The 72,089-nt window shown below is 38.7% G+C and overlaps 1 non-coding gene across 1 annotated transcript; it reads left to right on the forward strand.

The window, feature by feature from the left end:
* Nucleotides 1-23,406: 23,406 nt before the first annotated feature.
* LOC128560511 (U6 spliceosomal RNA) lies at nt 23,407-23,513 on the forward strand. The gene has a single exon (XR_008373009.1). It is a non-coding gene; the product is annotated as a U6 spliceosomal RNA (small nuclear RNA).
* Nucleotides 23,514-72,089: the final 48,576 nt, after the last annotated feature.

Consider the following 72,089-nt stretch of genomic DNA (forward strand, 5'->3'; position numbering starts at 1 on the left):
CCCCTGAATAAATTTTTGATTAACCCTTAGGCTTTCTTAGAGATGAAGTTAAACAATTTTACCCCTTTAAAAGGGGATTTGACATTTTCCGCCCTCGCTTTACATTTCCTCTCTAAATTCCCTAGATCAGTCCCCAGTCCAGTTATGCCCTAGGTGAAAATGCCTCCCACATCCGTCTGCCCAGCACTGAGACCTCTCCAGAAGGCAGCTCTGTATGTTCAGGTATTCTCGGATGGGTTCGGCATTTCGTTTTGGAGGAAGAAATTGATATTAAGTTTTAGTGTCTTATACAATACAGACTTAATGCTAGTGAATTTGTAGGGTTCTTAGTTTCTTAAGCGTTCTGCTTATTCATTAGGAATAAAAATTTCTGTATGAACTATGGCCTTTGTTGTAATTAATGACAATACAATTTTAAGTTTCAGAAACAGGCTGATGATCTAAAATGAATTTAAGAACCCACACACACAACCGAGCAGGAAAGCAATAAAGGAGGGATGTTGCATATTAAATATAATGTTATTCGAAATAGATTCTCAGCTAGACTTAGACTTTGATTCTCATGTGCACGTCAGTGGGATGCTTCATGATGGAGAAGGATACTGTAAGAACGCACTCCAGGTCATCTTGCTGTGTCAAACCGCGCTTTAGAAACTCAAACTTACAAATTGCATGTGTCAGTCTTGTATAGGTAAGCGTTAATCTTGATTCCAAGGGTGCACAAACATTTGACACACTTCCTTAACAAATTTATGTTTTTCCACGTGCCTGCTGAGCCATGGGGAGAAGGTTGCTGGGTTGTGTGAGCAGAAGGCCTGTGACTTCCACAGGGGCACTCTCCTCTGCTCCGTGCGGCACCCACACTTCAGGATTTGCTGAGCTGTGTTTGAGCCACCTCTGTCCTTCGTTCCTTTGCCCGTCACTGGTCCCCTCCACCACCTTGCAGGTACAGACACCAGCATCTCTCTTTCTGCTCCCTTTCATCTGCTCCTCTCTAGGCAGCAGCAAGAACCACCGTTAGAAACAGATGTGTCCTATCACATTTAAGATACTTCAAGGACGTTTTCTTGTGCACAACAAATTAAATTTTAGCACCTTAGGAAAGGTATGAAAACCTTGTAAATCTGCTGTTGCGGTCCCCTGCCTTTCCCCGCCACCTTATCCTGGTAGCTTCTTATTTCTGTCACCCCACCAGGGAAGTGGAGGAGGAGCTTCTGTTACTGGGGATGGGGACTTGAGCTGGAGCTGGCCGTGTAGAGGGGTGACAAACACGCATCTCCTTCCTCAGCCAGCTAACAATTCTTGGAGGTAGTGCCCATCCAAAACACCTCAAAAGGCGTGTCCCCAAATACCAAACCCAGTAGTTCCTTAAGCTAACAGAGACTGGCCTTTGTTGCCTCAGGCCACAAGTAACAGGAGACAGAGCAGGGTGGGTGCCCGGGGCAGTTTCACTCTCTCTCTCCTTAGTCAGGTGTGTGGACGCAACAGCAGATACTCTTGCTGGGGATTTGGAAACCCGCTTTCTTTTATTGGTGCAAGAGAAGCCTAGACCGTGCAGGGGAAACTGAAAATGTCTGAGGCAGTACCTTCACCGCGTATCATGGAATGAAGAAACTGTTTTGAAAATTTGAACTGTTTTAGTTCACCCTTCAATCTACGTTTAAAATCAATTGCTGGCATTATTATCGTTGCTTTTCTGCTCTCCCCGGCTAACTCAAAACATAACATGTCAATGTAACTGAGATAACTATAGGTAAAAATAAGTGACCTTCAGTAGCAAGTGGAAGAAATTTCTGGATATTAGTTTTGACTTATTTAGAATGGTTGGAAATAAAATTTGGAAAATGATATATAAGAAGAAAGAAAGCTGGGAAAATAACAAATGAGTTTGGAGAATGAGTGCCGCACATAGCCCTGCTTCTGCAGTGATTTTAATCTGAATAACCTTAATAAAATAATCGTCATCTTCAGATATGTTAGTGAAATACCCTTCTTTTTTCTTGGGAGTGTTTGTGTAGAGAATGAGTCAATTTTATCATTATTTTATTAATAAGCATAGGAAATTTTCATCGCTGTCAACATGAAAATTGTTAGAGTGTGCACTGCACACGTGGAATATTTTTATTTGTAAAATAATGTTTTTTTAATGTATTTATTTTTATTGTTAAATCATAGCTGTGTACATTGGTGCAATCAAGGGGTAGGATGTGCTGGTTTCATATACAATCTGAAATATTCTCATCAAACTGTTCAACGTAGCCTTCATGGCATTTTCTTAGTTACTGTATGAAGACATTTGTATTCTGCCTTTAGTAAGTTTCGCCTGTACCCATTCTAAGATGCACCGTAGGTGTAAAATAATGTTTTGCTTGAAAAATAATTACTTAGGGAGAGAGGAATTTGCAAAACAGGGATAAACTGTGAATAAAATAAACTATACATACTTTTGAAAATTTCCCATAGACCAAAGGAATGTAACTTCACTTGTTTAGTGGAAACGTGCCTGTTAGCTGTCACTTACAGCACAACAGCACAGGCCTGAATGGGACCTGAACAGGTGGATTTGATTTATGATGAGCATCTTCCCAGCTGGGTTAACCCAAGTCCCTTAGTTCAACCAAGCAGTCACCCAGGGCGATGACATGGACTGAGAATGTGTTCATTGTTCTAGAGCAGTGACCCCTTTTTAACAATGAAAATACATTGCAGTGTTAGGAAGGTTGAAAACCACTGTTCCAGAGTCTTACATTCTCTTCTGTTTAATGAATTCACTGTTAACTTGATATTCCTAATCTTAGATTATGTTTTAATCTTGAATAACAAGTTAGCCCTAGAAGTCTTATTTTTTCTTGTCCTTATTTGATTTTAAATTGCCTGAGATGCATGCATAGATTGTAAGTGGTGTAGCGAGTGCCGTGTCCCTTTACAGGGTTTTAAATTGTATTATGTGATGACAACCATCTGCTCAGCCTCTCATTTATCTTCTCCACTGAAGCAACTTGAAATTAAAATTGACAGTAATGCTCTTCTGCAGACACTTACCCAGGAAGCTAAGTGTATATTTCTGCTGATGAGAACAGAGTATCTTAATACTCAGTACTTTTATATTTAATTAGAATGCTGTACAGTACACTCCGTAAAAATAAAGTGACGCTGCAGACAAAATACAGATCTAATCAAGGAAATGGTATGGGTAGTTGAGAAAACTTCAACTCCATTACAGAATATTAAGCAGAAAATATGAATATCTAGATTTCTTGGACCAGCACAGGAACCACTTAGGATTCCAATGGTAGAAACTCAGATTAACTCATCTAATTAATTATTTTTATTAGTAAGGAATTCAAATAAATGACTTCTTCCCATATCACTGAAAGCTGTGTGAAAATAACCCTGAATTTGAATTGAGAATGGCTGGTTTTCAATTCATACCCTGTGGCCTCTTAGTCTGATATAATTGGGAAAATACATTTAACCTCCTTATATCTGCCTGGTGCTTGAAAAATAAAATGGGTTTTGTTTAGAAAATTAAGTAGTGTGTTACAATTTGTTTAGCACCAAATAACAAATTACATAAAATGTTCAGACTATTTGCAGAGCTGGGATGCAGAGTCTCTTTCTCTCGCCCTGTGTTACTTTCACTATCCTGGGCACAGACGTATGTTTGAGGAACCTCAGAGCCAGGTTGAAGTTGGTAAGGAAATAATTGAAATATGACATAGAAAAGGGGACTTTTAAAATTATGAATCATCATGCAATTGCTGTATGTTGTTAAAATTAAGTTTGATTCCTTGTTAATCTGTGCTGGCAGAGTGCAGTTGTTAGACAAGAGCAAGTCACCCCAGTAGGGATTAGTAGATGGACACTGGGCTGTGCCACACGGGTGTGCTCTGAGTAACCAAAGGTTTCTGTCACTCTACTTCCAGAGGGCGTCCAGAGTGATGGATACGTTTCTCTCTGGGAATTTTCCCAGGAGACTAACTTGCTCCTGGGTTACCCACTGAGTGACTACTCAGTATGGTATGAAGGCTGCTCCTTGCCCTCCAGTTCAGGACATGCTGGAAGTGGGGTGCCTGCTGCAGAACCCGCAGCTGTGGCCTGTTTGGTAACATCCCTCTGCTCAGCACTGCTCCCCCCCACCCCTGAGGGTTGTCCCCGATCTGCCCCTAGTGCACCTGCTATGTGTCACACTCTGTCCAAGAGTCTGTTTCCTAAAACCTCTTGTTCCATAAGCAGCCGTAAGAAGCAAACTCCAAAATGGGACTTTGGAGTCCTATCGCCGACTAGCTACTGGCCCCCATTGCAGGTGCCAAAGTACAGAGGGGCACAACTGTCACGGTACCACTGTTGGTGAAGCGCCATGGAACACAGGTGTCTGAGAGGCACGAGGTGAGGCACAGTTCCTGTGAATATTCTGGAACTGGATGTCTGTTGCAGGGTGTATGACCCTTGTGAGAAAAGAATAAGGCTGAGGGTAATTTTCAATTTGAGTCTTCCTTGGAAACTTAAAAAGTTATTCTGATCTGACTTTACTCTAAGGGTAGTTGAGTCCCAAAGAAGGTGAAATTGTCAACCCCAGGAAAGTTCCTGCATGGAATCCAGAGCTATGATTTGGAAAGAATTCGACCTGGCAGCCTTAACTATGATATTAGGAACTTGAGGACTTTAGAATTAAAGATGTGCTCTGACACTGGTGGTCCTGCAGAAGTAGCTCCTTCCTCTGTCAAACGCCACTGCTTCCAGCTTCCCTGTGGATGACAAAGAGACCTGTGCTCGCAGGACAGTGAGCACCTCTCCTGGCTTCTTATCCTACTCAGCCTCTGCCTGTCAGGCCAATAGCTAATCAGGGAAGTGCTGTGTTTGCTAAGGGAATAAAGAGGTCCCATAAGCCATAACGTGTAGTAGCTTATAGTGCCAGCGGTGGTCAGACAAGTGTGAAACCAGATCCTGAGGGTGATAAATGTGGAGTACACATTTAGGTAAGGGAGAAGTTATATAAATGGCATGGTTTGAAAGATGAGTATTTAATACTTTTGCAAAGTATCTCAGATCCTCCTAAAACATGCTAGGGTGAACCTTGCAAGCCTATACAAAGTAATAACCCCACTTAAGTAAAATAGAAATGAACAAGCTGTGGTATATGTATACCATGGAATACTATTCAGCTATTAAAAAAAATGGAGACTTTACATCCTTCGTATTAACCTGGATGGAAGTGGAAGACATTATTCTTAGTAAAGCATCACAAAAATGGAGAAGCATGAATCCTATGTACTCAATCTTGATATGAGGACAATCAATGACAATTAAGTTTATGGGGGGGGAAGCAGAAAGAGGGATGGAGGGAGGAGGGTGGGGCCTTAGTGTGTGTCACACTTTATGGGGTCAAGACATGATTGCAAGAGGGACTTTACCTAACAATTGCAATCAGTGTAACTGGCTTATTGTACCCTCAATGAATCCCCAACAATAAAAAAAAAAAAAAAAAGAAAGAACTTCTGGGAAAAAAATAGTAGAAAAGAAGAATTAAAAGACTTAGGGAAATTACCCCAGTAGACTATTTTTATAATATTTTATAAAGTCTACAGGTTGACTATGCCTTGCAGGAGATTGCAGAGAGCAAATTCTTATAAAGGATGTTGTGGTGAACAAAGTTCCCATTCACTGAGAGATTTAGTGGTTGCTGGTCTCTTCTTGTTGGAATGATGGAGGAGAGGGTATCACACCCCTGGGCTCTCTATAACACCAGGCAGTCCTGAGATAATAGGAGCCAGGTGCAAAGTTCAACTGCAGGAAGCAAGGTGTAAACCATCATCATAATGAGCAGCAAGGTCTTGGTGACAGCTGACCTGAAGAAAATTGCAGAGATGTTTAATAAAACATGGTGCACTCAACGGTGAGATGAGTGGGCGGCCAAGAAGAATAATGTGCAATTCATACAATAAAAAATCAATCAAGAAAGGGCATTTGAGCTTCAATATATAAAAGGTTTGAAAGTTTTCTCTCTTGTCTTCACAGCAGGAAAAAGAAATGAAGATACACAACTTTTCTTAGTCCTGTTATAGAATTGAAGTCACTGGGCAAACTGCCACCCACAAAGTTCAAGATACTGTGAAACTCAGAGAAAGACAGCCGGGATCTCAGCTTACCAGGAGCAGAAGCTGCTGGAGACAGTACTGGTATGAACACTCAAATGACAATTTTGATGAATGCTGGAGCCTTGGTCATTAAACACTCCTGGGGGTCCAGTGTGGGAAGGGGGTGCACTTCCACATGTTTTACCTCCAGGAGTCCCAATAGGTTCTCAAAGATCAGGAAAATATTCTTTCCTCTTCTGGGAATGGGGAAGAAGGAAAATAATCTTTCTGTGATGAAAACTATCCTATATGGAAAATTATCCTTTACCAGGACCTTACCTGACATAGGTAAAGGATAATAAAAAAATAAACTTCAGCCCTTCTAACCTTTTTGTTTCATAAGGGGAAAAAAACTCTGAAATACATGATTGAATTTCTTATAATAGAAATAATAGAACTCATAATAGAACTCACCCTGTTATGTCCTCCAGGTAAATGTGAATGAACAGTGAAGAGATCTGATACCTATTCAATCTAACCTTTGAGTTTTCATAAGGGGAAAAAAAATAAGGCTAAGAAATACTTCTGAAGGTCACAGCCCAAGGTTGCAGGCTCACCTTGAAAGTGAGGTTTCAGCATCATCTTGTAGAACACCCCTCTCAGCACCTTACCACCTCATTAAACAGCCCCGCTGTAATAGAGGGGATTGCAGCCAAGAGAGCTGCTAAGACACAGACTCTATTTAAGAAGTAGTTTTTAGGGAAACCTGTAGACAGCCATGGAGAAAAAATAAGTACGAACAAGAAAATGAGGGGTAACTAGACCCTCTGGAACTACAGCTACAGCAAACACTAAACATAGCAAAACTCCTAGCCAGAATAACATAAAACCTGCCAGTGAAAGCCTTAATGCCTTATATCTTGTTACCTGACACATTATGAGAAGCTTTAATAAAAAATTGCCAGGCAGGCAAAAGATAAAAATATATATATAGTCTGAAGTCACAAAGCAAGTAGCATAAGCAGATTAAAATACAGTATACATATATATATATATATATCTGAAGTCATCATTTAGAGAATTTAAAATTACTATTATAAATATATTAAGTGTTCTAATGAAAAAAATAGAAAATATACAAAACAGATGGATAATGTAACCACTGATCCAAGAAGCTCAGATAAACACCCGAACAAATCCCACCTAATAAAATCCCACCTAATCACACTATACTCGTAATAGGGTTCAACGTATGCTGTGGCTATTTGGGGTCTTTGGTGATTCCATACACATTTTAGAATTTCTTCTATTTCTGTAAAAAAAAAAAATGCCATGATATATAATTTATATATCATTTGCATAATATAGACATTTTTAATAATGCAATTAATTATTCTAATCTACGAACATTGGATATGTTTCCATGTATTTGTGTCTTCATTATTTATTTTTCATTAATGTTTTATAGTTTTCAATGCACAAATATTTTACTTCCTTGGTTAAATTTATTTCAAAGTACAGTAGACCTCTAAATTGACCACCCAAGGGAACTCTAACAAACTGGTCTGCATACAGAGATGGTCAATATAAGGAACAACGCATATTGTATTGATATATATATGTGGTGCATGTCCATTTATGAAAATTAACACTGTGCACAGCCCATGTGTGTGGGGGGCAGATGGGAGCAAGTCCAGTAGGTTGTATCCAGCTGGGCCACAGGGAGGGTCACAGGGGGCAGCCACTGTGGGAGTGGACATCAGGTCCCATACACTGAGGAATGGGTGAGGTGCACAACTGGACTTGGGGGTGACCAGACCGGCCACCAGTTGAGAGTGAAACTTCCATCAACAAGGTGCCACAGGAGGAGGAAAGTGTGAGAACTCGCCATGTTGTGCCCTCCAGGTAAATGTGAGTGAACAGTGAAGAAATCTGATGTGCATTCAATCATGTGTTTCAGTAACAGCAGTGTGTTCATGAAAACACGCCAATGAAAATTTCTGGACCATAAGCAAAGATCTAGAATATAAGACACTTTTTAACTATGTAAACAAGTGAGTTGACAAGAAAAGGACATTTTGTTCCCAATTCTATTTAAGAAATGCACTAAATTTTTCCATATCCTCACCAGAATTCATTATTTTTTGTCTTTTTGATAATTCTGAGTTAAGGTGACAACTTACAATGGTTTTTATTTGCATTTCCCTGATGATTAGTAATGTTGAACATTTTTTCATATGCCCATTGTTAATTTGTATGTCTTCTTTTGAGAAATGTCTATTTAGATGATTTGCCCATTTAAAAAAAATTAGTTGTTTCCTGTTGAGTTGTTTGAGCTCCTTATATATTCATGTTATTAATTCTGTGTTGAGAGTTCACAAATGTTTTCTCTCATTCTGTGGGATGTCTCTTCATTTTTGTTTCCTTTGTTGTGATAATAATATTTCCTTTATAGGACAGAATTTTTTGTACCTTGGTAAATATTTTATGTGCATAGCTTAAAAAAACCTGTACTGTGCTGGGAAGACATTTGTCTTCTTCAGAGAAGGTTCTGTTCATATCTCTAGTGAGTGGTAGATAGGATTGTTTGCTCATTTTTGCTTGATTAATTCGAGTAGATTAATCATTATAGATTCTAGTTATCAGCTCTTTGTCAGATTTTTGTCAGATTCATACACTGCAAATATCTTTTCCCATTCTGAAATGTCTTTTTTGCTTTACTTGTGTGCTTAGCTGTACAGAAGCTTTTCAGCTTAATTAAGTCTCATTTGTTTATTCTGTTGTGATGGCCACTGAAGTCTTTGTCATAAAATCTTTCCCCAGAGACAAACACACAGATAATATCATAACAAATAGAGTAAAACTGAAAACTTTCCCACTTATAACTGGAACCAGATCAGGATGTCCTCCATGGTCACCACTATTCCACATAGTTCTGGAAGTTCTAGCCAATGTAACCAGGCAAAAGAACGCAAAGGCCATCCGAATGAGGGCATTGGATCCAACATCATCAAGAGTTTTTACCACACTTTCTTCTAAGAGTTTTATTGTTTCATGTCTTAGACTTAAATATTTTATTCCTCTTGAGTCAATTTTTGAGTGGTGGTGAAAGCTGTGGGTCAAGGTTCAGTCTTTTAAATAGGCTATCCAGTCCTCCCAGTGCCATTTGTTGAATAGGGATTCTTTTCTCCACTGCATGCTTTTGTTTGTCAAAGATCAGATGGCTGTAAGAGACTGGTTCCATATGTCTATGTCTCTATTTTTGTGTCAATACCATGCTGTTGTAATAACTTGGACTTGTAATATAGCCCTGAAGTCTGATAGAGTGATGCCTCTGGCTTTGTTTTTACTACTAAGAATTGGCTTGTCTATACAGTGTTTATTTGGGTTCCGTACAAAACAAAGTACTATGTTTTACAGTTCTTCACAGTATGTTGTTGGTATTTTAATTGAGACTGCATTGAATCTGTAGTTTACTTTGAGTACTATAGACATTTTAACAATGTTGATTCTTCCTAGCCAAGAGCATGATTTGTGCTTCCCTTTGTTAATGTTTTCTGCTACTTCTTTTCTTAGGGTTTTATAATTGTCTTTGTAAAGATCCTTCATGTCTTTTGTTAGGTATGTTCCTAGGTATTTCATTTTCTTTGAAGCTACTGTGAAGGGAAATGTGTCCCCAATTTGCTTCTCAACTTGGCTTATTGGCATATATACAAAGGCTACACTTTTGTGGACATTGATTTTATACCCTGAGACATTACTGTACTTTTTTTTTATCACTTCCAGAAGTTTTGTTGTTGAGTCTATGGGTTCTCTAAGTATAAGATCATATCATCAGCAGTGAGAGTTTGGTCTCCTTTGCCCTCATTTGGATGCCCTTTATATCCTTCTCTTACCTGGTTGCATTGTTTAGAACTTCCAGAACAAGGTTGAATAGTAGTTATAATAAAGGACATCTTTGGTGCTAGATCTAAGTTGGAAAGCTTTCAGTTTTACTCCATTCAATATGATAATAGTTATGGGTTTGTCATACATGACTTCAATTAGCCTAAGAATTGTGCCAACTATGCCGATATTCTTAAGTGTTCTTGTTAGGAAAGGATGCTGAATTTTATCAATTTATTTTTTCTGCATCTATTGAGAGGACGTTCTGGTCTTTGTTTTTGCTTCTGTTGATACGGTGAATTACATTTATGCATTTGTGTATGTTAAACCAGCCTTGCATCCCTTAGATGATACCTACTTGATTGTGATGTATAATTTTTTTAATGTGTAGCTGCAATCTATTATCTAAGATTTTGTTGAGCATTTTTGCATCAATATTCATTAGTGAAATTAGTCTGTAGTTTTTCTTTTTAGTTGGTTCCTTTCCTGGTTTTGAAATAAAGGTGATGTTTACTTCATAGAATCTGTTTGGAAGGGTTTCCTTCTCAGTGTTTTGAAATAGGTTCTGCAGTGTAGGTACAAGCTCATCTTTAAATGTGTGATAGAATTTTGGCGTGAAGCCATCTGGCGTGAGGATTTTTTTTTGTTGGGAGGTTTTTGATTGCTTCTTCAATATCAGTGCTTGATATCATTCTTGTTCAAAAGATCTATTTCCTCTTGGTTAAGTCTAGAAAGATGATGTGATTCCAGGTATTAGTTCATCTCCTCCACATTGTCAAATTTCTGGGCATAGAGTTTTTTGTAGTAGTCAGAAATAATCTCTTGTATTTTTATGGTATCAGTTGTTATTTCCCCCTTTTGGTTTCTGACTGAGATTGTTAAAGATTTCACTTTTCTATTTCTGGTTAATCTGGCCAATGGTTTATTGATTTCATTTATCTTTTTAAAGAATTAACTTTTTGTTTCACTAATTTTCTGAATGATTCTTTTTTTTTCAATTTTATTTATTTGTGATTTAATTTTGGCTATTCTTTTCTTCTGCTGGGTTATGAATTGGATTGATTTTCCTTTACTATTTCTTCAAGATTATTCATTAGACTATTGGTGTGCTCTCTTTCTGTTTTTCTGATGAAAGCATCTAATGAGATAAATTTCCCTCTTAGTGCTGCTTTTGCAGTATCCTGCAGGTTTTGGCAGCTTGTGTCTTCATTATTGTCATGCTCAAGGAAGTTAATGATTTTCTTCTTTATCCCTTCCTTGACCTAATTGTCCTTCAGCATAAGGTTGTTTTGTTTCTATGCCTTTATGTGGAGATGAACATTTTTGTTTGAGTTCCAACTTTATTGCCTTGTGGTCTGAGAAGATACAAGGCATAATTTCAATTCTTTTAATTTTGTTGAGGTTTGATTTGTGTCCTGGGATATTTATCTATTATGGCAAATATTACATGGGCTGATGAGAAGAAAATCTATTTCTTAGCTTTGGTATAGTGTGTTCTGTATGTCCATTAAGCACTATTTTTCTAGGATCATGTTTAAGTCCCTTGTATCTTTGTTTAGTTTCCATTTAGAAGATCTGTCCAGCTCTGTAAGAGGGTCCCCTACCATCATGGTATGACAAGATATAATATTTATCAGGCCCATTAAGGTCTGTTTCATAAATGTGGGAGCATTTAAGCTGGGTGCACAAATATTTAGAATTGAAATGTCCTCCTGTTATATGGTTCCCTTTACCAGCATACAGTGTCCATCTTTGTCTTTTTTGACTTTAGCTGCTTTAAATCCACTTATATCTGAAAAAAAGTTTGTGACTCCTTCTTTCTTCTAGTTTCCATATGCCCAAAATATTGTTTTCCACCCTTTTACCCTGAGTCTTGCTTTTTCCTTCGAGACTAGGTGTGTTTCCTGGAGATATCATATGGATGGCTTGTACCTTTTTATACAATCACCCAGCCTCTTCCTCCTCAATGGGGAATTCAAGCCGAAAACATTTATATAGATAATTGATAAGTGTGGTGGAGTTCTATTCATCTTATTTTGTGAAAATCCATTGCTTAATTTTATCCTTTGTGTCATTGTGGAAGCTAGGTTTTTTCCTTTAGTTTCTGGATGTTTAGTTTGGTTGTGGTCCATTGTGATGGTCAGTGTGGAGTACAGGTCTAAGTATTTCCTATAGAGCTGGTCTTATTGTGGCAAGCTTCCTCAGTGTTAGCATATCACAAAAAGATTTGATTTCTCCCTAATTTTAAAGCTTAGTTTAGCAGGATATAATATTCTGGGCTGGAAAAATATATATATATATATATTTTTTAAGAAGGTTAAAGGTAACTGACCATTATCTTCTGGCTTGGGAAGTTTCATTTGAGAATTCCACTGTCATTCTGATGTATCTGCTCCTGTAGATCAATTGGTGCTTACTCTTGGCTGATTGCAGAATTTTCTCTTTCATTTTGACTTTTCACAGGTTAATGATAATGTGTCTTGGGGAAGCTCTGTTAGACTTGAGATGACCTGGAGTTTGATATCCCTTGGAAAGGAGTGTGTCAGAATCTTTGGCAATGTTTGGGAAATTTTTAATTTTTTATTTCTGATATCTTCTAATAGGGCTTCCATTCCTCTGGGGCATTCTTCCTCTGTTGGGTTCTCACCCCAGGAGCAGGGTCCTCTAAGACCCGTGGAACTGGTGGAGACTGACTGAAGAAATATAAAGTTAGAAATGATGGCAAAGGGGTGGTGCCTATGACTCAGTAGGTAGGGCACTGGCCACATGTACCAAGGGTGGCAGGTTCAAACCTGGCCCTCGCCAAACTGCAACAAAAAATAGCCAGGCACTGTGGTGGGCGCCTGTAGTCCCAGGTACTTGGTAAGCTGAGGAAACAGAATTGCCTAAGCCCAGTAGTTGGAAGTTGCTGTGAGCTGTGATGCCATGGCACTCTACCAAGGGCAATAAAGTGAGACTCTATCTCAAAAAAAAAAAAAAAAAAAAGAAAGAAAGAAAGAAAAAAGAGAAATGATGGAAAAGAAAGAGATATGAGACAAGGAATAGAATTGTAGGTGGGAACTCAGGGGTCCATTGCCCATATGTGGGATTCTGGCATTGGTCCAGAGTGTTTGCTCCACTCTGCTTTTACTGAAGTCTATTTTCCCAGAGAGTAAGATGAGGGAGGGAAAAAAAGATGCCAGCAGTTTCTCTGAGTGAGCATATCAGCTCCTATTTTTATTATTTAAGGGTTTGAGTAGCCTTGATAAATCTGAAATCTGAGGCTTCTTTTGGGTGAGCTGTCTGCTTGAGATCATACTCACAGATTTCTAGAGAGGTGTTAAACTCTGCTAGTTCCCTGTGGAGTAAACACCACTGGCATTAATGTCCTCTGAGGAATCTGTGGGAGGGAGGAACTTTCCTCCCATCACCACCATAGAGGATCTTCCTCTTCAATAAGTGATATAAGCTCTTCTGACCGTATCTCAGGGCTCCAGCTACTCCCTTGATCTCTGCCCCAGGCAAATGCAAATCTCCAAAATGGGTATCAGCTTTGCCTGTTTACTAGGCAGGAAACGACCCAGTTAATGTATCTTTCTAGGCCTTTGCCATAGTCTCTTCTATGGCCATTTCTTCTCAGAGTGCTCACAGACCCAGCAGGGGTGTTTATGAGCTGTATCCTGAACAGGCTATAATTTCAGAAAAGGCAGGAAGCTTGCTAGCAATGGCCAGCTTAAATGTAAGCTAGCTGACTTTTCTTTGTTCTGACTCATTCAGCTCACTTTTTAATTTTCCTCTTTTTCTGGGGGTGCTTTCCCTTGCCAAGAACAGGGTCTTCAGTTCCTGTTATTCTTCCCCTTCTGAAATACCTATAACTTATATGTTTGAATGCTTTGTTAAGTCCCATAATTCTCTGAGAAAATGTTCTTCTTTCTCTTTTATTTTCTGCCTCTTTAACTACCTGTGTTAGGTCAATAGCTCTGAGATTCTTTCTTCTTCATGGTCTAATTTGTTGTTGTTACTTTCTACTGCATCTTTAAGTTCTCTGATTGATCCCTTCATTTCCTTAAGCTCCACTATATCCTTTCTATATTCTTTATATCTTTCATCCCTTGTGTGGTTCTGGTTTTTTATTTCCTTTTGTTTATTTTCCCCTTCCTCAGTAATTTCCTTCATTGCTTTTATCATCCATATTTGATATTCCCTTTCTATCATCTTTAACATTTCTTTATAGGTGAAATTCTCTGCAGTGGCTGTCTCTGGGTGTGTGGGGGGTGTTGCTCTGTTCTGATTTTTATGCTGCCAGTCTTTTTCTGTTGATTCTTCCTCATGAGTGTTTTCTTCTTGTCTATTTCCTTCCTCTACTTTTTCCTTCCACTTCCTCCTTCTCTTTAGGTTACCTTGTCTCTGTGCTTAGGTGCTGAAGTATCCTTTTGGTATAGGACCAAAGGAAGAGAAGAGTGAAGAGAAAGGGGGAAAGGATAGAAAAAAAAAGTAAAAAAAAAATAAAAGTGGGTTAAAAGAAAGATTGACAGAAAATGAGAGAAGAAGAGAAAGAGAGAGAGAGGAGTAATAGTGGTGTTCAATAGGGTGCTTTGACCCACTCCCATAATTTTCAGCCTCTGGTTGGGGTGGAGAGGTAGGTCCCTTGAGGTCAAGAGCTGTTCCTCTTGGACAGCTCTCCCACAATGGCTATTCCCAGCCACCAGCTGACCCACAATGTCTGCATCTAACCAGCAGCTGAATGACTAGACCTCCATTCTGCCTGGTGGCTCAATCCCTGCCCCTGGTTCCAGATCACTACTCACCCCAGCACTCTCAGGACAACTCCAGAAAGTGCCAAAGTCCAAAAAAAAAGGCCTTCTCTGTCTTAAAACCACCACCAAACCCACTGGCCTCTACCGGCATTCAAGCACTTGCCTTCTGTGCTGGTTTTCCACTGCTCCCGACCTTTTCATTGGCTCCTGGAGTCTGCTGCTGCCTTTTTGTTCCCCAAAGTGGTTTCTGTGTAGGGTTGCCAGAGTCTTTTCTACCCATCTCACCACAAATGGTTGAAAAAGACATGTCTCTAGTTTACTATCTTGCTCTACCTCCCTTTGATATTTTTCTTGATCTTTCTTTCTGTAACTCTCTACTTAAATCTGGTATAATCTTTTCTTTTTCATCTGAGGAATTTCTTTAAAACTGTTTGCGCTGCAGTTGTACTAATGATAAATTTCTTTAACATTTTAAATCTTTCCAAGTCTTTATTTTAATTATGCATTTTTGAAAGACATTGTCTTTGTGTATAGAGTTCTACATTTACAGTTTATTTTATTTTTGTCTTGTCTTAGTTTTTTTAAGATGTTACTGACTTTTCTCACTTGTATTTTTCCCAAGAAGAAATATTTTCTTGTTCATATTTGTGTTTTTTTGCATGTAATGTGCTCTGTTCCTAACCCCAATACCTGTTACTTTTAATAATTTTTTGTCATTACTTTTGTACTTTTGTGTAATTGTAGTCGTATTTCTTTTGCTTGGGTTTTAAGGAGCTTTTTGAGTCTGAGTTTATAGTTTTCACCAAATTTGAATTAATTTTCCCTATAATTTAAAAAATATTTTCTCTGTCCCTCAACCTCAGAGATTCAAATTACCCAAATTTTAGAGTCTTTTATGTTGTCTCACAGCTCATTGAAAATCTTTCAATTTTGTTTAAATTCTGTTTTCTCTATGTGATTTATTTTGGATAGTTTGTTCACATGTTCAGATGTCCTCAACTTCATTTCTATTTTCTTCTGCAAGGTAATCCACCATTCATCTCACCCAGTGTAATGATCACCTCAGACATTGTAGTTTTTCTCTCTTCAAGGTTGAATGGGCTTGTCTATCTTCCACACTCAGTTTTAACTTTTTGAGCAAGTGTATGTATTTATAATAAATGTTTTGTCCTTTTAGCTAAATCTCATAATTATATCAGTTTTGATTGAGTAGCTTCTCCTTTTTTATGTGTCATATGTTCCTCCTTCTTTGCATGCTTGGTACTGTTTGATCTGAGACAGGCATTGTAAATTTTACCTTTTCTGGTGCTATGCAATTCTGTTTCCTTATAATCTTCAGCTTCCCCCCCCTAGAACACAGTTAAGTCCATTGGGGACAGTTTGATCCTGTAGGGTCTGCTTTTAAGCTGGGTAGGTGGGCTTAATTCTGAAATTAGTTTAAGGTTAATTACCCTCTGATACAGAGGCAAGAACCTCTGAGAATGCCACTTGGCACCCTGTGTGGTGTCCTAGTGTGGTTGAGGTGAGGGAGGTGACAGTGCTCTTAATATGAAGTGCAGGAGAGGAGCTTCAAATGTATGTGCTTCAGGGCTGGGTGGGCATATGCTAAGGGAATTTAGGGAATGCTTCCCCAGTGATCTGTCTTGGAAACATTCTTTTTGTTTTTATGAATTTAAAATTCAGACCTGGATGAATAAAAATTTCTTTTGTTGGAGTCTGAGTGTGGATTGCTAAAGAGTTGTCCAAACCACTATATGATTTATTAATTCATAGTGAAAAATATACCTGTCAAAAGAGTCAGGATACTCACATTGTTAAGATCAGTCCATTCTCTCCCCATAGCCAAGGTATAGGGCAAGTTAATTGACAGCTTAGTCATTTTCAATGAAAAATGTCTGTCAATCTTCTATGACCAGTGAATTCTCTTCTTCTATGGGAAGGTCAGTGATTTTAGGTGTCTCTCTCTCTCTCTTTCTTTCTCTCTCTCTCTCTGAATGTGTGTGTGTGTGCATATGTGTGTATGTGTGGGGGAGGCAGGTGTCATCATATCGTTGCCATAACCCTGAAAAAAAAAGTGATTTGAATGTATAAAACACTTAGTTCTAAGACCTCAGAGAAAATATTTCATTTCTTATCTTTTCCTTTCATTCTATGGAAAGCTGAATACTTGAAGTTCATAGCCAAAATTCCCTCTGCCCTGGACATAGCCACTACCAAATTGAATCTTCTAATCTTTGCTCTTCTCATAATTCTAAACAACTAATCTTCCATGTTCCTGATGTGTGTGCTGCAGCCTGAGATAGGTTTACAGATTCCATTCTTTTTTTTATTTTTACATATATATGTGTTTATTAGGTTTCCATTCTTTTGCCTTCACAAAATTACAAAAGTTTAAAATTTAATAACAATAACAATGTTTAAGATAAGGACTAGAAAAACCTTGGAAAGAAAGAATGAACATAAATATATTCAGAAAAGAAATCAGAGAATTGCTGCATCGAAATATTAAGCAATAATAATAATGGAAAGAAAGTAACATTCACATTGTCAAATAAGAGTATGTCCATTATAGAATGCTTTGACTCTGAGATTCGGTATGAAGTCATCAGTTAACTTCTTATTTTTTTAAGTCTCAAAAAATAGACAACTAATATTTATAAATAAAAGTAAAAGATACTTAAAAAAACAGATCATGCCAATCTTATGAAAAGGAAGAAATACTTCAAAATCATTCTACTTGATCTGGGTATGCCTGATATTAAAACTGGAGAGAAAATATTATTATAAAGGGTAAATTATAAACATATTTCACTTATAAATGCAGATTCCATTCTTTATGTATTCAATTTGTAAGTCATTTAATCACTTCAGGGAGGTTATTCATTTTTGTCTGCTGATTCACTTTGTCTTAGATTTACAGTTTAACACAGAAGGGCACTTATATTTTTCTTCTTTTCAAGTTGTCAAAAAATTATGCATTTTAATGTGGAATTAGTGATGGGAAGGACCTGGTTTGTGTTAGGCACTTCCTCAGTCTTTCCCTACTTGAAGTGAGAGTACTATTTAGGAGACCATTGAGAACTTTTCAACAATTGAATAACGTGAACAGATACATCTACCAGTTGGAAATGTACTTCTTACAGCTGTTTGGAGGAACAATGAAATTCCTGATGCTCCAACTTGAGATGGGCATGGTTGAACCTCGATCAGAAAGCATGTGGGCCCTGGGCATAAGAGCAGGTCCAGGAAGGATCTGGGGCTGAAAAATCTGCCTTGTAAATCCTGGAGTTGCTGCAAGTTTAGAAGACATAGGGTGGTTCTAGGGAAAAAGCTCCTGTACCTCTTTCTTATTCAGTAAGGAATTATTTCAACATTTTAGCAGCTATGGCCTTCACTATGTTTGTTACAAAGTTTGAGCCCAGTGGAGCAGTGATCAGGACAGGACAAAATATAAATGTAGCTTAACAACAGCAACTAAGCACATCTAAAGAGTCCTGAGTAAATACCTATTTCATTATACATCATCTTTGGCATGTGTATAAACATTATAGGATCTTTTTCTGCTCCCTTTTCATATAAGATTAATGCCTTTTATGATGTTAGTAGATTACTTAAGATACTACACACTCATCCTTATTCAGACCTCAAATATTTACATGAAAGCCCCCTAATTTTATCATTTTGTTGGAAGTCCTAGTAGGGAAAATTAAAAAACAAAAAGCTTTCAATATACAGTATGCCTACTACATAAACATACGCATCTTTTATTTCATGGGTTTCAAGGAAAATGAAGGCCAGAACCTGTGTGGCTCATTATTCTAGTCACAACTCTGCCAAGTTTTAATTGAAATTTTATTAAAAGATAAAGGTTGTCTCATGAAGATTCGTCACAACAAAAGGCTGTTTTAGGAGTTCATGATGTTCAAAATCAATTAGAGTTTTGTCCAGAAACTGTCAAAGTAGTTTACATCATATTTGGTAATCTTGATGGCAAATTCCCAGTATACTGTAAGATTTGTTCATTGCCAGAATCTGTGGAGTTGAATTAAAATAAAAAATTCTATTACTTTAAACTACATGGTAGGGTATGTGCCAAATACTTCTGCAGGGTATTAGGGACAAACTATGAACCCCCTGGCTCCATTTCTGAAGATCTTCCCTTTAAGTGTTTATGTTTCTGTTTTCTTGAAAAGGATATAATACCTAGAAGATATTGCATTAAAAAAAAGTCTTAATGATGCCATTGTAGACATTTTCTTGTCTGAAACCAGTAGGGTATAGTTGACTTCAACATTACCTCTGTACTTGGGGACTAAAGGAGCAATTGTATCTCATGCTACATTGGATGTCCTGGTTCACGTGAATCATGGACTAGGGGACCCAAATACTTCTGCAGGGTATTAGGGACAAACTATGAACCCCCTTGCTCCATTTATGAAGATCTTCCCTTTAAGGGAACTAACAACCACATAAACACTAGAAGCATCTTTCCTAGAATCATTTGATGCCAGATATTAACTCTACTTAGCAACTGTACCATCTCAGAACCACGACATAAAAAAAGGATAATAGCTTCCAAGATCACCAGAATTAGCATAGTTTTCTAAAAGCTCCTCAGAATCTCTTGCTCACGCTCATAGTACTTGCTCGTGAGCAGCTGTGTTCCTGGATTGTCCTATGTGTCACGGGGACGGTGTTCTGGGACACACTGTGCTCTTTCCTCATCCCATCCTCACTCTATCATGTCTACTTCAGTTCTTTTGTAGATTCTAAAATGTTTTTGTACAGTTGCGAATATAAAATAAGAGATACATTCTAAATGAAAATTAAAAGCTTTAAACATGTTTGTATCTGCTCATAACTTCTTATTGCTTTAAATTCTTTTTTTTTTTTACAATTTTTTTTATTAAATCATAGCTGTGTACAATAATGCAATCATGAGGTACAATGTGTTGGTTCCATATACAGTCTGAAATATTCTCACCAAACTGGTTAACATAGCCTTTATGGCATTTTCTTAATTATTGTGTTAAATTCTCACAAGGTACTTAAAAGTTATAAAGTCCATCAGAATTCTTTTTACAATGACCATGATCTCTTAGGCTGAAGTGTGTGGAAAGGTAAGAAAAGAACATCTGGATAGAAGCCGTCCTTGAGCTGGTACCATAATATTCAGCCCTCGCCTTGGTGCAGAGGAATAAAGCAGACAGTAAAGGCAGAGATTTGGTGTGGAAAAGAGGAGAGAGGTAATATGAGTGCGCCAAGACCTGGTTTCCGCAGTCTGGATAGAGTTCGTGGCAGCAAGGAGGTGTTACTTCATATGGTAGGGTTCCCAGAACGTATGGCTGCTTTGAGCAGTGAAGCACCAAGCTGAAAATACGATTTATTCACTTTTTTTAATGTACCCAGATAAAAATTTTCATATGTGCCATTTTCTCAAGTTTTTGGTTTGTTTGCATCACTGATTGCCATTAAGGCCAAAATTTTTGATATCACCTCTGCATGTAACTTTAAAAAGAAGTATCTATATACACACATATACACACGTACACACATATACACACATACATATACACACGTACACACATACACACATGTACACACGTGCACACATGTATATGCATACACATATGTGACATCTTATACCTATGACACCAAAGTTTCTATCTTTCCATCAAATTTTTCTGTGAAAAGGATACCAGATTAAAGGAAGCTAAAAATACATACAACTAAATTTAACATGTGATCATACAATGGATCCTAAACTAGAAAAAAAAAAACATTTTTATTTGCTATAAAGGACATTAATAAGACAACTGGCAAAATATGAATCTCCAGAAAGTTACCAACAGAATTTTCGGCAATGATGGAAGTGATCTGCGTCCCTGCTCTTCAATACAAAAGCCACTGAACTGATGAGTGGCTGAAACGTGACTGACAACGTGAATTTCTAATTTATTTAATTTTAATTAATTTAAAATTTAAATAGCCAAACGTGGCTAGTGGGTAACATAGTGGACAGAACAGAACTTATTCAATGTTGATTTCCTGATTTTGATAATTATATTGAGACTATTTGAGAAAATGACCTTATTTTTAGGAAAAACACACTTATGTTTTGACGGGTTCAGCGGTATCTTATGTGCAATTTAAAAACTTTAAATTTTTCCAGAGAAAAGAGAAAATGATTAAGCAAATGTGGTAAAATGTGAATATTTGAAGAATCTGGGTTGTATGCTATTTTTGTAACTTTTTTGTAAGTTTACTATTATTTCAAATTTAAAGTTAAAGAGCGAAAGAATAGTTACATAAAATCAATGTTATTCTAAGACTTATTTGTCACTATAAATATATTAACGGAGTTCTTACTTATCGCTATATTTTTTTACTTAGTTTTTGAAATGTGAAGGTTCAACTACTAATTCAATATTGGTTAAAAACAACTCCTCCATCAGTCTATGAACAAAATTTCACTCTCTGACCACAGGTGTATAATATGCAAAGCTCCTGTAATATTTATGGTTTGTGGAGAAGGAAAGAGGGTACAACTCAGATTTCAGCTTGAGTGCTGAATATTAAAAACAGCAACGTTATTTGAAAGTTAAGATGATTGAGGAAAGAAGAAAAAAAATCGTGGTGAAAGTTAAGATGATTGAGGAAAGCAGAAAAAAAATTGTGGTGAAAGTTAAGGTGATTGAGGAAAGCAGAAAAAAAAATCGTGCTGTCTCTCTGAGGAGAAGGGACAGACACCGTCTTTCTCACAGAATAAAATGGAAATCAGATAAAAAGTAAGATCTAGCGGGTTCATCTTTAGAAAAATAATCAATTAAAAAAATCTGTACCTTGTGCCTATAGGTGATCAATCAAATATTAATGATAAATAATACAAAAGTTGAACAGAAAACTTGGACAATAAAGAAAATCATCTAGGTTAAATTCAAATCAGATTTATTTTCCCATATACTACTTCATCCTGTATAATCAAGTTTTAACCATCACCTCATGAAATGAAAGTATTCTCAGAAAGATTTATAAATGTACTTTTCAGTAAATTCAAGAACAACAAAAGACATTTTCTGGGCTACAGATATATATTTCTAATTGTTCGACATTTTGGCAAAGGTCCCTCAGAAGATGTGATAATGAGTATGTCTAAAAAGAAGGCAGGACTTCCCACCTGGTCCGGCTCTCACCTGCTGGGGTTTCCTCAGTGAGCCACGGCCCCGTGGGAAGTGCGTCTCTGGGATTTCTTGTCTCCTCCTCACCTGCCATGACCATATTTAAACAGGTCTTCTTGATTTATACCATTTACAACAATTTCCTGAGTCTGTTTCCTTCCCACACGCTAGTCTACATTGCCCGCATCTGAGCATGGTTACTCCCCTGCCTTCTCAACTCTTTTATGCCTGTCCATGTTGGGCTCTTTAGTTTGCTCAAAGCAAGAGTGAACTCCAAGTGACAAAAGTGTTGGTGGTGAGCCAGTTGACTGATGAAGATCAGATGATTCACAGCAGGCTGCAGGATCTGCACGGTCCCATGGTGGAGACTTCAGCACTGACCAAAGCCTGTGAGTTTTTGTTTCTCACATGCCCTCTTCACGTGTTTTTTCTTTATTTTCTTTCTTTGGTCTGTAATAAACATCACACCCTCCTCCTCTTTTCTAAGGCACCATTCCCGCCTTTCAAAAAACTTTTAGACCCCAGCTCATGTCACCCAACTACCCTTGAAAATCCCCAAGCCATCCCAAACGGATCGGACTTCAGTTTATGCTCTCACAGATATCATCTCAAGGTGTCGTTGCCCATTTATTCTGGCAACTCCAATGTGTTGTGGACGTATTCAACATCTTCATTTGTTTACAATCTATCTTGCTTTCTACCCCAGGCAGACTCATCAGCAGGAGGACCACCCCGTGTGGATGTGCTTACTCAGTTGCTGTGATTAGAAGAATTGCAAATGAAGAGACGAATGAAAAGGGAAGCGGAAGATGAAATTTATGATGAAATATTGGTTCTTTGGGGAGCTAGGGAAGTCAAGTCCATTTTTATTTCTGGCCTAACATATTCAAAAATATAATTTATAGCACACCAGTCAAATTATAGTCATGCTTGATGGATGCTCAGTCCTTATTAATAATGTTCAACAGTATTACGACAGCTTGCAAAATCTTAGGAAAATCCATGGAGTATTCAAACCCTGAATTTTATATGCTCACAATCCACAGAGATTTACACCAAGTGATTAAATATTGCTAAATATAAATCAAGTTTTGATTCAAAAAAACTGCTGAAAAGTATGCTGAAGGCAGTACCAACAGCACAAGACCCGCCCGACCTTGGCAGAGATGATCCTACAGTGCACAGGACTAATACACATCTTTATTTCTAATGCTCAGACCACACATGTGCACCTTAATTAAATAAGTAATTCTTAATAGAATCCTCAAAACTCAGTTGCTGTTTTTGAAAACCTAGGTCTCATCACCTACCATGAGATTAATCATTCATCATTAACCATTTTTGAATTTAAGTTTCACGTAGGTTCTACAAAGGACAGAGTTCATCGTCTTTTGCTCACAACTATTTCACCAGTACCAGGAACAGTGTCAGAGACATAAGAGCTGCCATTGACTGGATAAAATTATTTAAATTCATGCCTGTGTGTGTATGGGCCTTTGCTCATATAGTATGTACTCATCAAATACTTACGTGCTCGCTTTGGTAGCTCATATACTAAAATTGGAATGATACAGAGAAAATTAGCATGGTCCCTGCTCAAGGATGACACACAAATTCATGAAATGTTCCATATTTTGAAGAACAGCAAGATCTTGAGTATCAGACCACAAATTTTGCATTAAATTTGATTTGTTTTCTATTTAATAAAGCACCTGGATTTTTAAAATTATAAATAAAAATAAAGAAAATGTATGATGTAAAAGAAAAAATACTTACCATGTACAATGAAGCATGTCCAGCAGTGATGATGAGAGATAAGGACACATTTTCTACCCTCAGGGGCCCGGGGTCAGTGCGGGAGATAACACCACACTAATATTCAAGGCACAGGTGTGCTCATCTGTGCAGAAGGGTTGGGGAGGGTCCACTGAGCAAAGAGCAACTGAGCTGCATGGTAGAAAAGAAGCCAAAGCAAGGAAGGAGGCCGTATGCCCCAAGAAGAGCAGCCGGGGATGAGGAGAGGGGGTGTAGTGAGAGGTGATTACTGAAGGACACACATGTCACCTGTTCCTGAGACCCGAAACAGTGAAGAGTCAGAGTCAGAGTCAGGTCTGGAATTTAGAAGAACGTTCCCTGTGGTGTTTCAGAGACTGACACCAGGGGAACCAGATGTGGAGGCAGAGATAACAGTGAGGACCGGAATAATTCAGGCAGGAAAGGATGCGTCACACCTGGGACAAACGTGAGTGAGATGAAAGCTAAATTAAGGAGAATTGGTTGAGTTTGAAGACAATTTATGTGTGCAGGTTATCAAGGAGGTGAGGCAGGGGAAGTTAGGAAAGATTTCTCTGATCATTGCTGAATGGCAGTTATGGTGATTGAAATTAAGGAAATAACGGGGGACTAGTTAGGAAGGGGGCAGGTGCATGCTCTGCTCTGGAGGTCTGAAGGTGCCGCCCACATAGACACACAGTGTGCCATGCTGAGCATGACAAAACTCACAGATAGGCAAAGCAGGTGCCAAGAACAGTCACAGAGCACAAGAAACGTGCCTCGGCGCTGCCTTGAGGCAGGGGTGACTGTTATAAACCAGTCTCACTGTAGAACTGCTTTGGCTGACCTAAATACCCTTTAGCTAATTGCAATACTTAAATTTCTGCCTGTTGGAAAATTATAATTTCATTAACATACTATGGGTTTTCGGATAGAGACTGATGAAAATAAATTAAAAGGTAGAACCTTGGGAATGCAAAGATTTAGGTCACACATGGAAATTATAAAATGGAAAGGCCAAACAGCAAACTTGATGTCATAAGAACCATGAAGAGTTGTAAGAAGGCAGAAATCTTCAACATAAACACACCTTGTATTATTAGGTAAGTATTAGTAAAAATACAATAATGTTTGCTAGGTTATCAAAACAAGAGGCCATAAAATACGTGAGTTGGGATGATTCTATGCTGTTCTATTGGAGCAGTGTCTTTCGAGTAGAGCAACCTATTTTCAATTTTAAGACCCTGGTATTCTCTCAGATTATTTCTACTTCTCTAGAGTGAGAATTACACCCAGTTCTAGGGTTATAGGGATAATCACCTTCATGGTTTGGGCAGTTGAAAATTAAGCACCTCTTGAGGAAACATCGATTTTCTTTTTTTTTAATTACAAAAGATTCTTTAATACACAGTGTGAAATTGACAGATACACAGCAAAATAATTGATTATTTTCTTATGACTTTTAAAAATGTATTTGCTTATTTGGAGGCTAAAGGGAGCGTTAGGTCAAATTATATGTCTGTATCATATGGTACAATTCAGCTTATTCAATCAGTGTAAAAAAGTAAATTACTCATACCATGTTATTTAATAAATGAATTATAATTCAATATCCTTAGCCTGTGCTGCTTCATTCTTTCTGACACTAAATAGGTCATAAGCACTTATTATATGCCAGAAAGTACCAGGTGTCAAGGTACAAAACCGACAAACGAATAAATGCACAAATGCACCGTCTTGGAACATCAGGGACTCACAGTCTAGCGTGAGGCAAAAATGTAAGAAAACAGCAATAATTGAGTGAAGTGCATTTCCAAAGGTGAAAGTGATAAAGGTAAGTAAAAGGCAGAGTCTGAAGGAGGAGGAAATGATTAAGACCACGGTCTTTAAAAGGAGCAAAGACCTTTAGGGGGGGAAGCGAGTTTGGAGTTGTGGAGGTAAGATGACACACCAGCAGGTGCTTACCTGGCACAGGGGATGGAGTTGGCTTTCCAGGATTCTAGGCAGAAAGCAGAGTCAGCCCAGGAGGAGACACAACCCACAGACACTGCACAGGGCTTGTGCTCACTGCTTTTGGTGTCAGAAAGCTGTCAGGGAATTCAGACGACAGAACACACACTCTCCATTTGGGGAAATGTGCATTGTTAAGATTGAACCAACTTTCTGGTTATTCTCATGTCGTGTTTTAGTCTAAATGAATAAAAATAAACCTGTGCACTGTACTATGTCAGAATTTTTAGAAGAGAATGGAAAATTTCATAATAAAATGAACTTCATTTTTACACACAAAAATTTTGCTACGTTTTTCTCTAACATTCCGAACAGTTCTTTAATCAAATCATGATTACTTCATCCTCAGTAAAATCTGTCTTTTCCTATCCAGAATATGTCATGACAAATACGCCAAGGACATCCGTGAAATCTTACATAATGAAAAGGTAAGGGAATGTGTCTTTTGTATGACCAAGTTCATTTATTCAGGTATTTTCCTATTACTTATTGATGACATTGTTATTAGCCTTTCAGTTATATTTACAGAATAAGGATCTTTTGTATAAGTGATCTTATTTGCTGTTATATGGAAAATAGATGCTTTTTCAATAGGACAACTACAATGCAAACTTGAAGTTTCCAGAGTGAAGCCTTGATAAAGGATCACAGCTGCTTCTATGTTCCCCCGGAAGTGTCCCTGCCTCTGGGTTCCCCTAGAAATGTCCCTGCTGGGCAGGACCTGGGCATGATGGAGAGCAGGAATGGTGCCTGGTGCTTTTTATCTGTAAATCAGCAACGTTTCCAAACCTGATCTTGTACTTACCATCATTACTAAACTGAATTAGACATTTTTTAAACCACGGCTAAGAGAAGAAAACCAGTTTGAACTCTGTTTCTGGTGCCAACAACAGGACATAATGAGGTAAATACTGGTAATTGTATTCAGCTCAGTAACGCTTTTAATTACGGTTGAGCTCTGTCCTTTGGAATCTATGGATTTTACAGACGCAAAATGAAGAGCTGAAAGCCAAGTGAAGGCTGCCTCCCGGGTTTCTTTTGCTTAATTAAAGGACAGATGTGGTGCTTTTCCTACTGTGGCCTTAAGCAAAATAAACAATTTGCTTATAATTTCATATTCAAACCCTTTTTGTTTTAAATAGAACACTAACGAAGTAAGATCTTTAGTGTCTGTACATCCTGTGCACTTATCCTCGTGTCTGCACTAATAGGCACTTACTTGATTTTTTTCTGTTGAATGAAGAAAAGGATATATTAAAATAAGCATCTGAGGCAGAGGGAACATTTGCTGATTGCTGACCCTCGGGAGGCACAGAAAATGGAGGGTGGATCACTCCCATGTCCAGAGCCAACGTGCTCTGCATCTTTCCCCTTCTGACTCATTAGTTTTCCTACATCCTCTCCCACGTTCATCTGAAGTGAGAAGAGGCTACCAGGGCACCTGGGCCAGCCCATCTGCCTTCTGGAAACATGTGTTTCCTTGGGAGAGTTTCATCCGTATTTGCTGAATACACAGTGACAAAGAATATCAATGACACGATTGTCTGGGATCCATCTGGAGCTTTTCTGTTCGTCCTTCCACTCTCTCTCCACCGACTTCCTGTGGAAAGGCTACTTGCAGGGAGAGACGTCCTCATAGGGCCCAAATATTCATGGCAATACCTCTGAATGAAACATAACAAAATAAATGATGAAAACCAATTAAAAGATAATAAGATAAGCACCTCTGGCCAAAAATAGGTTGATTTCTAGAATAAGGGTGACTAGAATAAGGCTCTATGCAATCTAGATGGGAAAGAGTCCAGTGTCTGCACTTTCAGAAGCATTCAGAGACCCAAAGCATTTAATCTTTCACTGCAGATAGTATCTCCTTTCTTGAGCACCTTCTATTTTTGACAGAGATGGACAGACAGGTTGTCAGTCCCCAAAATGTAACACTTTCTGAATCCGGAGCCTGCATGCCCATAGGAAATTGAAATCAATAATTTTATTTTTTGTAAATTCTGAGGTTGTACCATCCCATCAGCTGCCTTCTCACACAGTCTCTGAGGACGATCTGCCCTCGGGTTCTGGGAACCTCCACTCTTCTCTGCCCGCCCAGATCTATGTCTTAGTCATTGTCTGGAGACTATGTGTACATTAGCAGATGCCACACGTGAATGAATCTGAGCATATCCAATTTAGTATTTAAAACACTTAAGCATCAAAATTCAGAGTTTTGTCTATATAAGAGGAGAATTAAGCAAAATATTTACTATAGATTTATAGACATAATTATATTATCCCAGTGCCTGTTTAAAGGGAAGAGGTTTTCTACTTGCAATACAGATTAACAGTCTAAGGATGTGCAACTGAATAGCAACAATAAAAACGGCAAATGAAAATATTGCTTTTTATATTCTAATTTGACACATCCAAGAAATGTATCATTTTGATGATATTTGCTCTTGCATAAAATGGGCTTTATTTAAAAATAAATGTCATCTGTATTCTACTGTTTTGGTAAATTGTATGCATTCTTCTTTTTCTTGCTAAAATCTTGTAAGAGTTTCAGTGTTCCAATGTAATAAATATAGCACTCAATATGTGGCTCACCAGACAGTCTGCTAAGCAGTCTGTGAGCGGGAGAACTGTGGGATGAGGATAGCGCACACCAGGAATCAAAAGTGGAGTAAAGGGTTCTTTTCTGTTTCACTGCATTTATATCACAACACAGATGATTTTGCTTTGGGCAAATAAATTAGCTACAAAGAAAAGTTGCTCATTTGACCTGTGTCCATTTCTGTGACGAATGAGTCTGTCTCTACTGAATCCTGTGTCTCTGTATTAGCAGGATGAGCACCAACAATAAAATGGTGGGTGACTTGCATCACTGCCTCAGCCTGAAAGAAGAATTTCTAGGACAACTAGATTTTAGGGTCACAGTTTAATACATTTCTGTAAGCTTATGTACAGGAATAGACAAGGGACATTAAAAGTTTACAAAGCTCAGACTGCCTATTCCAGGTGGCCTCCTGGGCCCCTGGGAAGGTGACACTCTACAGGCCGTGGCTGCACCAGGAGCGAGTGAGGAGGGTGTCAGGAAAAATGTGCCAGTTCATGGAAAGAGGATTGGTGGGTTTCAAGAGCAATCTTTTAACCTTTAATCCACCGTGGCCCAAATCTGTGAAACTTAGTACTATCTGGTAAAGGGTCATCACTTTCCTCTGGGCAGTGATGACATCAGGAGTGAAATGTGGAAGACACTGAGGGGGACAGGTTCAAAGAAGAGACGGGTAAGTGTGTGTTGTGGGTGTGAGCACACACGTGCACATACAGACACATGTGTGACATAGAGAGAATGAAGGAAAGTTCTGCTGTACTCAATGACCAAGGATTAGAGAACACGGGAAAATAGGAGGACTCACCTTGAAAGACAGAGGTGAAACTTCAGTGTAGACAGTGTGGAAAGAGCTAGAATCTAGCACCAGGGTTGGGCAGAAAAGAAGCAGGGGAACCGCAGAGTGAAACAGGGTGCATTAGAGAGATGAAAAGGCATGTTGCTGGTGCACAGAGACCATAGGGAGATTGGCTTCATTTTCTTTGCAAATGAGAGGATGGTGGAATGGTGCCCTGAATAGCAAACGGTTTTCCTCCAGGAAGGTAGGATTGAAGAAACATTTGGGGCAACTTAAATATTTCTAAACATAAATTATAGCTAAGAAAGTCAGGTTCTCAGCTGAGCTCAGGCTGGTGGCGTCCTGACACATGGCTTCCATGCAGTATACATCTGAACTAATGCAATTACGTATGGGGCAGAATAGTAATTCTCAATATATTTTATTTTCCTTACTGAAACTTCAGTTAATAAAAGCAGATAGTAATTTTAAAATATACGCTGGTGTCCTGAAAACAAAATATCTTTCAAGTCTTTTAATTTATTTTCAATATGCCAGAGATTATTTGTAATTCTACCATATAACTACTTTTTTAAATATATCAACTGAATCATGGAGTGCAATGAACATTCCAGAAAGATGTGTGACGTATACACTACACATGCCTGGGGATTTTCTGACCCAGTGTGAGAAAAAAAAGATGCTTGTCTGTAATAACTCAATAATACCATAATTGAAAGGAGATTGACCAGGAAGCCAGCATCCTGGTCTGCCTCTCCTTACCTAGTTAGCTAATACAAAGTTAACTAACCTTTCTAGGTCTCGGTTACTTTGTTTAGAGCATTTCTGGCACACAGGCCACCCTCTTCCACCTCCACTCAAACACCTGAACTGAGGAGGCTTCCACAGAGCACAGACGACTGTCTTCCCAGACCAACGGGGTCTGAACTAGGTGTTCATCTTGACAAGATCCTGCTTGTTTCCGCATTTCAGATATGAGCACAGGAGGCAGCCAGTGGTGAGATGTGGAATGAGGATTCCTCTCAAGGAGAAGGATTCCAGAGCCTTCACTCTCAGATGCCAGCTCTGCCTGTGAGCTGCCTGAGAAAGAGGATCTATTTGGGAAGCATCCATTCACCCAGGAACATCAGACCCTCCAAGCCCAAAGGCTGTACCTTTTCTAGTGTGTGCAAATGTTTGAAGTCATGACAACGTACACAGGGCAGCAGACACAGAAGACTCATGTGGCTCTGCCAACAACCTCTTTGGGCTCCGTGAGGGACAGCACCTGTGCCCATGGAAGCCCACTGGCAGCCTGGCTGTCATTTTCCTCCTATGCACGCTCCATCATGTGCTGTCCAAGTTGGTACATTCTCTAGACAGATTTCAAAACATCTCATCTTATCAGATAGGAGCTAAGGGAGTCAAGATGAAATTCATGGACATCAGGTTTCAGCAAAAAAGAGCAGAGAGGGGAGGTTGTGATGCCGTAACAGAAGCTGAAAGCCCAGCTTCACTGGTTCAGTGGATTTCACAGGTGTCCTGTACCCAGCTTCAGCCTGGTGTGACAGCAGAGCATTGAAGGACAATTTTATTTTATTTTTTTTTACCAGATGTTAACTATTGAAAATCATAAAGGACTGATATTTTGAGACTCAGATTGTTTGCTTGTTCCCTCGAGTATCACTCCAGAGATTTTGCAATTTGGGAGGTGGGAATTGAAAAACATTAAAATAATCTTCTAAATATCAATTTTTTTTTATACATAAAGGGTAAAAATATGGCACCAAGTGTTTTTGTTTCAAGAATTTTATTTTCCTTTACTTTATTGCACTTTTCAGATATTACATTGTTTATAAACGGAAGGTTTGTGGCAATCCTGGGAGGAGAAGCAGGTCTGTCAGCATCATTTTCCAAACAGGGTGTGCTCACTCTGAGTCTCTGTCTCACTTTCTGTTAATTATCACTGTATTCTAATCTTTTTCATCATTATTATATGTCCTATGGTGATCTATGATCAATGATCTTTGATGTCACAAGTGAGATTGTTTTGGGGGTTGACCCACATCCATGTAAGATGACAAACTTAGTAAATGAATATTGTGTGCTCTTTATGCCTCATCAATGGCTGTTCCGCCACCTCTCCCCTTCTCTCTGAGCCTCCCTGTCCCTGAAACACAGCACTGTGTTAGGATTGGATAGGTTAGGTTAGGATAGTCAGTAACCTACAGTGGCATATATGTGCTTAGTGAAGACTCTCGTGTCTCTCCCTTTAAATGGCAAGCCAGAAATCCTTAAGCTTACTAAGAAGGCACATTGAAAGCCCTGACAGGCAGAATGAAGGCCTCATGTGCCAAACTGTTAGCCACATCATGAGTACTAGGGGAAGGTTCTGGACGGAAATTAAAAATGCACCTTCAGGGAACACGTGAATGATGAAAAAGCAAAACAACCTATTGCCAGTACGGAGAAAGTTCCAGTGGTGTGGATAGAAGAACAAAGTAGTCACAACAGTCTCTTAAATCTAAAACTAATCTAGAGCAGAGTCCTGCTCTCCCTCTCTACCACTCCATGAAAGCTCAGATAGGTGAGCAAGTTTCAGGAAAGAAGTCTGAAGCTAACAGAGGTTGTCCCCGAGGCAAAAGGAAGAATCTGTAACACAAATGAACAAGGTGGGCCACAGGTGCTGGGGACAAGCTTCAGGGGGTCAGGCTGGTGACCCAGCAAGATCACTGATGAAAGCAGATACACTAAACAGCAGATTTCAGTGTACACAAAATAGCCTTACAGAGGATGAAAAGGTCATTTAGGACTTTCAGAGCTAGAGAGGAGAAGTTGATGTCAGGCTTCAAAGCCTCAAAGTACATATTGAATCTCTCTCTTTTTTTTTTTTTTTTGAGGCAAAGTCTCACTATGTCACCCTTGGTAGAGTGCAATGGCATCACAGCTCACAGCAATCTCAAACTCATGGGCTTAAGCAAATCACCTGCCTCAGCCTCCCAAGTAACTGGGACTACAGGCACTCCTCACAATGCACAGCTGTTTTGTTGTTGTTGTAGTTGTCATTGTTGAAGCCAGTGTGTGTTAACCATTCTGAAAATCCCGTAGGCATTAGGTTAAGTCTGTGCTGCCTGTGCTCTAGAAATGGAATAAAAAAGCCTGAATGAAGGCATGTCTGTTTATAGCACAGTTTACTGAATATTTTAAGTTCACTGTTAAGACCTACTGTTCCAAAAATGATCCCTTTCAGAATATTAAGTTATTAAGTATGAAATGTCTGGTTTCCTTAAATACTAAGTTTGACAGTTGATGTCTCTGACATTTCACTTTAACACTTCTTTTTTTTTATTGTGAAGCACATTTTCATTTTTTTCAAATGCCTATTTTAGCTTGTGATTACCTTTTAAAAAAAATTAGAGTGAATTTGGTGAAATCTGGATAAGCAAAAAAATTGGTATTATTTTTGAATCTGAATTCCATCCTGGAAACAGTGCAACATAGACAGCTCAATATCAATGATGTGTTTTGAAAGGATTTTGCTATGAAAACACAGTATTTCAATGGTTTGAGGTCCCTTCTGCTGGTTTTAATCTTGAAAATGATCCATAGGAATGACTTGAGAGCAAGGTGGATAACGGTGAGCTGAAAGCTGTAGTGGAAGCAAACCCATCTCAGCTTCCCCTGTGAATTAACAGCAAGGTGTAATGTTACTATTCTAGTAACAGTCAACCATCTCAAACAAATCAGCAATGTGAAGAAGCTGAATAGTTGGGTTCTGCATGAATTAGATTAGCATTAGAAGATAAATCATCTGGAAGTTTGCCTTTTCTGTCATGACATAAAGGTAAAACATTTCTACACCACGTTGTTAGTTGTGATGAAAAATGTATTCTTTCTGACAATCACAGTAGTCAGCACAATGGTTACCTAAAGGTGAAGTACTGAAACATAGTCCAAAACCAAATACTTGTCAAAAAAAGCTCAAGGTATCTATTTGGTGGTCTAGCACTGGTATCATCTGCTACAGCCTCATGACAACTGGTCAATTGATACACATTTTCATTGAAATTAATTGAATGAGGAAGCCAAGACTGGTCAGTGGACAGACCAGTCCTCTTGCAAAGCAATCCTCACCCATATGTTGCACAAACAATGCTGCTCAAGCTCCAGAAGTTGGATTTGGAAACTCTCTGTCATCCACCGTATTCACAAGACCGTGCACCAGTGGTTTTTCTTCCAGGTTTTAGACAACTTCTTGACAGGAAAATATTCACTTCTCAACAAGCTGTGGAAATCACCTTTCACAAATTCATTGCCACTTTCTCGCCGGGCTTCTAGGCTGTTGGCATATAAAAGCTACGGTTAAGATGGCAAAACTGTATTGATAGTTTACATATATGTAATTGTACTATTCTTGTTTGTAAAATAATAAAGTACATTTTTGATTTGAAATCAGACATGTCAGATTTAATGACCTAATATTACCATTCAGGGACAAGGCATTTGGTCATTGTGGGGATTAATGTTGTTTTCATACCCAACAGTAATGCAACGTTTGTTCTGTGGCCCCGGATCAAGGAGTGATTTTGACTTCCCAGAGTTATTAAAAAATACATTTTGTGAGATTATAGCTACCATAGATGTACATTCCTTGGAAAGATCAGGACAAAGCTGATTGAAAACCTCTTGGAAATATTTCACTATTCTAACTGCTATTAAGAACATTCATGATTGTAGAAGGAGATCAAAAATATCAACATTAACAGGAGTTTTGAAGAAGTTTATTCCAGCCTTCATGGATGACTTTAAGGGGTTCAAACTTCCCTAAAGAAGGTAATTGCAGGTGGGAAATCGCAAGAGAACCAGAATTAGAAGTGGCGCCTGAAGACGGAACTGAATTGCTGCGGTCTCATGAGCAAACGTTAGAGAATGAGAAGCGGCTTTTCCTAAGAGTATATGAAGAAAGCGGCTTCCTGCGAGGGATTTTGCTACTACTAAAGATGCTATAACCATTGTCAAAATGACAACAAAGGATTTAAAATAGTACATAGATGTAGTTGATAAAGCAGTGGGTTTGTGAGAATTGATTCCAATTTTGGAAAAAAGTTTCTGCTGTGGGTAAAATGCTTCCAAACAGCATCGAGTCCTACAGAGAAATCTTCTGTGAAAGGAAGGGTCAATCAATACAGCAAACCGCATTGTCACCTTACCTGAAAAGGTCGCCGCTCTCACCCCAACCTTCAGCAACCACCGCCCTGATCAGCCAACAGCTACCAACATTGAGGCAAAACTCTCCAACAACAACAAAGAGATTTGCAACTTATTGAAGGCTCAGATTGCCATTATCAGTTTTTAGTAATAAACCATTTTTAAATAAGTCTGCACACTGTTTTTTAAGCATAATGCTATTGCATATTTCATGGACTCTAATATATGCATTAGGAAGTCAAAAAATTGTGTGACTCACTTTATTGATGTATTTGCTTTATTGTGGTATTCTGGAACTAAAACCATGGTATCCGTGGCAAGCTAAACATTATATAAGGCTATTTTTACTAAATGTTGTAAGTGAAGCCATAATGAAGAAACAGAAATGATTATGCAAAGACAATAAATAATTTATGTAAGTGAAAACTTGGAACTTCTGTAGGGTTTTCTGGAGGAGAATAGAGTCATTTTAGCTTAAAAACACTGGAAAGTCTGTGATTACTCGATTTCCTAAATCTTTTTTCCCTAGGGACATTGAGCTAACTCTGGCATGATTTAGTACAACACTAAACAAACAAATCACTAACCATAAAAGCCCATTGATTGTGGGGTTAGAAATTACGTTTTCCCTTGGCTCTCATTTACAATGTGTCCTGAGACAAGGAAGATTCATTACCTTGAACTGGGGTTCCATCTGAAGAGACTCCTACCTAGCCATGCTTACCAAGGCTGAGTCCTGCAGATTTTCACAGCTCTTTGATAAAATGATGCTTCAGGGTTGAGATGAAAAGTATCACCTTCCTTGCTCCATTTCAATTTTCCTACTCACTTTCCTTTTCAATTCACTGCCACAGATGACATCCTGCAAATGAAACTACCCAGCCACTCTGGCCCTGTGTCAGTTAGTACATGTTACTACAATCCGTTCTCTGAGAATAGTGTTCTTAAAAGTCAACAAATACTCAGTAAGGCACTTGGGTAACTCACAATGAGCTGGGACTATCTTTCCGATTAAATGATGATTCCAAGCTCAGAGGATTTTATTTCATTTCTTAGTGCTTTTTTTTCTGTCTTCCCTTCATTATGTTTCTTATTAAATATGAAGGATCATGCCAGCCTACTCCGATTTGTCTGCTCATTATGTTAATGCCACAGAGAACTTCAAAACCCTCCATGCTATAGTTGAGTGAATAAGCATTTAAACTAAACTACTTCACAACAAAAACATAGTAACATAGATAATTGAAAACTAAAAAAGTGAAATAACAATAATGAAATAATAATACTTAAATAATCAAACTTAAAAGAAAACGAGGAAGTGTGCCCTGGGAAGGTAACGTCTGCAAGTACTTTACAAATGTTCTTTAGGAGTTCAGTGCCTGTAGTTTGGTGAGTAGGGAGCTGGCCACATACACCAAGGTTGGAGGGTTGGAGCCCAGCCCAGTCCTGCCCAATGACAATGACTACTGCAAAAAAAAGATACCCGAGTGTGTGGCGGGCGCCTGTAGTCCCAGCTACTTGGGAGGCTGAGGAAAGAGAATCGCTTAAGCCCAAGAGTTTGAGGTTGCTGTGACTCACTTATGATACCACAGCACTCTACCGAGGACAACATAGTCCTCAACATAGTGAGACTCTGGCTCAAAAAAACAAACAAAAAAATGTTCTTTAGGTATTTGTTGTACTTACTATGTGTCGTTCTTACAGATAAGAACGAGGAGACACTTGTGTAAGTTACAAGCACAAAATCAACTCAAGAAATTAATGGATACTTTCTGCTGAACAGTGTTCAAATATACTCTTGATGAAAATATTTCAAATTGTATATGAATTTGACAGAGAAGGAGGGAGGAGGTGAGGGAAAGGAAAAGAAGAAAAAAAAAAAGACAAGACAAGAAAATAATGGGATTACACCTGCGGTGCATCTTACAAGGGTATATGTGAATCTTAGTAAATGTGAAATGTAAAGGTCTTAGCAAAATAACTAAGAAAATGCCAGGAAAGCTATGTTAACTAGTGTGATGAAAATGTGTCAAACAGTCTATGAACCAAGTATATGGTGCCCCATGATCATACTAATGTACACAGCTATGATTTAATAAAAAAAAAAGAAAAGAAAATAGTGACTAATTCTCACATAAATTGGATTTAAGTTTGACCAAAGTACATTACTTAAACATTAATTTTTAATTCAACTTGTTAATATATTGTTTGGGATATTGCATCCTCATTTATAAGTGAAATATGTTTGTAATTTCCCCTTTATAATAATATATTCTCTCCAATTTTAATATCAGGTGTACCCAGATCAAGTAGAATGATTTTGAAGTGTTTCTTCCTTTTCTATTGTCTATAAGATTTGGCATTATCTGTTTTTTGAAATTATCTTTTATTTTCATTATAAATATTAGTTGTCTAATTTTTGAGCCTTAAAAAAAAATAATAAGAAGTTAACTGATGACTCCATACTGAATCTCAGAGTTAAAGCATTCTATAATAGACATACTCTTATTTGACAATGTGAATATTACTTTCTTTGTATTATTATTATTATTATTATTCTTGCTTAATGTTTTGATGCAGCAATTCTCTGATTTCTTTTCTGAATGTATTTATGTTCATTCATTCTTTACGAGGTTTTTGTTTCTAGTCCTTATCTTAAACATTGTTATTGTTATTAAATTTTAAGCCTCTTTAATTTTGTGAAGGCAAAAAATGGAAACCTAATAAATACATGTATATGTAAAAATAAAAAAAAATAACCAGCACATTGTACCCCATGATTGCATTAATGTACACAGCTATTATGTAATAAAAAATAAAGTGTATATATGATGATTAGGTGTCTTTTTTTTCTCTCACAAATACAATGTACAAAAATGATTTTGAACTCTCATACTGCATCCATATACAGACATGGGGGGGGGGGACTGCTGGGCTGGACCTCTGAGAGCCTGTCCAATGGACTCATAAAGAATGAACCAGATAATTCCTTGAAAAAATGCTTAGGCTATGCAAACATGTCTGTTTTCACACAACAACTATATCTAAGAAACTGCCAGTCTAAGATTTTCTTGAAGCCTTTATGTTACTCTTCTGGGGAAGGGGTTGAAAGATGTATCCCAACACAAAACGTGTATTTCACTGAATTTCATGGGTCTGAAAAGAATAAGACTTAGTGGTTTAAATACCAGTGATTGAGAGCAAGGCTGAGGAAGATTTTGTAGAGACACTGTCAGTACTTGATTAAAGCTGAGAAGTTCTCCGGGCAAAGGTAGAAATGTGGGCATTCAACAACAGCAGTGGGCATGGGAGGTGTGCTGGCCATGCTAGGTCATATCCAGTCCATGCTGTGTCACAATGTCCCACTTGTGTTCTGGGGAAGTTGCATGTGCATTTCCCAGGATGTGAGCCTAGGAGTGGGATTTCTGGGCCACAGAGTATATTCACATATTAGTTTTAGTAGATACTGCGAAACAGTTTTATAAAATAGTTCTAGCAACTTTAATTCTCACTAGCAGTCTTGTTTCTCCACACCCTCATACATAACTATAAGTTTTTAACCTTTTGTACTGACAGAGCACAGTATTAACCACCAATTTAAGTTTGTGTCCTCATGAGTGCACATTCACCTGTGTTTATCAGTCACGTGGAGGACTCCCCACTCCCATTACATCATTTAATCTTTTCCTATTCATGTGAAAAAAGTTATGCATTTGAGATATTAGTTATTTTGAGAATATATGTAAATATTATTTAAGAATTATACATGATGTCTTTTTCAATCCTGTGCCTTTAACTTTCATGTGAAGTTCCATGATCCAGCTCATATGGTGTGAGGTAGGGGGTTGCTATTTACATTTAATTTTCCTGTGCACACATAATTGTTCTGGCACATTTTTTAAAATAGCCATCCTTCCTCACTGCAAAGGATGCAGTGATACCCTGCTGTGCTATTGTTGTTCATTAGATAAGGTAAATGTACCTGTGAAACAAAATTTCCATTTTATTCCATTTTTCTATTCTATATGAATACTTCACTATTTTCATTACTTTCTACTTCAAATAAATATTAATAAGAGAGATGTGAATACTTTGAATTTCTTCTTCAATATTTATTTGATCATTCTTTGTTATTTTTTATTCCATATCAAGTTTAGTAATATTTTTCAAGCTTCCAGAAAATTACATCTTGCCTTTACATTTTGCCTTAGTTTTGACAAATAAAATTATAATTTTATCTCACAATATGTAAAACTTACTCTTTTTGTTGTTGTTTGTTTTATTTTGGTTTCTGAGACAGAGTCTAACTTAGTGTTCCTCAGTAGAGTGCTGTGATGTCATAGCTCACAGCAACCTCTAACACTTGGGTTCAGGTGATCTTTTTGCCTCAGCCTCCTGAGTAGCTGGGACTATAGGCACTTGCCACAATGCCCATCTACTTTTAGAGATGGGATCTTGCTCTTGCTCAGGCTGGTATTGGACTCATGAGCTGAAGCTATCCACCCGCCTTGACATCCCAGAGAGCTAGGATTACAGGTGTGAGCCACTGTGCCTAGCCTCTGTAAATATTACTCTTAAAATATGTTCTCTTTCATGGCATTAGACAGCTGTGTAAGTATTCAAAAATTTTTTTAATAACTTAAGGATCTTTTAATTTGCTTTATTTATAAATTCAACCCCATAAATTATCTCTTTGGTTTTAATTGGGAAGTAGAATAAAAACATGATTTTCTAAGTTTTTACTTAGTTTTCTGAATTATTAAATAAGTATATATATTACATACATTATGCATTCTGTAACCTAGAAGGACAGGAACTTGTTGGGGGAAGAAATGAGAGACGATGTGTCCTGGGGATTATATGGTAGATCTGCCCAGGTGACTACCCTGGTCCCTGTCAGGTCTAACATTCTGTCATTATTAGTTTCCATGTGTTGCAGAATTATGAAAGTAAGAAATGCTTGGCTTGTACAAAGTTGCAGAAACTGAAAATGCAAAAATAAGGAAAAAAATAATGTCATTACTATAATTCAAAAGTTGTTTACACTGATATGATACATAATTAAATATTAAAAATAAAGTTTCTGTAAAAAAATGGAGTATCTCATCATTGCCAGCTGCTATGGCAATAAGGAATGGCAATAAGAAAAATGAGGATTATCAATTTTGTTGTATTTTTCAGAAAACCAACTTTTTGATTCATTGATCTTTTGAATAATTCTTTTGTTTTTGATTTCATTTAATTCAGCTCTAGTTTTAGTTATTTCTTTTCTTCTGCTGGGTTTGGAGTTTGAATGTTCTCCATTTTCCAGTTGCTTAAGATGTCCCATTAAGTCATTGACTTCCTCTTTTTCCATTCCCTTGAGGAAGGCTTGCAATGCTATAAATTTCCCTCTTAGGACTGCCTTTGCAGTATCCTACAGTTTGTGATTATTTGTGTCTTCATTATTTTGTTCCAAAACTTTGGTAATTTCTTTCTTAATCTCATCTATGACCTCAGCATGAGGTTATTTAGTTTCCATGTCTTTGTGTGAGTATGCAGATACCTGTTATTGGTGAGTTCAACTTTTATTGGGTAACGATCCAAAAAAAAATACAAGGAATAATTTCTATACTTTTAAATTTGCTGAGGTTAGCCTTGTGACCTAAGATGTGATCAATTTTAGAGGATGTTCCATGGGTTGATGAGAAGAATGTATATTCAGTTTTGTTAGGATGAAATTTTCTGTAGATGCCTGTTAAATTCAATTGTTGTATGGTGACGTTTAAGTCCAAAATTTCTTTGTTTAGTTGCTTATTGAAGTGTCTGTCCAACTCTGCCAAGGGGTGTTCAAATCTCCAACTATTATGGTGCTAGAAGATATTAAATTTTTCATGTCTGTTAGGGTCTCCTTTATAAATTGAGGAGCATTCTGGTTGGGTGCACAAATGTTAATAATTGATATCTAATCATGTTGAGTGTATTCCTTCACAAATATGAAGTGATCATCCTTGTCTTTCCTTACTTTTGTTGGTTTAAAGCCTAGTGTATCTGCAAATAAAATTGCGACCCCTGCTTTTTTCTGATTTCCGTTTGTCTGGATTATAGATGCCAATCCCTTCGCCCTGAGTCTATATTTATCCTTTAAGGTAAGATGAGATTCTTTTTTGTGTGTGTGGTTTTTGGCCAGGGCTAGGTTTGAACCTGCCACCTCTGGCATATGGGACCGGCGCCCTACTCCTTGAGCCACAGGTACCGCCCGAGATTCTTGTATGCATCAGATATCTGGCCTGAGTTTTTGTATCCAGTCAGCTAACCTGTGCCTCTTAAGAGGACAGTTTATGCCATTCACATTAAAAGAGTATTGATAAACCTGGTAGTATTTTGGGTGTCAAGTTTTTCAAAAGTCTAGTGGACATTTTGAATCTTTTCACTACTGTGGAAATGGAATTTTGGTCAAGAAATTCAGAGTGAGTTTACTTTGGTGGTATAGCATTGTGCTGGTCATTATGGAGGATGAGTTTGAGGGTATCCTGAAGAGCTGGTTTGTTATGGCAAATTTCTTCAACGTGTGTATGTCATTAAAGTATTTAACTTCTCAGTCATAAATGAAGCTCAATTTAGCTGGATACAGAATCCTGGGCTGAAAGTTGTTTTGTTTTAGGTGATTGATGGTTGATGACCATTCCCTTCTGGCCTGAAAAGTTTCAGTGAAAAATATGAAGTCATTGTAATATTCTTCCCTTTGTAGGTTATGATTTTCTTAAGTCTGGCTGCTTCCAGGATTTTCTCCTTCATATTAACTTTGGCGAAGTTAATTACAATGTGTCTAGAAGATGCTTTATTTGCATTGATTTGTGCTGGGGTTCTAAAACTGTCTGCTATCCGAATTTCAGTACCTCTTGCCATGCTTGGGAAGTTCTTCTCAATTATCTCTTGGAGTAAAGTATCTGTGCCTTTCAGACCTCTTCTCCTTCAGGGATTCCTATGAGACGAATGTTTGCTCTTTTGGAGTGGTTCCACAATTCTCTCAGGCAATGATTCACTTTTACTCTCCACTTGTCTTACACTTTGAGCATTTGAGAATGTTCAAAAGCTTTGTCTTCAGTGTCAGAGATCCTTTCTTCTGCCTGCTCCATTCTATTACCGAGGGATTCTACTGTATTTCTTTTCTTTTCTTTTCTTTTATTTTATGTTTTTTTATTGTTGGGGATTCATTGAGGGTACAATAAGCCAGGTTACTCTGATTGAAATTGTTAGGTAAAGTCCCTCTTGCAATCATGTCTTGCCCCCATAAAGTGTGACACACACCAAGGCCCCACCCCCCTTTCTCAGATCTTTGAGGGCTGCAAGTTCTTGCCTCAATGTGTCAAAATCTTTGGTGATTTTGTCTTTGAATTCATTAAATTCTTGACACAACTTTTGAATTGCTTCTTGAATTTCTAATTCCATCTTTACCTCCATTCTGTGAATCTTATTTGCAATCCAAATTCTGAATTCAATTTCTGAAATCTTAGCCATTTGTTTACGAATGGGGCCTTCTGTTGGGTCTCCTTTGTCATTCCATGTGGGAGTTGATCTACTCTGATTATTCATGTCGCCAGAGTTTTTCCACTGATTCCACCCCATGATTATTTTTCACCATTTGGCTAGAGAAGTTGGCAAGGTGAAATTGAATTGGGGGCTCCTGGAGTTGTAATTAACCATCCCTTTACCAAAGAACTAGGATGGATGATTGCGGCTTTTCCCTTAGAGCTTTACAAAGGTCCTATTCAGAACTACTGCCTGAAACTCTGGGCACCTGCTTGGTGTGGTGGGGCTAGATAGCACTGGCTGTTATTCAGTTGGTCTCTGTCCAATCCTAGTGAATCGGTGGCTTTGGGCTGAAATCTGAGCTGTGGAGATATATAAGCCACAAAGACACCCCATAGTCCCACAAGCGACAACCAGAAGGGGAGAATCCCACACTCCCACAACAACACAACCAGGGTACAACCTTGGTGGGTACCCAGGTGATCATCCTAGGTCAAGAGTTCCAAACCAATTGTCCCAGTCAACACAAACACTGATCAGGTGGGAGAGTTCAAAAGGTCTTCAGCATCTAGGCAGTGGGGGTCCACAAATCTTTGGCCAATTTAACCAAAACTAGAAAATTAAGTCTATAGTATCATCAATTGGAAATGACAAGGTGAAATAACAACAGACACCTCAGAAATGCAAAAAATCCTTAATGAATACTTCAAAAAACTTTATTCTCAGAAATATGAAAATATGAAAGAAATTGACCAATACTTGGAAGCACACCAACTTCCTAGACTTAATCAGATAGCATTGGAAATGCTAAAGAGACCTATATGAAGTACTGAAATAGAATCAACTACACAAAATCTCCCCCAAAAAGAAGAGCCCGGGACCAGATGGCTTCACATCTGGAATTCTACCAAACCTTTAAAGAGGAACTAGTACCTATATTACTTAACCTTTTCCAAAACATCGAAAAAGAAGGAATACTTCCCAACACATCTATGAAGCAAATATCACCCTGATCCCAAAACCAAGAAAAGATCCAACAAGAATAGAAAACTATAGAGTATTAAATATCTATTAATACTATTAAATATCTTTAATGAACATAGATGCAAAAATATTCAATAAAATCCTAGAAACAGAATTCAGCAACATATCAACATCATGACCAAGTGGGTTTTATCCCAAGGTCTCAAGGTTGGTTCAATATATGTAAACCTATAAATATAATACATCACATAAACAAACTAAAATACAAAGACCATATGATTCTCTCAATTGATGCAAAAAAAGCTTTTGACAATATCAGCATCCTTTCATGATCAGAACACCTAAGAAAATAGGTATAGAAGGAACATTTCTTAAACTATTGGAGGCCATCTACAGCAAACTTACAGCCAATATCATATTTAATGGAGTAATATTGAAAACATTTCCACTCAGATCAGGAGCCAGTCAAGGTTTCCCATTTTCTCCACTGGTTTTTAACATTATAATGGAAGTCTTAGCCATTTCAATCAGGCAAGAGAAGGTGATCAAGGGTATACAAATAAGATCAGAGGAGATCAAACTTTCACTCTTTACAGATGATATGACTTTATACCTGGAAAACCCCAGGGACTCAACCACAAAACTCTTAGAAGTGATCAAGGAATACAGTAGCTTCTCAGGATACAAAATCAATACTCATAAATCAGTAGCTTTTATATATACCAATAATAGTCAAGCTGGAAAAAGAATCAAGGACTCTATTCCCTTTAGAGTTGTGGCAAAGAACATGAAATATTTGTAAATTTACCTAACACAGGACTTGACAGATCTCTATAAAGAGAATTATGAAACTCTGAGAAAAGAAATAGCTGAAGATGTTAACAAATGGAAAAACATACCATGCTCATAGCTAGGAAGAACCAAAGCAATTTACAAATTTAATGCAATCCCTATCAAAGCACCACCATCATACTTTAAAGATCTGGAAAAAATAGTACTTCGTTTTATATGGAACCAGAAAAAATCCTCAAATAGCCAAGACATTACTCAGAAACAAAAACAAATCAGGAGGAATCACACTACCAGACTTCAAACTACACTATAAATCTATGGTGATCAAAACAGCATGGTATTGGCAGAAAAATAGAGGTAGATGTATGGAACAGAACTGAGAACCAAGAGATGAACCCAGACACTTATATAATCTTTTGATCTTTGATAAGCCTATCAAAAATATAAATTAGGGGCAAGATTCCCTATTTAACAAATGATGGTGGGAGAATTGGCTGGTGACTTGTAGAAGACTGAAATTGAACCCACACCTTTCACCATTAACAAAAATTGACTCTCACTGGATAAAAATTTTAAACTTAAGACATAAAACTATAAAGATTCTTGGAGAGAGTGCAGAAGAAATTCCCCTGGGAGAGGTGTGATCCCACCATTGGGGAGGACATCCAGGGGCAATTGTAGCAACATCAAAAGTACATTAATGGGATTGATCAAACTAAAAAGCTTCTGCACAGCCAGGAACACAGTAAGTAAAGCAAACAGACAGCCCTCAGAATGGGAGAGGATATTTGCAGGTTATGCCTCTGACAAAGGTTTTATAACCAGAATCCACAGAGAACTCACACTTATTAATAAGAAAAGAACAAGTAATCCCATTTCATTGTTGGCAAGGAACTTGAACAGAAGCTTCTCTGAAGAAGACAGGCACGTGGCCTACAGACACATGAAAAAATGTTCATCATCTTTAATCATCAAAGAAATGCAAATCAAAACTACTTTGAGATATCATCTAACTCCAGTAAGACTGACTCACATGACCAAATCCACAAACTACAGATGTTGGTGTGGATGTGGTGAAAAGGGAACACTTCTGCACTGCCGGTGGGAATGCAAGCTAATACATCCCTTTTGGAAAGAAGTATGGAAAATACTTGGGGATCTAAAAGTAGACCTGCCATTTGATCAAGTAGACCTGCCATTCGATCCTGCAATTCCTCTGCTAGGTGTATATCCAAAAGACCAAAAATCACTTTATAACAAAGATATTTTCACTAGATTGTTCATTGCAGGTCAATTCATAATAGCCAAGTCATGGAAGAAGCCCAAGTGCCCACTGATCCATGTATGGGGTAATAAATTGTAGTGTATGTATACCATGGAATATTATGCAGCCTTGAAAAAAGACAGAGACTTTACCTCTTTTACATTTACATGGATGGAACTGGAACATATTCTACTTAGTAATCAATAATGGAAGAAAAAATATCCAATGTACTCAGTACTATTATGAAACCAATTTACAATCACTCACACTGTCATATGAAGAATAGATCATAACTGAGGCCTAAGATGGAGGAGGGAGGAGGGAGGGATCTGAGGAGAGAGAGGATATCATATCGGGGAGGGTGAACGGTGGGATCACACCTATGGTCCATAATGCAAGGGTACATGTTGGATCTATTAGTATGCAGGGGTCCTCAAACTGTGGCCTGTGGGCCACATGAGGTGGTGTGATTGTATTTGTTCCCATTTTTTTTTTTTTACTTCAAAATAAGATATGTGCAGTGTGCATAAGAATTTGTTCATAGTTTTTTTTAAACTATAGTCCGGCCCTCCAATGGTCTGAGGGACAGTGAATTGGCCCACTGTTTAAAAATGAGGGACAGTGAATTGGCCCCCTGTTTAAAATGTTTGAGGACACCTGGTATAGAGTATAAGCGTCTTAACACAATAATTAAGTAAATGAGATGAGGTATATATTAACTAGTGTGATGTAAGCATTCCTAATTCTATATGAAATCAGCACATTATACCCCCAAATGCATTAATGTATACATGATCTATGTGTTTATGATTTAATAATAAAAAATAAACAAAAAATAAAATAAGGAATATTTGAATGATGTTGGTATTCAAACAGTTTAAAAGGAATAGTTTTATGTAATAATTTAGAAAAACAAATTTTTCAGTAAAATTGAGTATCGAGTTCTCATACCTGATTTTGAGTGATATTCTTTTGTAACAACTATTCATAGTATTGGTGTTAATTAAATAACTACAATGGAAATGATCTCTCCTCTTTGTTTTCAAGTTCCACAGCCCGTTCTGTAACTGAGAAGGCACAGAGGAGGCTGTTGGTTGTTTTAATAACAACAGATTCTAATTCAGATTCAGAAGCCCTTTCTTAGTTTACTTCTACCAAAGAGAGGAGTAAAATGAGAAATTATCTTATTGACAGTGGAGAGGTGGAGAAAATGGCCTTTGAGAAACAAGGATGATACCTGTTTGGGGAGTGTTACATAAGCCTGTGGGACAGGCTACCTTTTGGAGTATTTATCCAAGACAAATTCTGCTTCTGGCAAGAATATAACAGGCAAACCTGGTGGAGACCTTTTTGCTCTAAGGAATAACTTCCAGGCTGAACCTGGTCTTCTGTGGCCATTGCACGGCCTGAAACTCACTCCCTGAGGGAAGTATTCACTGCTGACTCACTTTGATTAACCTGCCAAGGTCAAAAATATCCAAAGAATAAACAGCAGCAGAGAAAATCCAGTGTTCCCGTGGGACAAATGCAGGAGCAGAGAGCAAACTGCAGGACCTTAGATTCTCAGATTCATCCGGCTGAGGAAGCCTGCAGGCAGGCAGCTCTCTGAGCTGTGCTGCTGAAAGGGGCAGAGAGCACTTCACAGAGAAGCCTAGACTTCTATCCACTTCAGCTGTCACCCAGGTCTCTGCAGAGCCTGGGAGTTCTCCATAATCCATGACAGGGTGATATCATGTCTCTTATCAATTTATAAGCACTGACATATTTTATTAATATGTGCCTTACCCGTCACCAAGATATTAATAACAAATGAGAGAAGCGGATGAAATGGTGATTTCTGCTGCACCCTGCCTGATGAACTGATGTCAGGGCAACTGTGAACATTCTGTTAGGAAATGGCTGAAACTGTTTGCTAAGCTCTGTTTCTAGGACAACGTATGACTTTCTTAAAATCTGAAGACACCATCCCAAGTGCTATTGTGAAACAAACGTGCTTTTTGCTTTTTACTTTCTAAACATGCTTATTAGAATTCAGAAATGGGGAAAATGATGAAAGCACCCTCTAGTTGATGTGATGGTGCCAGGATGCTCTCTCCCGTCACAGACGTGCTCAGGAGATGAGGGAAAAGTAAGCACGATGGTAAAGAATATGCCCACATTTTAGAAAAGTTTCCCTACAGGATAAACAAAATGCTGTTTGACATGTCCATTCTTTATTCTCAATCTTAACACACCAATCTGATGATGGTAATATACACTCATTTAAAATTATTTTGATTGTTATCTGGTGATCATTACATGACCAGCTAAATATTTAATGTAAAGAGAAATGTATAGCTTAAAAAAGATTCACAAATACTCCAGGTAAACTTTTATATGTAGAGAACCCTGATACAAATAGCTAATACAACTCTAATATGTTGATGATTTACCAGGGAGAGATTACAAAATACGACTAATTATGAAATCACAGCAACCTCCATTAGTAAATGCTATGTAATTCAACTTGTCAGATATATTTTACATATGCAGATTTGAATGTGTTATGTAACACATTCCCCTAGAGGTAATATGCACATATGTATGTTTTACACATTTTATGACAAGGGACTCTAAGTTTGTTGATTCTTCAATTTGGGGTTTGAATAATACAACGTATCGACCTAGTTATCATTGGTCTTCTTGAAGAAAACACAGAGGGCCACAGTTTTATTTATCCTATCCAAACCAGACTCCTTGTTAATAAATTACACTGCTCTGCAATGTATTTTTCATCTATAAAAATTAAAATTGATGTTTCTAAAATCATCAAATAATCAATTTTACCTCTCATCTGTCACACGCACTCAAATGATTAATTTTAACTCTCATCTGTCACACGCACAGAGTCCCTTTTCTTGGCAGGAAGGTCACTTCTGCGCATTTATTCTTCCACCCCCCACACTGGCTCATTGTCAGGGACTGACCACAGAGGTGGACAGGGGTGTCTCTCTAGTACCATCAATTAAAAACTCAAGTGTCTCCATTTTAAGCCCCTTCTGCTTTTGTTTGTGATTAAATTTCTGTCTTAAATAGAAACTCCAATAATAGATGCTTTATTCTTTCAATCCATGAGATCCCTGGCTTGAGAATCTTTCTAAAATACAAGTACTTTTTACTCCATTTGCTGGTTTTGTTATCTTAAAACAGCCAAATGTTTCTTTTAAGATCTCAGGCATATGGCTGGACCATGACAACCTGATGAGGACTCTCTCGAACACCACCTAGCTGGTTGCTTTTTTATAATTTACTTTTTACCTGCTGTTTTCTTTCCTCTTATTGGAGAGGGTTAGAATGGTGGATAGAGCACTTTCTACATAATACTGACCTTCTTCCAACATCTCCTCTGGCCTGAAAAACACTAGTATAAGCTGACTTTAACTTTATATGTCTTCTGTATGTAATCAAACTTCCACAGCTAGAGTTGTCAATTAAACATCAGCCGTTCAAGACACAAAGCGCAGCCTTCAAGAACCCAAACCCAGAAACGTCTCAGACACATTCTGGTGGAGCTATACTTACTTGCTCTAATCCAACCAAAAAAAAAAAAAAATAGGCATTTTTATTTGGTGAGACCCTCAAGCAGCTGTCAAACAATACTATTGTCACCCAATAAATCCAATTCTTCATTAAGTCCATATCTGATGTCTGAACAAAGAGAACAATTTTTCCACAGGCCTTGATTGTCTAGACTGGAGCATTTGGAAGTATTGCTCGGTACTGACCTGTCTTTCATGACTGGCTGTGGCAAGTTAGCATTACCTCCACACCGGGAGAGAGAAGAAAGTTAAACTGTAACGTACCTTCAGCTCAGCCAAACTCTGACAAGGAGACAGCTCACCGCTGTTTTTTATTTTGTGCTGTCAGTTTGGACGACCCTTAGTCTGCACTGGGAATTCAGAGGAAATATTACTTGCTGGGGATTTGTATGGACTTTAATAAATCATTGCAAGCCACCTGCACAGGAGACTAAGCTTAATTAACTTTATTTCCACGAAAACCCCTCAACATTGCTATGCTAGGATAGTAAGCAATGCTTTTTTCCCCAGCTACTGAGGAATGGTAGCTAGCAAAACGCAGCTGCTCAATGGGGCTCGGTGAAGCCCAGTCACCTAGAGAAAGTAAGCAGAAGAGCAGAGAAGCAATCAGGAGTCAAGCGTTCACTTTCCTTATTTCCTTAATTTTCCTTAAAACCACTCACAAAGTACAAGAAGCGGTGGAGGTAATACAAGCAAAAGGGCCAGGCCAGAGCAGATGACTGGAAAGAGGAGGGCTCCTTTCCCCTCGCTATCACTGACTCCTGAATTGCACCGTCATCTTCCAGCTATGGTGCTGGTTTCCTCAGCAGCCTGGAGGGGGCCCTTAGAGGAAGCCTAGATTCTCCCTGTTGGGCACAGCTCTGGGTGTGACTTCATCTAGCTCTCTGGAACCTCTGTCAAATTTTTTTTTTTTTATTAAATCAAGCTGTGTACATTAATGCAATCATGGGGCACCATACACTGGTTTTATATACAATTTGAAATATTTTCATCAAACTGGTTAACATAGCCTTCCTGGCATTTTCTTAGTCATTGTGTTAAGACATTTATATTCTACATTTAGTAAGTTTCCCATGTACCCTTGTAAGATGCACCGTAGGTGTGGTCCCACCAATTTGTAGGTACACCACCTGCGTGACAGAAACTTTAAACTCCTCCTGTGCTCACAGCATTATGGCACATGTGGGTGGAAGGGCTGTCAGCTCTCCACCCCTCACCTTCCTGTCCAGTGCTCTCAGGCCTTCCCACAGCACTGGCAAATGGCATAGTCCCTAGAAAATGACTCTCTAGATGTGAATTATCCCATGTGGGTCAACCCTGAATGTCTGCGTTGGTCTTAGCGTAAGCGGGGAATGATGCAGTGATTATCAAAGAGGTGCCTGTGACTGTAGGTTCAGGAAATATTTTGAAAATGAGTAAGTTTGTTCCACACCAGGAAAGCTTAGGAAAAATAAATTTTCCAGTATAAACTGCAGAAGAAAAATACAATGAGGAGGGGATAATGAAAGAAAAAAAGAAATACTATGTTGTAGTTCATTTATTAACATATTATACCCATAAAATGATCATATTTTTTAAGAAATATTGTCCCTGTATAACACTGTCCAAATAAAGGGGTTTGAGAGTCAAGCTAATCTCCAATCAAGTGTTATTTTTCAACTACTTTATGAGTAATTAATATTCATGCCTACTATTGTGTGCCAGGAAAGCACTTAATGGGAATTACAAACTCAGTACCTGGCAACCATCATCAGTGAAGATTGTTATTTTGTGTTGATAAATGTAATGCTAATGGCAAATATGCCAGCAAAGGTTTACCGCTAGAAAAACGAAGAGCTGGTTAAAAAACATTTGCTAATAACAAATTCTATGACGACAATGATTTTTAATAGCAAGTATTTTTTTTCTTCTTCCTATACTATTTGAACTCTATGATCTCCATGATGGTATTGTAGAAAGGATTCCCATCAGACTGCAGGAGTGCAGAGGGGAACGTGGGTCCAGGGGAGAGTGACCAAATCTTTCTCCCCTCATAGCCAACCCTTTGGAAATCTTTAGTTTCATTGTCTTGCTAATACTCTTTGATAAGGAAAATTTCATGTGTGTGTGTGAGAGAGAGAGAGAGAGATTTAGGTCATCGGACATTGGGCCACCACTCACGGTAGGAAAGGAAATGAAAGCATATGGCTTGAGAAAAAGGCAACTTTTTTTTTTTTTGATTGTTAGAAGTCACAATCTGTGGGTTTATCTGTAAAATAAAAGCAATTGAAGAACTAACAGACGCATGAAAAAGAAGTCACTTGTTCCCTTTCACATCCCAGTAGACACAGTCTCCTGACGGACCCAGGAGAACCTGGCGAAAGGTAAATGTTCAAGCAGAGTGAGGTCCGGGACGCCACCACCCTCCGTGGAGGCCGCTGGAGCAAGGTGGGCTTGAGGGCTGCACACGATGTCTCGCTGCCTGGGTAGCCCCAAGACTCGAGCTTGTAGAAGACAGTCGTGTGCATGTGGATGTGGAGACGCGTGTGAGGACAGCATTGCAGAGGGACAGACCTGGACACTGTCCTCTCGTTCCTGCTGGTCCTGGGATAATGTGGGAATGTGTTAGAGACTCTTTCCTTTGACGTGTACTTTGGGAATTAGCTCCAGCAGAGCTGTGCCCAGCATCCATTTGACCTGGACGAAAGAACATGGAGTCTGGGGGAATATTATGGATGATGTGTTGATTTTAATGACTCAGTTACCTTTCAAGAGACATGGCCATGCATGTAAAGACCTCACAGGACTAGTCCGCATGGAAGAATGGGGAGCAAAACACTGAGATATTTCAGACAAGCCTTAATGAGACCTTTCCTACAGGTAGGAAGGTGATATGTGGTTAAGCACCCAGAGAGATGGGAGGTGTGCGGGAGGACATCCTAAAATAATTAAAACAGCTGAGTTTGAATGATTTACTTAGAAAAGTCCAAGTACAATTTAGGGACTAAGGAAGAATGAAAACATGCTGATAATCAGTCTAAATGCAGAAGAAAGGTACGTTGTTACCCAGTGGAACTCTAACATGAGCCACCCACCCACTTCATTCCAGACACACTTCTTTTGAACTGGTGACTAAAGTTGGGTCATAATGGAATTTATCAATGATAATAAATAAAAACCATAATATTTCACTTTAAAGTTCCTTCTTTATACACATGCAGAAAAAAATTACAATTTAATTTTTAATAAACAAAGCTAATTCACAACTACCAGCTTGGACTATTTCACCTATTCAAAGCTTTAAAGCATGATGAATCTCTGACTATTTTTTTTTTTTTTTTTTTTTTTTTGTAGAGACAGAGTCTCACTGTACGGCCCTCAGGTAGAGTGCCGTGGCATCACATGGCTCACAGCAACCTCTAACTCTTGGGCTTACGCGATTCTCTTGCCTCAGCCTCCCGAGCAGCTGGGACTACAGGCACCCGCCACAATGCCCGGCTATTTTTTTTGTTACAGTTTGGCTGGGGCTGGGCTTGAACCTGCCACCCTCGGCATATGGGGCCGGCGGCCTACTCACTGAGCCACAGGCACCGCCCATGAATCTCTGACTATTTCAATTTTTTTTTCCTTCTGGCAATTCAGAAGAAGAAAATATGACTCCAGGTGTCAAGGAAAATAATTCCTCTAATGCTAGACTATATTTTATAGACACTGGAGGAAATATATGCAGCCCTTGAAAAACGTATCATCAACCTTACAGAACTCTGCCTTCTTGATCAGTCAAGCAAAAGGGCCTTTTGGTAAATAGGGTTGATGAAAGCCAACCTCCTTGTTGAAAATCTGGAGACTAATTATGAACCCTTATAAGCTTAACTTTTTTCTTTTATTGAAACAGAGTCTCATTTTGTTGGCCTCAGTAAAGTGCTATAGCGTCCCAGCTCACAGCAACCTCAAGCTCTTGGGTTAAGTAATTCTCTTGCCTCAGCCTCCCAAGTAGCTGGGACAAGCACCTGCCACAATGCCCGGCTATTTTTGGTTGTATTTGTTGTTGTTATTTGGCAGGCCCAGGCTGGGTTTGAACCTGCCACCTCCAGTGTATGTGGCTGGCGCCCTAGTTGCTGAACTACAGGCACTGAGCCTATGCATAAAATTTTAATTAATACTTCTAACTTCTTGTTTTTTAAGGTCAAATATGTGGTAAGTTTTTTATTTTCTTTTTTCATGTATATTATTGGTTTTATTTTGAATACTTTTATGAAATATACTTCCTTGAAGCAAAATGAATATTTAAAAATAGACAGTGAAATAGAGAAAAGGAGCTGAAAGAGGAGCAGAAAAACTTCCCTTTGTGAGGTCGGGGTCTGATTCTGATGCTCTGTGAGGTCGGGGTCTGATTCTGATGCTCTGTGAGGTCGGGGTCTGATTCTGATGCTCTGTGAGGTCGGGGTCTGAGTCCGATGCTCTGTGAGGTCGGGGTCTGAGTCCGATGCTCTGTGAGGTTGGGATCTGAGTCCGATGCTCTGTGAGGTCGGGGATCTGAGTCCGATGGTCTGTGAGGTCGGGGTCTGAGTCCGATGCTCTGTGAGGTCGGGGTCTGAGTCCGATGCTCTGTGAGGTCGGGGTCTGAGTCCGATGCTCTGTGAGGTCGGGGTCTGAGTCTGATGGTCTGTGAGGTTGGGGTCTGATTCTGATGCTCTGTGAGGTTGGGGTCTGAGTCTGATGCTCTGTGAGGTTGGGATCTGAGTCTGATGCTCTGTGAGGTTGGGGTCTGAGTCTGATGTTCAGTGACGTTGGGATCTGAGTCTGATGTTCAGTGAGGTTGGGGTCTGAGTCTGATGTTCAGTGAGGTTGGGATCTGAGTCTGATGTTCAGTGAGGTCGGGATCTGAGTCTGATGTTCAGTGAGGTCGGGATCTGAGTCTGATGTTCTATGAGGTCGGGATCTGAGTCTGATGTTCAGTGAGGTCGGGATCTGAGTCTGATGTTCAGTGAGGTCGGGGTCTGAGTCTGATGCTCTGTGAGGTCGGGGTCTGAGTCTGATGCTCTGTGAGGTCGGGGTCTGAGTCTGATGCTCTGTGAGGTCGGGGTCTGAGTCTGATGCTCTGTGAGGTTGGGGTCTGAGTCTGATGCTCTGTGAGGTCGGGGTCTGAGTCTGATGTTCAGTGAGGTCGGGGTCTGAGTCTGATGCTCTGTGAGATCGGGGTCTGAGTCTGATGCTCTGTGAGGTCGGGGTCTGAGTCTGATGCTCTGTGAGGTTGGGATCTGAGTCTGATGCTCTGTGAGGTTGGGATCTGAGTCTGATGCTCTGTGAGGTTGGGATCTGAGTCTGATGCTCTGTGAGGTTGGGGTCTGAGTCTGATGTTCAGTGACGTTGGGATTTGAGTCTGATGTTCAGTGAGGTTGGGGTCTGAGTCTGATGTTCAGTGAGGTTGGGATCTGAGTCTGATGTTCAGTGAGGTTGGGATCTGAGTCTGATGTTCTATGAGGTCGGGATCTGAGTCTGATGTTCAGTGAGGTCGGGATCTGAGTCTGATGTTCAGTGAGGTCGGGGTCTGAGTCTGATGCTCTGTGAGGTCGGGGTCTGAGTCTGATGCTCTGTGAGGTCGGGGTCTGAGTCTGATGTTCAGTGAGGTCGGGGTCTGAGTCTGATGCTCTGTGAGGTCGGGGTCTGAGTCTGATGCTCTGTGAGGTTGGGGTCTGAGTCTGATGTTCAGTGAGGTTGGGATCTGAGTCTGATGTTCAGTGAGGTTGGGATCTGAGTCTGATGTTCTGTGAGGTTGGGATCTGAGTCTGATGTTCAGTGAGGTTGGGATCTGAGTCTTATGTTCAGTGAGGTTGGGATTTGAGTCTGATGTTCAGTGAGGTTGGGATCTGAGTCTGATGCTCCGTGAGGTTGGGGTCTGAGTCTGATATTCAGTGAGGTTGGGATCTGAGTCTGATGTTCAGTGAGGTTGGGATGTGAGTCTGATGTTCGGTGAGATTGGGATCTGAGTCTGATCCTCAGTGAGGTTGGGATCTGAGTCTGATGCTCTGTCAGGTTGGGATTTGAGTCTGATTTTCAGTGAGGTTGGGGTCTGAGTCTGATGCTCTGTGAGGCTGAGATCTGAGTCTAAGTTTCAGTGAGGTTGAGATCTGAGTCTGATGCTCTGTGAGGTTGGGGTCCGAGTCTGATGCTCTGTGAGGTTGGGATCTGAGTCTGATGCTCTGTGAGGTTTGGATCTGAGTCTGATGTTCAGTGAGGTTGGGGTCTGAATCTGATGCTCTGTGAGGTTGGGGTCTGAGTCTGATGCTCTGTGAGGTTGGGATCTGAGTCTGATGTTCAGTGTGCTGTGGAACTTTCCAGGGCCGGGGTAGAGAATAAATCATAAATGGAAAGGAACCCAAGCTCTGTAAAATAGCTTTAAGAGGTTTATCCTGAGCCAAACCTGCACGATCATGGCCTGGAGAGTCACACCCAAGAAGCCGTAAGGAAGTGGTCCTGCTGGGGTGGGTTACAGTTTGTATTCATCCATGTCAGATGGTACTGGACAGAGAGGATCCAGCTGCGGGTCACTGTCGGCCAATATGCGGAGAAGGGATGGATCACCAAACCTTATCTGTCAGAGGGCTGGGATTCTGGAGAACAGTGAGAGTTGCCTTTTCAAAACTGTTCAGTTCTTCCATTCCCAAAATCACAGTTTTATACATAAAAGTTCAAAACAAAGACCACAGTAACTCTTATTTTAAATAATAATCAGCAAAACTCAGTGACCTATTACAACATTCCAATTTAAAAGTTAATTTTCTAAGTTAATTTTCCTAAAGCACAAACATTTTAACCCTTATTTTATATAACAATTAGCATAATTCAGTGACCTATTACAACATTTCCAATTCAACAATTTCCTAAGTCAATCCTCTTAAACTACTCAAGATGGGCATCTTTAGGGGAGGAACCAAATTTATCAAACAGTCAGAATGTGAGATAGAAGGTGAAGGTTATGTAAGATCTAAACCCACCAGACCAGCTGTGTGACGTCAGCCCCAGCCTGCCTGCCCCCTGTTCCTACTGTGTGACGTCAGCCCCAGCCTGCCTGCCCCCAGGTCCTACTGTGTGACGTCACCCCGGCCTGCCTGCCCCAGCTTACTCTCACTGCAGACTCTCACAGAGAGACGGGAATTAGATGTAAAAATCAATACACGGAAGTCATACATGTTTGACAGAAAAAGGCAGCACATCTTGAAGTGTGGGATTACTTCAAAGTTATAGGTGGGTTTAAAGACTCTTTGATTTGAAATTGGTTAAATAAATGAAGCTTTGTCTAAAGCAGTGTTCTCCGATCGCTTTTACCTCCTGGCACACTTACAGTCAAACTTCCCTGGCACACTTAAATTATATAGATCAAAAAGTGAGTGAAAAAAGAGTATAGTGGGTCAGTGCCTATAGCTCAGCCGCTAAGGCACCAGCCACATACACCAGAGCTGGGGGGTTTGAATCCAGCCCGGGCCCGCCAAACAACAATAACAAATACAACCAAAAAGCCAGACATTGTGGCAGGCACCTGTAGTCCCAGCTACTCGGGAGGCAGAGGCAGGAGAATTGCTTGAGTCCAGGAGTTAGAGGTTGCTGTGAGCTGTGATGACAGGGCACTCTACCCAGGGTGACAGCTTGAGACTCTATCTCAAAAAAAAAAAAAAAAAAAAAAAAAAAAAGAAGTAAAGAAAAAGAGTATACTTACTGTGCTTTGAACTTTGTTTGAAAATAATTTAATTAATCTTTTCATGGCACATCTAAGATCCCACAGCATACCAGTTGAAAATCACTGGTCTGAAGGCTTGGAATGCGTTAAGATAAGGAAGTCTGGTAACCACAGATGTGCCCTGGGCATGGGCTGAGACTCACAGGGTCTGGAAAGCAAATCGAGGACCTGTAGGTGTGGTTGAAGTGCGTGTCTCGTAGCCTTGGGCCTGCTAATGAGTTACAGAGGGGAAGGGGCATGGGGCAGCAGCCTGACCTCCCTTGTCATAGAAACAACTCAGTTTTAGGGTATCTCCAGGGTCCCCTTAGCTGAGAGGGCATCCATTAATTCAGGGGCCCTTAAGATTTTATTTGAGTTCACAGTAAGCAAATTCAATACTCAATAAGTGTATTACAAATAAACAAAGTCTCTCCTTAATTGTGTAATTATGCTTTGAAAGGAATCTCTCTGTACCATAACATTTTAAGAAAGGAAATGTTAAACCAGGGTAAACAATACTTTTATTAGAGGATTACGTATTAGCATTACCAATCAGAGTATTATAAACCTCTGAGCCGCAGCATTTTTTTTATAATAAACTTCTCTTTTAAAAGATACCTATTCAGTTCTTGAATAACAGTGTTTTTTATAATTAAAAAATAATATTCTAAAAAATAATATTTGGGGTAACACTTGCTTGGAATAATTCATAAAACTGGACTCTGAGAAGGCAACCTATTGCAAAGACTGTGTTTCACTTTTCACATATTTTCTCTATTTTGCGGCAAAAAAGAGAATATGTTATTCTTGCAATACATATAATTGTTAATAAATAAAAGTTAAACTGAACAAAAGACAGCTACAAAATGAAATTTCCATTTCCAGCTGAAGTCCTCACAATCTACCTCTAAACAATCCTTAACGTTTACAAGTAAGTACAAAGCTCTACAGAAATGTAGTAAAATATGACATCATTTGAGACACACACTAGCCATGCAATATATTTTAAAAATGAATCTTCTTCTGCTCTTTACATGGCTGGCTCCATGTTGTCACTCAAGGGAATAGAGCACAGTTTTTATAATCAGGGAGACACTTGCATTTTCTATGGTTGGAGAGGTCAGTATGCACATCTTAGCCAAGTGCAAAGCCACTTCAAATAGATGGGGGTAAATATGATCTAAACCAGCAGTTCTCAACCTGTCACGACCCACAGGAACTGTATTAAAGGGTCGCAGCATTAGGAAGGTTGAGAATCACTGAATTCTAAACAGTGAAGGAACAGTAAGCTTGTGTTCAAGTTCTCTGAGAAAGTAATAGCAGTAACTGATATGAATGTATAAGTGTGAAGTTGTATAAGAATATTTTCCAAACACATGATAAAATGATCTTAATCATGGGGTACAGATTTGGGATATCAAAATGGCTCAACTCAAAAGTTTCTGTATTAAGTCAGAAAGATGTTTATTGTTTTAAATGAGGATTTAAGAGAGACTATAATATCCAGTGTCTATTTTTAATTCAAAACATGATAAACCAAAATGTGTTAGAGAGGGTACAAACTAATTTCTCAACTATAAAGACAGTAGTCTTATTGTCGAGGGTTAAAAGATTTCTGCTATAAAGAGGCAGCACCCAGAAAATTACCTGAAGACACGTTTCAGGAAGCTCTGGCAGGTGAGTCAAAGAATTTGGTAAGCTCAGGATACTGTTCAACTGCAAACAAAATCTATTGTCCATTGAAACATTATTCATAATAGCTAATATTTGGGGACACTCCAAAAAGTCACCCCTGAGAGGAGTGCATGTCATACAGTGGAGAACTCCACGGTCTCCGACGGTGTGAGAAAGGTTTCAACCAGGGGTAAGGGTGCACCATTGTGCGAACTAGACAGAGCGAGAAATAGGATAAGGGCAAATAGAATTTTATCTTTTTTTTTGCAGTTTCTGGCCGGGGCCAGGTTTGAACCCACTACCTCTTATATATGGGGCTGGCGCCCTACTCCTTTGAGCCACAGGCACCGACCCAGAATTTTATCTTTATATATAAAAGAATGAGAAATTACAATGCTCTTATATTTATTCGCTAATTTTTGCTAAAATTAATGAAGGTTCTATGAAAACTAAAGCCTGAGATTAAAAGACTTGGAAGAGGAAACACAGGTGATGGGCACAGAGCTAAACTTCAAAGCGCACCGCTTAATCGGATTTTGCCGATGGAACCTTGTAAATTTTTGACATATTCAAAATTATAAACAGAAAATCCTGAAACAGAAGAGAAATCCTGATCCTAAGAGCAGAGCAAATCAACAATATGTCCACTCAGAGAAAAATAACCATTTCAAGGAAATGAAACAAATAGAATGCGCATTCTCAGCAGGTGTGTTTCAAAAATAAAAAGAACTACAGTGGAGTGTGAGACTTCACTCAGAGGTTTGTTAACAATTCTACAGTATTACTAATTATTTACATGGAATGATAAAGTACACAGGTGATGTACAAGGGTTGATGAAAACAAGGTCTTGTGGTAAGAAAAACTCGAGAAAATATAGAATCAAAAAGTTAGCAAACAACACTGTAAATTTGAATTACAAATATCAATATGAATTTGGGATATTTTAATATATATTTCCTTGCTCTACTCACCAAAAGGAACGAATAGATAAGACATCATAGCAGCATTCAACATGCAGAAAGCCTCTATTTCTTATCTTTCTACTAAAAGAAGTAGTCCTCCTGGGCGGTGCCTGTGGCTCAGTGAGTAGGGCGCCAGTCCCATATACCAAGGGTGGCAGGTTCAAACCCAGCCCTGGCCGAAATGCAAAAAAAAAAAAAAAAAAGAAGTAGTCCTCCTTAGTGAATTAGTCACTGCCTTTTCATTCATTACCAACTGAACCCAAATTATACTACGGTAGAAGAAAACTTAAATTTAACATTTCAAGTGAACTAAGTCATTTCTAGAATTTTTCAGATTTATCAGATTCTCTTCCCCTCCAGTAAGATAAAATATAACTATACAGAACATTACATGGAAATTGCACAAAAAAGAGATGTTTCAACATAAAGTGTGACAGTCTGTCTTTTAAAAATACTCCAAGCTATACTTAAGAATAAATTCCAGGTTGATGGAGGAAAAAACTATAAAAGTCTTAGTTGGAAATAGGAAAAAAATTTTTTTTTAATCTATGGGTGCCTAGAGTCTTTTGAACCTATTGGCAAAGCTAAGAAGAAATAGCAACGTTATTGACAAATGTAAATTGTGTTCGTCATAAGAACTTTTTAATAAATTTAAAGGACTAGGAAAAAACATACATAGTAGCAAAATACATGGCAATAATTAAAATACCAAATATTCAAGAAATCCTTACAAATTAGTAAGAAAAAACAATCAGCTAAAAAAAGAGTGGGCAAGGGATACGGCTATTCACAGAACAAAAAAAGGTAAGGTGAGATGAATTATTTACTTCTCCATTAATTAAGGCAATTCAAGTTAAAACAATGAGAAATCAAAGTCTTTTTCCCAAATTCAATATTTTTAAATTGAGGAAGATGAGGAGAATCAGTCATTCAAAAAATTTCAATCTATGAATGCAAAAACTATATATTGGAAATGTACTTTTTAAAAAACTACATTTTTTATATTTTTGACAAAATTTGACAAAAATATAAATGGATATATATTTGTTTTCTTTTTTTTTTTTTTAGAGACAGAGTCTCACTTCGTCGCCTTCAGTAGAGTGTTATGGCATCACACAGCTCACAGCAACCTCCAACTCCTGGGCTTAGGCGATTCTCTTGCCTCAGCCTCCAGAGTAGTTGGGACAACAGGTGCCTGCCACAACACCCGGCTATTTTTTGTGTTGTTGTTGCAATTTGGCCGGGGCTGGGCTTGAACCCACCAACCTTGGTATATGGGGCCGGTGCCCTATATAAGCCACAGGCACCGCCCAAATGGATATATATTTCAACCATAAAAATCATCCACTAAAAATTTATTATGTTGTAATTAATATATGTTTATGTGGCCATTGAAGATAATATTAATTGATACATAATTACTTGGAAAAGACTCTTTCAGACAATTTTGTATATTTGAAATGTGTATACCTTATTAAACCTCAGGGATAATTACAAGTGTATATCCCAGACAGGAATCCTCAAACTGCGGCCCGTGGGCCACATGAGGCGGTGTGATTGTATTTGTTCCCTTTTTGTTTTTTTACTTCAAAATAAGATATGTGCAGTGTGCATAGGAATTTGTTCAAAGTTGTTTTTTTTGGTTTTTTTTTTTTAAACTATAGTCCGGCCCTCCAACGGTCTGAGGAACAGTGAACTGGCCCCCTGTTTAAAAAGTTTCAGGACCCCTGTCCCAGAACAGTGATTCTCAAAGTGTGGACTCTTTACCCCTGCAAATACCTAAGATTTTTTTTTGGTGGGGTCTATGAATTCAAAACTATTTGCACATCTATATATGAGGTTTTATTTTACTTCTTTCACTGTTTTGGCATCTACGTAGATGGCGTGAATGCCGAGCAAGTGACACCAGCAACACTTTCTCACAAATGAACGCATTGCCATCAAGCTCTCCCAGTCATCTGTGGCATCCCTGCCTCTTTCAGCTGCAAACTGAAGTAGCCAATTTTTCATGAAACATTATTTTTACTTGCAATGAGAACCAACAGGTAAACTACTGCTTTGGTGGATATTTTCATTAAAATAAACCCAGTAAGCCAGTCTTTTCAAGAAAAGCATTTGACATTATTTGTTGCCAATGATAAAATGTGAGCATTCAAGTAATAATTAGAATTTTAAAAAAGTATGCATCTATCCTCATGAGCTTATAGCTTCCCTATATTCAGTGTTTTCTTAGGAGAAGATGGGTGATAGGTCTCTTACATTATATGAGGTCAAATTTAATTTTTATGTAAATGTAAAATCAAATTTAAATATATGCACATATATTTTTTAAAAAGTGTCTTACTTCTTGGAAGATCTGCAAAACCCAGTGAATCAACATTTTTCACATGACCAATGTGATCCAACGTATAAAGCGACAAGATCATGAGCAGGCAGAAGATCCATTCAAAATTCAATATGGATCAATGGATTTTAATGTAGCAGAGAATGAAATGTTTGCTAATCTCACAGTGAGAGTAAATTGTAAGACATCACCATTTACTGAGTTGAGTGTGGTGTCAAAGAAAAATACCCATAGTTATCTGAAAAGGGATTTAAATAGTCTTCCATTTTTAAGTTACATATCTGTCTGAGACCCATTTTTCTTTATTTCTATGAAAAATAATATTGCAACTAATTTAACAAATAAGCAAATATCAGAATCCAATCACCTTCCACTAAGCTAAATATTACGGAAATTTATAAAAATGCAAAATATTTTTAATTTTCTCGATTTTGTTGTTCTTTTGGGAATATAGTCATAGTTTTTACTAAAAACTTAATTTATTGACTGATTCAAGCAATCTTGTTTTGATACCATAATTCTATCCATCACTAAACATAATACTTTGATGTCAATATTTTTCTATTTTTCTAATGCCTATGATATTGTTTTTCATTTATAAAATGCCATTGATTGTAATATGAACACTTGTTTTAAATTGGCAAATAATAATTGTATATTTGTTGTATACCATGTTGTTTTGAGGTATATACAGACATCCACAGTGAGTTCTGGGTAGTGGAATGAAGAAATTGAGCTAATTAGCTTATTCATTATCTTACATACCACTTGTGTGTGTGTGTGGTGAGTACCCTTAATATCTACTTCCTTAGCAATTTTCAAGAATACAACACATTGTTATTAACCATAGTCAACATGTAACATAATAGATATTTTAAAGGTATTTCTCTTCCCTAACTGAAATTTTGTATCCTTTAAACATCTTTCTTCTTAGTAAAGTATCTCAAGAATGGAAGAAAAAGTATCCAATGTACTCAGCCCTACTATGAAACTAATTTATGGTTTTGACATGAAAGCTATAACCCAGTTATAACCTAAGAATAGGGGGAAGGGGGAAAGGGAAGGGAGGGAGGAGGGAGGTGGGCAGAGGGAGGGAGATTGGTGGGATTACACCTGCGGTGCATCTTACAAGGGTATATGTGAAATTTAGTAAATGTGGAATATAATTGTCTTAGCACAATGACTAAGATAATGCCAGGAAGGCTATGTTAACCAGTGTGATGAAAATGTATTAAATGGTCTTTGAAACCAGTGTACGGTGCCCCATGATCACATTAATGTACACAGCTATGATTTAATAATAATAATAAAAGAAAATCTTTCCCCTCCACCCAGCCCCAGCAAGCATAATTCTCCTTTTTTGAGATTCTATGCAGGAGGGAGATCACACAGAGTGTGCCCTTCTGGGCCTGGGTTAGTCCACTTAGCATAATGTCCCCCAATTCATCCACATTGTTGTAAATGATAGAATTTCCTTCTTTTTTAAGCTGAATGACATTTCATTTCTCCGTATACCACAGTTTTTTATGCATTCATCTGTTGATAGAAGCTCAGATTCCTTCCATATTTTTACTATTGTGAATAATACCACAATGAATAAGATGAGTGCACATATTTCTTTTAATTTTTTTTTACATATACATGTGTTTATTAGGTTTCCACTTTTTGCCTTCACAAACTTAAAAAGGCTTAAAATTTAATAACAATAACAATGTTTAACATAAGGACTAGAAACAAAAACCTCGTAAAGAACGAACGAAGATAAATACAGTCAGAAAAAAATCAGGTGATTGCTGCATCAAAATATTAAGCAATGATAATAAGAATGCAAAGAAAGTAACCTTCGCATTGTCGTTATGGACAATGTAACAAAGCATGCACATATGTCTACTAGCACATAATGGGTTTATTGTTATTGCTTTAAATGGCTTAAGAAATATTTTCAATATTTTTAATTTTTGATTAATTTTTAATCAAGCAGGTTATTTGAAGAATTCAATGATTTTTAAATTATAGAGAAATATTGACACCACAGTGTTTAAGAACTAGTATTTTAGGCAAGCTCGTATGGTTGTGCAATAGGGTACCTACACGGGGTTAATAGCATAGTGCATATAAATACTCATTATAATATTCACCATAATAGACGAAAATTGTACAAAATTCAATGTAATCAATAAAAGATAGAATAAATTATACAGAAATTGTAGTTTATTTATAAAATAGAATAGTGCAAAACAATGACAATTAAAAATGGTATAGGTTGAGTGAAAAAAAAATCAAGCACATTTGATACAATTTGACAGATGATAAAATTACAAAGAGAAAAAGATGATGATCATGAAAGAGGCTGTCAGAGTGACCATTATTTTGGGATGAAAGAAACACTTTGAAATTGAGGTGAGACTTCTGCAAGGCTTCTGGACTATTGGCAATATTATATTTCTTGACCTCTGTGGTCATGTGGATAAGCACTTTATAATTACTGTTTAACAACCTGTCCGTGTTCTATATTAATGCAAAACAGTATTTTTTATCTACGACTAGAGGGATATTTTCCCATTGGTTAGTTGGTTTCATTCCTGAATACAGTTAAGGACAAAGCTGATACCAGCTGTGTACCAGGACTGGATACACTTTCTAACTTCACAATGTGCAAAGACAGAAAAGTTAGGCAAGTTACTTCACCTTTTGGAGTCTCATTATTTTCTCTAGGGGTAAAATAATTGGTTCATAGGGTTGTTGTGAGCTTTCAGTGAGGTCTATAACACAGCAATTAGTTGGCAAAGTATGAGAGTGACTTGTTCAATTCCTGGATTTTCCATCTCTACAAAGACATCTCTGATATCATTGTATTTTCTGGAATCCAGGAGTCCTTCACTCAGTAGTCATGAGGTGAGCCGTCATCTGAGCTTACTGCTTTCACCATGACAAAGCCGATTTCTGTTACATTCGGGCTGAGGATATTAAATGGAAGCTTGTTACCAACATGCAGACGGGTTCTTAGGAGGTATTACCAGCTAACTATAAATTGAAGAATTGAGTCAAAAAGCCAACAAGAAATTTGTGTGAAAGAATTAGCAGTGGGGGGGTCAATCTTTGCAGGCAATGTTTGAATGTCTAAGTGAGCAACATCTCATTTACCTGTTTATAAAGCAACGAATACTTGGGATTATCTTTTTGAGAAGTAGCTTTGCCAAAATTCTGCCAACGATAATTCATCTGTTTCAAAACTGAGAAAATGGTCTGCACATTATAAACAACAACAAAGGGTGGTGCCTGTGGCTCAAGGAGTGGGGTGCCAGCCCCATATAGTGGAGGTGGTGGGTTCAAACCCAGCCCTGGCCAAAAAAAAACAAATAAATAAAATAACAACAACAAAAATCTAAATCTATTCATAGATGCCATAGGTCAGTTATTCTCCCACATTTTGGTGTCAGGGATTTTCCTTTCTTAAAATTCACAGTTACGTCTATCAGCATTAATCATTTTAAAAATTAAAATCATTTTAAAAATGAAAATGAGAAATTTAAAATGTATGTATTCAATAAGTTGTTTTAAACTCATTGAAGGTTAGCACAATAAAATACTTCGTGAAAACATATTTTCCAAAGCAAAATGGATGGAGAAAGCTGTTGCCTTGTCCTTTGCAGACATGGCCTGCTGAAGGACAGCTTGACTGCCACACCAGCTTGTGTGGCTGGAACCTTGGTCCTGCTATCTGTCATCGTCTGGACACTCCACTGTCCACTTAGAGAGAATGAAAAGGAACAAATGATGTTATTTTGAAAATAATTCTACCCTAGCAGACCTCCTGGGCCCCATGAGTCCCCTGTCTGCACCCGAGGGTGGCACTGGGGCCCAGCAGGTGGGGCACGAATGGCCTCCGCGGTGGGCTGTGCTTGGAGAGCCACCATGCTTGCTGTGCCGTCAGGCTGTGTGAGCTCCTCAAAGACAGCAGCCACGCATGGTAGAGAGAGAAGAAAGAAAAGGAGGAATCAAAGGACATTACCGGCTGAGATGGGACTCTAGACCACTCAGATCTGTTCTGGTGTGACGTATGTGAGGCCACCCACATGGCATTTCTCTGATCTGGCTTATTATCTTTCAGAAGGTATAAGGTTACAAAGCTTTGGATTAGCCCCAAACTTCTTCTTGCTGTTGCTAGTCAGGAAGGGCTCTCCCAGGGAAGGAAAACAAGGATGGGCCCCCAGGCTCCCACCTTAATTCTGTCCCAAGTGATTGCTCACACCTGGGGTGGACAGAATGGGTTCTACCAACAATGTACCAGTCGGAACTTCGCCAACCGCAAAAAGATGTAGAGGACGCTGCAGTCTAACAACAGGTGCACGGGAGTCCTGAAGGTGACCTAGAACAGCCCCAAGACTAACTATCATCTCATCAGCATAAATCTTGTGGTCCACACGTCCCACCCCACGGGCTCTCAGACAGGCTCATGGTAGGTCCATGCACAGTAAGACTCAAGTTCCAAGGTGACCTCTGAACCACCAGGTAGGCCTGACCCAGCTGGTGTAAAATCTGCTCTCTGCCTGCTCGCCCTGGCACTGGGGCCCGTTGGCTGTCGTGGTGAAGGTATCTCGCTGGGTAAGCCTGTACCTTGCTCTTGCCCTGTGAACTTGTCTTTCCCTTTCCAATAAACTGTTTCATGCTTGCTTCAGTTTGGGGTGTTTGGTCATGAGCGCTCCAGGAACTGAAGACCCAGGCAACTGCCTGAAACTCTGACATTTCAGGACCCAGGCAGCTGCCTTGAAACCCAGCATCATCTATGATTTATGAAAATCACTAAGTAACTTGGTTCTCAGCATGAACTTGATAACTTCCTCAATTTGTTTCTTTGATACATTCACTCCGTGATTGAAATTGAAGGCTGTATTCACATGTATAAATACACACCCACATATACTAGTTCAAAGAATATCAGCAGTACTCAGGGTAAGGCAATAGTAAAAAGCCTTCCACAACTTCCTTCTTCGTCAAGATGTCACAGCTGAAAGCAAACACCATGAAACCATGAAGAGCATGACCACAGCCCACCCTACCCTTGGCGGAGTGGCGGCTATAGGATTTAAAGGCTTCTTGGGGTGTGACTCTAGGGGGAAAAGCCAGGGGTGTGCTCTGTTTGGGGACCCAGGGGCGTGCTCTGCCAGCAGTGTCTGATTTCCTATCAATACTGTGCACCCCCTTCAGGGAGGGCGCAGTAGAGAACAGGTGGGCTAGTGTACACGCCCCGAGGAGGCCGGCCCCATGGCAAAAACAGCTTCCAATGCACTGTCCCTCAAAACTGTTTTTCTTTTCCTGTTTTCCTCTTTCAATATGAAAAGTCACTTGAAAATCTGAAGGGAAACCTGATGCTTTTTGTTTTCTAAACAAAAAGTCAAAGTCTCAGCGCTATCCCCAACTCCTTAGGTAAAGGAGATGATGGAGCCTGAGGCAGGTGAGAAGAGGTGGCCCCACAGATCATTCATTCAGGGGGCCCTTTAGCAAGGACATGTAAATTACACCTATGTCCAGCACCAAAAACTAAAGCCTGTCAGATCCCACGGTAATAGTGAATTACAAGTTCAATTTTCAGGTAACAGAACTGTAGACAAGACAGAACTAGACTTTCTTCCACCTGCCCGGGAACATCCACGTAATCAATGCTTCCTTCACTCTCCTATTTTGTGTAAAGTGTAGATAGGTTGGGCCTTAATGTGATCACTACCTCATCAGCACCCCCAACACACACCTTTGCCCTTCCCTCTGTTACCTTTAAAATGCCGAAGGTTTGGGTGGGGCCTGTGGCTCAGAGGAGTAGGGTGCTGGCCCCCTATGCCAGAGGTGGTGGGTTCAAACCCCCCCAAAAAAGCTGAAGGTTCCCACCTCCCCTTGGGAAAAACAGCCACAGCCTGGCTGCGATTCATGTTTTATCCTGGGAGTATCTTCATGTATTCTTAGAGATTAAAAGACGTAATGTCAGAAACACTCTTCATGGTCTGATTTATTTGCTTCCAGGATAGCACAGGATGGTGCTGGGACGTGAAGGCAGCAATCCTGACTTTTGTCTCTTGCACACCCAGCTCCCTCACTGGGAGAACTGAGAAAGCATTCCCTGAAAGCTGAGTGGAATTGCCTGGGTTTCTCTTCATCACACAAATTGACTTTTAGCCAATGTTTTACTCCCGTTGACTTCAATTACATAAGAATTAATTTTGCCTGGCACAGTTAGTCAGTGTACACTTAAGGTGCAATATTCTGAGATTTGGGTAGTAATTCATTTATACTGTGTCTATTAAATAGACTTAAAGCTATCTTGCATTTAATTGGTAGGCCAATTTTTTATATCACTGACCGGTGAATCACCATATCCTTTTTTAAATAAGTTGAGACCTGTCATAGCTGTGTCACCACGGACGATGTTCCTCCTGCTGACTATGAATGAGGGAGAACTCTTTCAAACGGCCTTAACATCGGTCTTTCCCCAAATATGAAATTGAAAGTACCAAAAAAAAATTTTTTTTGCAATTTTTGGCCAGAGCTGGGTTTGAACCCACAACCTCTGGCATATGGGGCCGGTGCCCTACTCCTTTGAGCCACAGGCACCAGCCAGGCACCAAAATTTTTTATCAGAATATTTTGTATCTTTTTGATCAGATGACATGGTGGGATATTTGTTGCACAGCCATGTATTGCTATTTCCTCACAATGGAATATTCGTATAATTGGAGCTGCATGTCTGATGTCACTTTCTCCTTTCAGTGACAGTGACCCCTGAAATTCAGGGGAAATTGACCCCAGTGAAATTCAGTGACCCCTGGGCCCTGTGAATCCTGTCTGTAGGAGTCGAGCTGGAGTGGGTGTTATACTGTAACATTACATCATAAGTTATGGTATATGTAAGTTCTACATAATTTTGTGGTAAATCAAATAATGAGATCTCAATTCAAAAGTACAAATTAGACACTACCAACTTTGTATGGGCTGTAGTTTTTCCTTCATTGGCATACTTAACTTCAAAGTTCTTTGCACACACATAAAAATACAAACTGTGATTCATTTACTTATTGGTGGCCTAGATAACTTCTATAATTTTGTGATTGGCGAAATAAATACTAATGTGTCATCCAATCTCCCAGTGAACACAGGATCATATACTGATGTATACTGCAGCAGAATATTATTCACCAGAAAGTTTTTTTTTGGCTGGAAAAAAGAAAAACATTGTAAGTATCAATAAACAGACACTTAGAAGGTAACACCCCGGCCGGTGAGTTGGAGTAGAGCTTTCCTCTTGACCACACAGAGGGAGTCACTTGCCCACATGGGTTAATGACAGGGTCACCCCGCTGCCCTGTCCCCACTTTCCCTGAGGGTTTTAGCTGATCGAGTGTGCACTGTGTCAACGTTTTACACTGGGTTTCAGTTTGAGCCACCGGCACTTAACACATTCTACTCCGAGTTATTAAAAAATATGAAGCTATTGAATAATATCGAAATGTTGCGGGATTTTCTATTTACCTCTGCTATTGAATTCTATCTTAATCTCTCTGTGATGATATAAATACTGTGAATTAATTCAGTTATTTCAAGTTTGAGACTTATGTGGCCCATAATGGTTAAATTTAATAATGTTTCTTGTGCATGTAAAAGAATGTTCTTCCACTGTTGAGTAAATTATCATAGCTATAGATAAATACAGATACATGATAAATTGATGACAGACTGATCGATTTTATACTATATTAATAAATAATAGACATATGCATGTATATGCCACCCATTCTTTGACATTATGTTTAATTTTAACACTTTTCACTTGCTTTAAAAATTACTAACTTTCACTTTTAGATTGTTATTTTTATAATCTAAGAGGGAACAGGTTCCCATAAGGAAAACATTAAGTACATTAAGAAATTTATAATATAAAAAATTACATACACTCTTACCCACCAAGAATAATTTTGTTATTCTCAAGGTAGTCACCAAAATAATTAAATAGAAGAGCAAGTAATGTTCCAGCAAGAAAGGACAAGTTTATTCTAAGCGGCCAGTCCTGGTGACAGCAGGCATCATGGAACACAGTGCTGGGTTTTACACACAACTCTGAGGCTGCCAGGATTTCTTGGAAGTTTCCCAGGGTCTTAATCAGCTCCACCCCTGCAGCATGCTCCCATAACAACTCATACCTTTACGTCCATATCAGAAAGTCCCAGGGACATTAATCAGTCGGCCCAAACAGCCACCTGCAAGGTCTCGATTGGCCATCATTCCTGTTCCCACAGCAGTCCAGGCCAGCTCACCAAGCCAGTGAAAACCAGCCTGACCTCATCCACCCCCACCCCGCTCATGCCTAACTGCCTAACAGTTTCCTCCATAAAATTCTTTGTGATTCTCCCCTTTGTAAGTATTCACAAATATATGTGTTTAGTGAAATAAAATTTAAATAGGCATCTTTTTGAAACATTATCATCACTGCTATAACTCTGCGAACACCTATCTATGACCACCTAGACTCACACGGTCCTCTGTAAGTGCACATATTATATCATACACATGTGACACTCTGCTGTCCCTCCTCAAACGGGTGCCATAAGCCGAGGTGGTGCAGTGTGTCCAAAGTGTGAGCATGTGTGTATGTGTGTGCTTCTGGAGCATCAGCTGGAGCAAAAAGCCATTCTAAAACTTATCTCTAAAAATCATTTGAGCTTAGTTTCCTGATTTACCCTAAGAAAATCTTATATTCTTACAAACTTCACAATTCCATGAAATGCTAAATTTCCCTGTTCATACACATGTTATATCTCCACATTTAAGTGAAGACCTGCTATTTTTTCACATACTTTCCTTAAGTCAGTGCAACGCCCCTTTCTGCTCCCAGATCTGAGGTGAGACTGGCTCATTTCAGAGTTAATACCACAGGAAAGACAGCCGAGGAGAAACGGCAGGAGGAAGACCAGCGGAGGGAGGAGGATTTATTAGTTTTTGATGCTCTGTAGCCGAGCAATGATTCTTCCTTGCCGTTCCCAGCAACTCCTCCCGGGCCAAGGGAAGCAGCAAGTGTCTCAAGAAGAAATTGAACACAACTGACTGACGGGGACGAGGACGACTCCTTCTTACGCTCTGTGGAACAAATTTGCCTTTTTTTATTTTCTTATACTCAAGAGGGAACCAAGTGTATGAATTATCATCAAAGCACCACAGGGCATGAAATTTCTTGAGGGAAATATTCTCTCTTTTGCTTTAGAAAAAATGATTAATATTCTTTAAAGAACATAAAGGTTTATCTATTTTAAACTCTAATGATTAGACATTAGCTGTCACTATTTATTGAAATATTGGTGTTTCATTTAGTCTATTTATTAAAAGCTGAGTATTTTATTTATTTATTTTTTATTGTTGGGGATTCATTGAGGTTATAAGAAACCAAGTTAGACTGATTGCATTTGTTAGGTAAAGTCCCTCTTATAATCGTGTCTTGCCCCCAAAAGGTGTGTCACACACCAAGGCCCCACGCCCCTCCCTCCTTCCCTCTCTCTGCTCTCCCTTTCCACACCCACACTGTGACCTTAATTGTCATTAATTGTCCTCATATCAAAATTGAGGACATAGGATTCATGCTTCTCCATTCTTGTGATGCTTTACTAAGAATCATGTCTTCCACTTTCATCCAGGTTAATACAAAGGATATAAAGTCTCCATTTTTTTAATAGCTGAATAGTATTCCATGGTATACATATACCACAGTTTGTTAATCCATTCCTGGGTTGGTGGGCATTTAGGCTGTTTCCACATTTTGATGATTGTAAATCGAGCTGCAATAAATAGTCTAGTCCAAGTGTCCTTATGATAAAAGATTTTTTTTCCTTTTGGGTAGATGCCCAGTAAAGCTGAGTATTTCATTAACAGTAAAAAATAAGCACCAAGACATTAATAAATTAAATTTAAAATACGAAATTGACAATTATTGAAGAAGAGTCTTCTGTTGGGTTGTGGTAGGATAAAGGAACAGTGGATACCTTACATACATACGAGCTCACATGTGCACACGTGGTGTGAGCAGACAAGTAGATGTCACTTACACAATCAAGGCTAACACTGGGGAAAACATCTACATTGTTCTGAATCATCAAAGCCTTCACAAAGCTTTCCCCTGCACCAGAACCATTTGTGGCCTAAGTGAGGTTATTTAAGTTATTTGAAAATCTAGGACTGCTCTTTTACACTGGAAATCAAGTATTTTGCATGTCAGATGATCTGGTTTTTCGAGAACTTTAATGTGAAGCAAAATGATCTTTATTCTCTGGAGAATTTTGCTAGGCATTTTAGATTATGAAGAGAGTATCAAACACACATTCCTCCGCATTTTCAAATTTATTGAATATCTTAACTCCATACGGAGGCTGATCAATAGTATGGTACTTATTTGAGTGAGAAGTAAATAGTTTAAAAAAATTTATATTAAAATATCTTAAAAATGCCTTCAACTATTCATTCTAACTGTGGGTATGGAACCAAATATGAGATGAAAGCTGAAGACATTGAATTCTCCATAAGAAATTCAAATCTGGGTTCCTAAATCCAAATACAATACATGTGTATTTATATATTTATTTATTTGTTTATTTATTTTTTGAGACAGACTCTCCCTATGTGACCCTTGGTAGAGGGATGTGCCGTTGCAGCTCACAGCAACCTCTAGCTCCTTGGCTTAAGCAATTGATTCTCTTGCCTCAGCTCCCAAGTAGCTGGGACTTCCACTGCCCAACACAATACAAGCTATTTTTGTTGCAGTTGTCATTGTTTGGCAGGCCCGGGCTGAATTCAAACCCACCAGCTGCAGTGTATGTGGCTGGTGCTCTAGCTGCTGAGCTACAGGTGTTATGCCAGTCTAACATAAAGTAACATTCAGAGCAATCCAGAGTATGATACGATATCTCTGGATGCATCTGAGAGGCAGCTTGAAGTGGGAGAAGATTTTGTACCAAGGTATTTTTCCCTGTACTGGCAAGTAAATGCTGCAGTTTGCTCTTTTAAGTCA

This window comes from Nycticebus coucang, chromosome 11, assembly GCF_027406575.1.
Source record: "Nycticebus coucang isolate mNycCou1 chromosome 11, mNycCou1.pri, whole genome shotgun sequence".
Lineage (NCBI taxonomy): Eukaryota > Metazoa > Chordata > Mammalia > Primates > Lorisidae > Nycticebus > Nycticebus coucang.